Source organism: Pistacia vera, unplaced genomic scaffold (assembly GCF_008641045.1).
Source record: "Pistacia vera cultivar Batoury unplaced genomic scaffold, PisVer_v2 Contig478, whole genome shotgun sequence".
Classification (NCBI taxonomy): domain Eukaryota; kingdom Viridiplantae; phylum Streptophyta; class Magnoliopsida; order Sapindales; family Anacardiaceae; genus Pistacia; species Pistacia vera.
In genome coordinates this window covers 1,684,337-1,756,425 of record NW_022196310.1, presented here as the reverse complement: position 1 = coordinate 1,756,425, position 72,089 = coordinate 1,684,337, and the positions used below count along the sequence as shown (strand labels likewise).

General features: G+C 35.7%; 2 non-coding genes across 2 annotated transcripts; one reads left to right on the top strand and one right to left on the bottom strand.

Moving 5' to 3' along the window:
* Positions 1–34,096: 34,096 nt before the first annotated feature.
* Positions 34,097–34,203, bottom strand: LOC116146523. Its single transcript, XR_004130520.1, has one exon. It is a non-coding gene; the product is annotated as a small nucleolar RNA R71 (small nucleolar RNA).
* An 18,942-nt stretch (positions 34,204–53,145) lies between these two features.
* LOC116146520 lies at positions 53,146–53,252 on the top strand. The gene has a single exon (XR_004130518.1). It is a non-coding gene; the product is annotated as a small nucleolar RNA R71 (small nucleolar RNA).
* Positions 53,253–72,089: the final 18,837 nt, after the last annotated feature.

The following is a 72,089-nucleotide window of genomic DNA, read 5'->3' as shown; positions in this document are numbered from 1 at the left end:
TTTTTCATATGTAATTTCCTTTCTTTATTTTTTTCTTTTACGTAAATTCAAATTTAACTTCTTTGGCATCTTCTTCCCCTCCATGACCATTTATTAACCAAGTAATGTATTAATCCATACTGAAAGATAAACTCTCGACTAAATTTCTCACTACTAGAAATTACAAAAATTTGTCATGTAGAATTTACTAAACAAATATAGCCATAAGATTATTTTAACTTAAATTAAGACATGCTCTTAAGACCGCGAACTCCTTTATCCTTATAACCATAAACCTAAAAACAGTGAATGGTATCTCAACAAGTTAAACAGAAATATTCAATGATCCTTTCAAAAATGTACTAGTTAAATGTAACTATTGACACCGAAAAACTGATCCTAGGGTCAACTAGTGTAAGGCGATGCTATGAGCTTGATGTCTTTTGAGTTTTTGAACTATAGTGAGACTTAACTTTGCCCTGCTAAGAAAGAAAACACTGCATTAGGAGCTCAACCGGTAGTGGGGATTACCAGTGTTGGCTCTCCGTCGCTCAATTCAACCGAGAAATTATAATAGTACTTCTAGGTGAGCTTTTGGGGCAATGAGGCCGAAGAAATACGCTTCCTCTAGTCTCAATGCTCTCGTTTTCAATAAGTTTTATTTAATTTGATAGGGTTTCGTAAGATCACTTTTTTGCTAAATGAGCAAAATATGACTTTTTGTCACCTACGGGCTCTTCTAGTGCGATGTGACTATTAACAATTTCTGGCAAGCAAGTATGAACAAATATGAAATAAATTGCACATAGTAAAAAATAATGAAAGAGAAAATCAAACACAATCAATATATAGTGGTTCGACCCAAACTAGCCTACGTCCATTCCTTCAAGTTATCCCCGTTCGTGAAGAGATTTGTGCATTGAAGAAAAATTAAAGAAAAATTCAAGAGAAAAGAAGATAGAATACGCGACTGTGTGAAGTGAATTTTGTTCTGTTTTTCATTTACTAACAAAACTGTACACATATGCCTTTATAGTTGCTATGTAATACAAAACGCAGTGTTTTAAGACTTTGCCTAAAAACATTGCGTATTACAAACATAAGAGCAATAACAAGTTAGTACTTTTAGTTCCTCTTCTGCACAATATCTTCCCTTAAAACAGACTTCTCTTCATCTCATTCTCTGCTCAATATCTCCCCTCAAAACAGACTTCTCTTCATCTTAATCTCTGCTCAATATCTCCCCTCAAAACAAACTTCTCTTCAACAATTTTATTTTTATTTTTATTTTTTATCATTTACTACAACCTTCCTTATCTTCTATAATCAATCCCGAAAGTAAAACAAAGGAGCAACGAAAAAAAAAAGAACTGTTTGCACTGTACCACGTGCTTTTAAACTTTAAGGGTCTATTACGTTAATGATTAACTAGTTCTTTACAGAGAATCAGTCACATTCAACTTTTCTCTAAGAATGGTGAACCTTTGTCCAGGCAGAGTTTTTGTAAGAGCATCAGCAATTTGATACTTTCAAGCTACCTATTGAACACACAATTTCTTTTCAGCAACCAACTCTCGCACATAATGAACATCTATTTCAATATGTTTCGACCTATCGTGAAAAGGGGGTTTGAAGAGAGAGCTCCTGCACTCATGTTGTCATACCAGAGTACAAGGGTCTTATTTATCTATAGTCCAAGTTCTCTAAAGATTCTGAATCCATACCAATTCGGTGGCTGCCTGACTTAAGGCTCTATGCTCTACCTCTGTTGAAGACAAGGCAACAACCTTCTGCTTGCGAGAAGACCATTGAACCAAATTTCCTCCAAGATAGATGTTGTAGCCAGTAGTTGATCATCTGTCAGTGATGTCACTTGCCTAGTCAGCATCTGTATACCTTTCTAAGATAAAATTCTAGTTTCTTGAAAAGATTAAACCATGCTGAACAGTTCCCTTAATGTACTTGAGAATTCGCTTACAGGTTGTCCAGTGAGCAACTATGGGGTATTATAAGAACTAACTTAGTCTGTTTATGGAAAAAGTTAAGTCAGGTTGTGAAAGCGTTAAGTATTGTAAACCCCCTATAATGCTTCTATAAACCGATGGTTGATCAAAAGGATCACTATCTTCTTTGCCTAATTTAATCCCTATTGCCATGGGAGTATTGCAGGCTTTGCAATCTACCATTCCAGCCTTTAGAAGTAATCCTGAACTATTTCTGTCAACCTCAAACCCAAGGAAATAATTCAATGCACCTAAAGCTTTCAAATCAAATTTGTTGTTTAGATCTTCCGTAATCTGAGCAATCAAGGAGGGATCAGTACATGTGATGAGTATATCATCCACGTATACAAGCAAGTAGACAATTTGATTGCCTTGTTTGAAGTAAAACAGACTTTTGTCTGAAATAGAGCTGATGAAACCCCAATCAATCAGAGAATTCTTCAGTTGTCAAACCATGCTCTAAGGGCTTGCTTGAGTCCATACAAGGCTTTGTTAAGCTTGCAAACATGATGAGGGAATTGCAAATTAGCAAAGCCTTTAGGCTGTACCATGAAAATAGATTATGTTAGTTCACCATTCAAGAAAGCATTGTTAATGTCTAACTATTGAATTTCCCGTTGATTATGAGCAACTAGTGATGGAATGATCTTGATTGTGGCTGGTTTAATCACTGGAGAAAATGTATTGAAGTAGTCAAGGCCTAGGGTTTGTTGAAACCCCTTAGCTACCAATCGTGCCTTGTATTTCTAAAGTGTGCCATCAGGTTTTAACTTGGTTTTAAAAACCCATTTGTAGCCTACAGAGTTCATTCCTAAAGTAGAAGGAACTAGCTCCCAAGTGTTATTTCTTAGAAAAGCTTGAAATTCATCCTTCATTGCTATTTTCCATTATGGAATGGTGAGGGCGTCAGCAACAGTTTTTGGTTCAGGAAGTATAGTCTGAGTGGTTAGATAAGCATGACCTGTAGTGTGGCTTGTTAAAGCTTTTGAAGTTTTGGACCTAGTCATCATAGGGTGATGATTAGTAGTTATGGTTTCTTTTGGAAAGGGTAGCACCACTTCCAGTTGTAATCCAGTGGAATAAGAATCAGGAGAACCATTTGAGTGAATCGTAGACATCACAACAGTGGTTGGAAGTGTATCAGAAGTGGAATAAGGCGCTGAAGGAGGAATGATAGTGTGATCAGCAACAAGCACGTTCTCTTTTGTAAAAGGCAGCACCACTTCCAGTTGTATTCTAGGAGAACAAAAGTCAAGAGGCACATTTGAGTGAGTGAAAGTTGTCATATCAGTAGCTGCTATTTCTACAGGTCTGCTTCCAGTAGGAATTGCATGAGAAGTGAAATGAGGTGCCGATGAAGAAGGCATGATGTTAGTAGAGGTATTGATGGTTTCTCTACAGATTGCTACTGAATCATCCAGAGGAGAAGATTCAGAAACAATAATAGTGAGAGAATCTGGACTAGAGCTTGAGTTGATGCAGTGATTAAAGTTCCATGAGGAAATATCTCCTGCTACATTAGACTCTAAGCTTGAACTTGAGCCTGCAATATCAGAATCTTTGAAAAGAAAACAGTTAAACCCATCTTTAAAAGGAAATGTTGTTTCATTAAATTTACACTGTCGAATAATATAAACCTTCCCTGAAGCTGAAAGACACTTATATCCTTTATGTGCATTGTTGTATCTTTCAGTGTGATATGATAGCTTATGTCACTGGTATGGTCTAATAAAAGGATAACAACAGCATCCAAAGACCTTAAGATCAGTATAAATTGGTTCTTGCTTGAACAAATTCTGAAAAGGAGACAAGTTTGCAAGTGGAGCTGAGGGCAGCCTATTGATAAGATAGGTTGTTGTGTTAAAGGCTTGGCACTAGAAACAAAGAGGCATGCCAGCATGTGCTAGCAAAGTCAACCCAAATTCAGTGATAATCCTATACCTTCTCTCTATTCTTTCATTTTGCTGATGTGAGCATGGACAAGGATGCCTAAAATGGATGCCATGTTGTTGAAGATAACCAGCAAAAGGTCTAAACTCACCTCCCCAGTCAGTTTGTAACCATTTCATTTTGGCATTCAAGTTATTTTCAGCAAAGCAATGAAACTGAGTAAAGACTCTAAAGGCTTCAGATTTTAGTTTCAATGGATAAAGCCACATGTACCTACTATAATCATCTACAAATAGCATATAGTATCGAAATCCCTCTAAAGAATAAACTGGTGCAGGTCCCCATAAGTTAGAATACCCAATTCAAGTGGACCATTGGTTTGAAGGTTGGAGGCAGGAAAAGAAATCTGATGCATTTTGCCAAATTGGCAAGCTTCACAAAAATTCAAGCTTTTATTCTTATCAAAATCACATACATGAACTTTATTCAGTATCAACTTTAGAGTTTTCTCTTGTGGATGCCCTAACCAAGCATGCCACAGAGCTGGAAGACTAACATGAACCTCCAAACGATCTTTATTCATACAATTATGATCACCATTATGATTCTCAACATGTAGACTACTATTATTACTAGAAGAGACATCAGAGTTAGCCGAAACAACAACATAGTAGTGTGCATCACATGCTTTAGTGCTAGCACCAGGTGAAAGGGAAGCCATCCTAGGAAGTGAGAGTTGAAGCTAATATAAACCATTCTTCAGGGAGCCTCGGAGTAGTACTTCTTTGGAGAGTTTATCCTTAACAAGGCATTGGTCAGAATAAAACTCAACAATCACACCATTATCTTTGGTTATTTGAGATATACTTAGCAAGTTCTTAGCTATATGTAGAACACATAACATGTTTCTAAGATGCAATAACCTTGAAGATGACTTAGAAAGCAAAAGAGACTCACATGTGTGTGTAATAGGGACAGATTGGCCATTCCCAACTTGGACTATGGAACCCCCTTGATAATTAGTTTTAAGCAGTAGATTAGTGGCATAGACAGTCATGTGATTTGTGGCTCCTGAATCCATATACCAAGTTTGGTCATTAACAGTTTGTGGAGTAGCTATGGACAATTGACTAAGCTGTCCTTAAACACCTGAAAGAGCATTCTCTAGTATTGAAGTCATGCCAGGAACATTGGTTGAAGAACTAGGAGATTGAAAGAACTGATTTTGTTGAGGAATGCCTGTATATTCATGATTAGATCTTGTAAAACCTGAACAACCATTCTGAAAGTTTGTTGAACTAGAGCCTTGAAGACTTTGAAAACCTTGATAGTATGGAAAACTCCCTTGAACACTTGAAGGATTCGAGTAAGTGCAAGCTAATTGTTGCATTGACTGTCCAAGCAGATTCTTTGCCGCAAACAAGGCTTGAGCTGATTCACTTAGTTGTCCAAAATTCTGACTATTATGAGATGGCATTAAGGGGCTAGCAACAGGTACAGGAAAACCTTGAAATCCTTGATCGAACTTGTAATAGCATTGTACAGCAGAATGTCCTCTTTTACAACAAACCTGGCAGATTAGTTTAGGCCTAAAGTAGCCTCTGCCTCGACCCCTACTTCTCATCATATATGGATTATGTGGAAAATGCCAGAGTCAAAGTTACTGAATGAGTTATTTGCTAATACAAACTGAGATTGGTAAGGTGAAGGAAATTCAGGTTTCAGATTTCCTTGACTCATGGGATTTCCAACAAGCTGAGGCATATTAGGCACATTAGAAACCATTGATGCAAAGGAGTGCATCGATATGTTAGGAGACAGTACATTAGATGCCATGAAGGTTTGATTTGACAAATTCACACCTCCATTCATATCTGATGCAAAGGTGTTTTTGTTCTAAGATACTAAGGACACATCATTGCTTCCTTGACTGAATCCTTGTTTAGAAACTACAAAAGCTGAACCAAATTGATCATGAAGACTATTGTAGGCATTATGTTGTCTCTCAAGTCGCATTTTGTGCTTATGAAGTAGGAACTGCGCCTCTTGTAACGTAGTGCTACTACTATTAGAAGTAAGGTTAGCTACCACAACATCATATTCTGGTCCTAACCCATCTAAAATGTACAACAATAGCTCCTCATCGTTTATATTCACTCCACTAGCAACCAATTCATCTCCCAGTTCTTTCATCTTAAGTACATATTCACTAATACTACATGAATCTTTGTTAGTGGTTTGTAGTAAGTTTATTAAATGTAGCATCCTAGCTTTAGAAACTGATTGAAAGTGCAATTCCAAAATGTGCCAGATTTCATAAGTAGTATTGCATTTAGCTACGTGTCTAAACATTGACTCAGAGATAGTGGAAAATAACCGACCAACAAGAAATTGATCAAATTTCTTCCAAGTAAAGTAGTTAGGGTTTGGTTTCTTTATCGTCTCCCCTGATTCATCTGACTTCTCTATTAGAAACAATGAAGGACAAGCTTTCTCTCCTGTAACAAAGCCGTCCAATCCATGAGAGGTTAAAGTGGGCAAAATTTGCGGCCTCCAGAATGTATAATTCCTCTCCAACAGCTTAATTGAGATTGAAGGTAAAATAGGAGTAGCAGTTGTAGCTGCACGGCTCATAAAAATGGAGTCCATCGCTCCTAAAACTGAGGATGAATTAGCTAAATCAGAATTTGGATTCACCATAGACGTGTGTCTAGGGCTCTAATACCATGAAGAGATTTGTGTATTGAAGAAAAATTCAAGAGAAAAGAAGATAGAATACCTGATTGCGTTGAGTGAATTTCGTTTTGCTTTTCATTTACTAACAAAACTGTACACATATGCTTTTATAGTTGCTGTGTAATACAAAGTAATACAAAACACAGTGTTTTAAGACTTTGCCTAAAAACGCTGCATATTACAAACATAAGAGCAATAACAAGTTAGTACTTTTAGCTCCTCTTTTGCACAATAGTTCGAGTATTCCATTGTCCACCTTAGTTGATAAACTAAACAAAAAAGTCAAATACAAATAGTTTTCTTGTAAGTACTATTAAACATTTATCCCCAATTGTTTCACAATATGCAATTAAACCACTCACACACACTAGGACTTCCTTTCTTTAGTTATTATTAAAAAATAAACCAAAGAGTGTAACACACTTTACACCTCGACAATATGATGGTTTTTACAATAAAGCTCTTTCAATGGAGTGGATTAGTAAATGTATAGCCAAAAGAAATCTAATCTACAAAGATATAACCACAAGGTGTAACAAAGGTTTGAGTTGGGGTAAGAAAATCACAAGTGAAAGCTCTTTAAAATGGTTAAACACTTTTGTTATGAAGGTTTTGCAAGTTTAGAATGTGAAAAGTTCATTCATATGGGTTTGGTTGGGTTTGTATAGATAATCCTTGAAATTATAGTTGTTATGCCAAAAATCACATTTCAGCTTATAGCATTCGATCGATCGAATGCTATAAGCTGAAATGTGATTTTTGGCATAACAACTATAATTTCGATCGAATCGTATGGCACTAGCCGTTGGCTGCTCCAACCACTAAACGGTTGGCTGGTTATCACATTCGATTGACCGAATGGTTTATCCTATCAATTGGATATCTTATCTAGTTAACAAGATGACAAAGCAAATTACATGGCATTTGTTGTAATTCAGTTGACTGTCCAATAACCTATTCGGTTGACTAGAAGGGTTAAACTGCAAAGAGTTAAAACTATGTAAATAAACAAATAACCCCTCATTTTGGATTCCATAAAAATATCTATAAAATGAAAATCCAAGTGAATAAAAAAGTAAAATTTTCAAATATAGTTCAAAATTGTTTTCCCATTCTGTAAATAAAAATTAAGTATTACCATTGACCTAGCAATCAAAGTTATTAGGGGATGAAAAAAATTCATGCAATCTTAGAAAAATATGAAGAACAAAAATCGAGACTTTTGGTTGCCAAATGCTGAACATTTCAAAAATTCACTTTTCATGACTTAGATGATTTGAATCCATGTAAAACAGGTCATGAGCTTTCACAAGTGAACGCATTGGGAACTTTTTCATCTAAGAACACACTTGAGCAAGAATCATTAGAACATATGCCTAGTAATGTATTAGTTTGTTATCATCAACGTAAGAACATGGTGACTCTTTGAATCAACACCATCCAATAGTGCTAGCATTTCGACAAATTAACAGTTTTGCCTCGAAAGGGTGAAAGATTCGACCAAAATTTTTTTTAATAGCTTTCCATTTTCATAGTTTGTCATTTTAAATTTTATTTAATTCATCTTAATTAAAACGTCTTGTTATGTAAATCATTTTAAATTTGATTTAAACTTTTGATAAACTTATTATTATTATTTGGTTTAGATGTAGCCATCATGATCTAAACTATTTGTATTAGGGGTGATCAAAACCGGTTACCCAATTTTGTGAACTGAACTAGTTTTTCGATTCAAGAATTTTCCTAAACCGAATTGGTTTTAATTTTATGTTTTATATATTTTTAAATTTAATATTTTTATAATAAACCATATTTTTTTATATTATATTTTAATTTAATATTTTATAAATTTTTTTGTTAGGATAATATTTTTATAATAAACCGGTTAGTAAAACCGGTTTCAGTTAACTGGTTTCCATATTCTCTCATACCGGTAAACGAATCAAAAATTCAGTTTTTTATTTTCTTTGAACTAAAACCGAACCGGTTTTTTCGGATAATAGAAAATTCGGTTCGGTTCGATTTTTGCATTTTTTTTTAACACCCCTAATTTGCATTTGCATTATTATAATGCATTCCCCTAATTTGGTTTATTTCATGAAATATTTCCGTATATATTCATCTTTACTAATATTAATTCCCCAAATGTCAAGGTTTTATTTAAATGACAGATTTAACCATAAAATCACATGATTTAACTTAATAGCCCTTAACGAAAAAAAGAAGGACAAAATAGCCTAAATTTGCTAGATTATCAAATCTAGCTCCATCTAGCATAGTATAGCATGCTTTAATTAGACTATGAAACCATACTGCTAGACTCGAATTAGACGATCGAGTCTAGCATAGTCAATGTTATATATTAGGAATTAATAATTGTTGTTTCATTAAAAGTATAATCAGTAAGTCACTGGATTTTTTTTTTTTTTTTTTTTTTGGGCTAAATTTGTTCTTAAAATAAAACATGTACATTAAGAGTACTATCGGTAAATCATATATTGTTGGCTGGAAAACAAGTGGAGAAGTAAAACCGTTCATGCATTTGATTTTTTACATTTTAATCCTATTCCTTATTTTAATGTGGTCCTACATTTCATGCCTCATCTCCATTTGATCCCCAATTGTTTATTAATTTTTAGTTAAATAAACAGAAGTCTAGTTATGGATGGCTTATGATACTAACTCAAAACGTTAAGTTGGTATTGGGTTGTATTATAGATTTTCTCTTTTACTATTATGAGATTTTTAATACTTTAAAAGAAAATCTTAGATGAGCTTGTTGACTCACTGTCTCATGGAAACCCCATTATTAGTAAACTAGTAGGGCTAACATCTTGAGAAGAAAAGATCAAAAGAATCCTTTCAAATCTACGCAGTGAAGTACAATTGAAAATGAGAGTTTTCAGAAGAAGAAGAAATGAAGAATCAGAGAGTAGTTTGTAGAAATTGTATCTTTCATATATTCGATAAAAAGGTGAAATACAATGGGTCAACTTCTCTTTTTATATCGAGAGAGAGAGCTGAGTAAGCTTTATTGAAGCTTGACAGTAACAATTACAAAGATAACCAAAACGACATTACTTTGATGTTTCTTAAAAGGAGAAATTACAAAGATAACCTTTGGCTAACATTCCCCCTCAAACCATACTATCTCTACTTAGAGCAATTCGATCTGATCGTCTTGTGGCTAACATTCCCTCTCAATTCATACCGCCTCTACTCAGATTAATTTAGCCCTTGCAATGCAAAAGAAAAGCAAAGGCAAAGACAAACAACAAACCAAAGGCAAAGGCAAACAACTTTAGACAGCCTATCACAACTGCAATTCATAGTGAAAACAACTCTAGATAGCCTATTATAACTGCAGTTCATAGTGCAAACAACTCTGGACAACCTATTATAACTGCAGTTCATAATGCAAACAACTTTGGGCAACCTATCACAACTACAGTTCAAAGTTTGCAATGCGAAAACCAAAGACAAAGGCAAGCAACTCTGGACAACCTATCACAATAGCAGTTCATTGAAGCTGATTGAGAGTATCACAACCGTAGTAATGCGAAAACCAAAGACAAAGGCAAGCAACTCTGGATAACCTATCACAATAGCAGTTCATTGAAGCTAATTGAGAGTATCACAACTGCAGTAATGCTAAAACCAAAGACAAAGGCAAGCAACTTTGGACAGCCTATCACAACAGCAGTTCATTGTGGCTGATTGAGAGAAATAGTACAATATGCCACAAAATTAGATACTTCCCATTTTGGTAACCATATCATCACAACTGAGAACTGAGGTAAAGCAATACATAAAAAAAATCGGATATCGGCCCTGAAGTATATCAAAATCAGAACTAAGTTGAAAGAGTTTGCTCAACCACATTCAGCTCCTTTTTCAATTCTTTGAAGCAAGTTGAGTATCCTCAACTAAACTGACCAGAACAAACCAGAAAAGTGATAGAAATTCAAGAGGATTGCTGAGTTCTTTCTTCTACTGATCTGACCATATTTACGTCAACCACATTCAGTTTCTTTTTCAGTTCTTGAAACTGAGTAGTAGATAATGTCTTGGTTAAAATGTTAGCAATCTAAAGTTTCGAAGGCACATATTGCACCGAAAGTTTCTTAGCTAGCACTTGATCCCTTATGTAGTGGGCATCAATTTCAATGTGCTTTGTGCATGCATGAAATACAAGATTGGCTACCAATGCTCTAGCACTGACGTTATCACACCATATTACTGGTGAAGAGCTCAAGGAAACTCCTAATTTAGAGAACAAATTGTCCTGCCAGGCTAATTCAATAGTTGTGTGTGCTAGTGCTCTGTACTCAGCTTCTGTGGAGGATAAATGTAACGCCCCACTTGAGGTACGTAGTTAAATTGTGTTGTATTGCTTGAATGTTTATTGATTTGTTCTCATTTGAGCTTGCATGTCGTTATTTTCAGTTCGTTGGCCCTTAGCTGGATTGATGAGTTGATTTGGTTGAGTGGTTGCCCTGAAATTGTAAAGGCTTGGTGAAGTTTTGGTGTTACAAACTTCTACGAGGCGAAGAATGATCTTCGCCGCGGCGACGAGGTCCTAAAACCAAAGAGGTAGGTTCTGTCACTTTTCACTGGGGCGAAGAAAGAGTCTTCGCCGTGGCAAAGAACCGACTAAAATGTGTAGTGAGTTTCTAGAGAATTCTTTCTTTGGGGCACAATGACCTTTCTACCCCTAATTAGCAGGAAAAGTGGGGAGTGAAATGCAAGGAAATTGCATGGAGAATAGTTTAAATGGGGTGCATTTGCAAAGAATTAAAGGGCAAAGGTGGAATTCCTAAGAAAGAGTAAGGGTAAAATGGGAAAGAGTTGAAAAAATATGAGATATTAAGGGTTTAACTTTAGAAACCCTTTCATTCTTTCTTTTCCACCACCTCTTCCATCCTTCAATTCTCTCAACTTTCATTCAATTTTCCAAGGAGTTTTGGAGGGCTTTTAATTAGAAGTTGATACAACTTGATACAAGTTGATCCTAAACACTTAAAGGTAAGAATCCTTACTTTAGGTGTGAATTTTTATTGGTGTAAGAGTAGGATCCTTACTAAGTTTGTGTTTAAGGTTTGAGAGAAAGCATCAAGCCATCAAGAGTGAAGAGCTTAAGTGGATTTTACTTGAGTCTAAGGTAAGTAAATCCACCTAAGTTATGAGTTGCATAATTAAATGAAGTATAGAGATTTGTATATGATTAATGCTTGAATTTTTATGTTTGAAATGAGTTGATGGATTTATGAATGAGTTCAGTGTTGATTTCTATAGAGATTTCCACCATGAGAAGGGTGGATTGTGTTGATAAAATTTGGTAGAAGTATGAATAGAATTAGAAGAATTTGAGAGGGATACTTGAAGTGTGTTTTCTTTGCAGGATGTGTGATGATTTGAAGGAGTTGAACTCCAATTTTGGGATGGTTAAGAAAGAAGTAGAATTATAGCTAGAGTAGAGTTTATGTAGGCACACATATTATTTGATGAAATGCCTAAGAGAAGCATGAGTAGAAGTAGAGAACCTTACTTTATGCAACATAGCATATTTGCATTTCATGAATGCATATAAGAAAGATTCTAGGCATGAGCCATCCATATGCATATGTTTATATGTGTAATCATCAAAGAAAGAAATATGAGTAATGAGAAAGAAGCACTCTAAGAATAAAGATAAAGAAAAGAATTAATTCTCTTAGAATAAAGAGAAAGAAAGAATTAGCACTAGAGAATAAAATGAATAAAAGTGCTAAAGAAAAGAAAAGAAAATAGGTTGTGCGATGGGGAACCCGTGATTGTAGAATTACCCGCATGTAAACCGCCGTGAGAGAGCGGTCTCCGCCATGAGAGAGCGGAATGAGAATGAGAAAAAAGAATTCGTATAGCCCGTGAGAATACATGCAGATGAGGGCTATACACGAGAGAGAGAGTACACTCACATGGCCAAGGGTTTATAATCCATGCATCAACCAAGACCGATCGGAAAAGAATAAAAGAAAGAATAAGAATGAGAAAATTTGAGAGAAGCATAAGAAAAGAATAGAAAGAAAAGAAAAGAGAGAAAATGCATTGCTTTGCATTAGTGCATATGCATCTCATCCATGCATGTTATCATGATATCCCTCATGGGTGATGAGAATAGAGAGAAAGAAAGAATAGAAAGAAAGAAAAGAACAGTAGAAATAGAGAAAGAACAAGAGAGATTGACTAAGAGAAAGTGATAAGCGTAAGGAAAGAATTGAAGAGTGATTCACCGGGATAGTGGAGTAGATGATTTACTTACTGAGCATCTTTGTGCTCACCCCGTTATTTTCTATGTTTTTGCAGGACATAGGTGAGGACGTGGTCGGATGGTCAGCAAGCGGGGAGACTTGGCTACACTGTCCATTATTTTTTAGAGTATTTTTGTACAAATGATACTGTACTATGTAAAGAATGTATATATTAAGTAAAGAAATTTTTTTGGGCCCAACTATTTTGATAAGTATGCTTGTGTTTTTATTAATATATTATATGAATATGATAATAGAAAGAAGTCATTACAATAAAGCCACCACTTTTTGCTTCTGAGAACTCCATTGAATCAAGTTGGGACCTAAGAAAACACAGTACCCACTTGTGGATCTCCGATCATCTAAATTACTTCCCCAATTGACATCAGCATAGCACACTCAATACTCATAGAAGCAACTGGTCTAAATTGTAATCCATGAAACTGAGTGCCTTTAATGTATCTTAGCGCTCTTTTACAAGCCTGCCATTGAAGTTCAGAAGGTGCTTGAAGATGTTGACTAATCTTATTTACTGTAAAGGGTATTCCTAGTTAAAGTCAAATATTGTAAAGCTCTGATAGTGCTTCTATAGAGACTAGGATCTTGGAATGACTCATTGTCACCTATAAACAACTTGTTTCCAACAACCATGAGTGTTGGACAAGGATAATCATCTTGCATTTTTGTTTTGACAAGAGGATCAGTGATATATTTAGTTTGCTTTAGGTGAAGCCCTTTTGCATTTCGTGTTGCTTCCAATCCCAAGAAATAAGAGACTGATCCAAGACTTTTTAATGCAAATTGATGATTCAATCCTTCAATAAGGTATTGAATTGATGATGTATCTAAACCAATAACAAGTATGTCATCCACATAAATAAGGACATACACAACCTGAGATTTGTCCTTGTAGATGAACAAACTTGAGTTAGAAATGCAGTTCACAAACTTCATGTCCAACAAGGCTTGTTTAAGCTTGTCAAACCAGGCCCTTGGGGCTTGTTTAAGACCATAAAGTGACTTTCTAAGAAAGGGGTACTGAGAACTCTCAAAACCTTCAGGTTGTTTCATAAAGACTGTTTCACTTAGAGTACAATTGAGAAAGGCATTATTGATGTCGATTTGCTGTATATCCCATTCTCTTGAGATAGCAAGAGAGAAAATAATGTGGATAGTTGAGGGTTTGATGACAGGGCTAAAGGTTTCAAAGTAATCCAACACTGGAGTTTGTTGGAATCCTTTGGCTACTAATCCAACCTTATACTTTTGTAAACTCCCATCAGCATGAAACTTGGTTCTAAAGACCCATTTGTTTCCAACAACATTCATATATGATGTTTTAGGAACTAACACCCAAGTATCATTGGCCATTAAAACATTAAACTCTTCCTGCATTGCCTTATTCCAGTTAGGATTAGCTAGAGCTTATGTTACTGTTAAAGGTTCTAAATAATTAGGTGATAGGGGAGTGGGTTTTGAAATGATAAGAGCAGTGGTGTTTTGAGATGTTGGCTAAAGGACATCAGTGTTTCTAGAGGCTGTATTTCAAGGATTAATAATGTGTTAAAAGGTTGGGTTGCTAAGAGCTCGTTGGGAGGTTGTCTTGGCTCTTGTTTGCATGGGATGTGTATTGGTGGAAGAGATATTTGGTGGGCATATTTTAGTAAGGAACTGCGATGAGTGCAAGTCAATAATAAGTGGGTACCTAGGTGAATTAAATTGTCTCAATGTTGGTTGTTGTTGAGACTTGTGTGTCAAGGGAGAAAATGAGGTGAGATCAATAACTAAAGGACATGATGATAGAGTTGAAAAAGATGTAGTGAGCATGCATAATGAAGTGCTAGTATTAGGTACACGAAAGGGACTATCACCAGAGGAAACAAGTGATATTGAAGAGTGTATAGGATGGTGTATAGGTGAATTAGAACAAGGAGATAAATTAGAGGAAGTATGAATCAAAGAAAAAGAAGATGACTTACCAACTGCTGAAGAAGGATTTGATGGAGAGCAGTCCACTACAGGAGTAACTTGTGGCCTGTTATCAGTTGCTGATGGAATTGAAACAAAAGGAAAACAAGAGACTAAAGACTTAAGACTTGAAGAAATGGAAGACTCTAAAGAACTTTGAGAAGTGGAAGACTTGGACACATCAGAATAGAAACCAAAGGCGAAGGGAAACTTTGTCTCATTAAATTGAACACTAGGTGCAATAAAAATTTTACCATCAAAGTCGAGACATTTATAACCCTTGTGCACAAGGCTATAACCAACAAAAACACACTCGGAATAGTGGAAACTGCACTTGTGTTTTTGAAAATGTCTCAAGTATGGAAAATAAGCACACCCAAAAACTATAAGAGTTGAGTAAAGAGGCTCACGGCAAAAAACAAAGTCTGATATGGAGAGACATAATTCAATACTGATGTAGGCAGTTTATTTATGAGAAATATAGCAGAATTAAAGGCCAACCACCAAAAGTGTAAAGGCATGAATGCATGTGCAAGGAGAGTAAGGCCAGTTTCAACAATATGTCTATGTTTTCTTTCACTCCTACCACTTTGTTGGTGAACATAAGCACAAGAGAGCCTAAAAAGTATGCTAGCATTAGTTCAGTAAGGAATTAAACCATTGTATTTAGCTCATTGATCAGATTGTAAACATTTCAACTTATAATTGAATTGTCTTTCAACCAAATGATGAAATTTGACAAAAACAGAGTGTACTTCAGCCTTAGTTCTTAAAGGAAATATCCATGTATATCTACTATAATAATCAATGAAGTGTATATAGTATTTAAAACCTTCTAAGGAAGTGACAAGGGCTGGACCCCAAATATCACTATGAATAATTTCAAGTGGTTGAGTTGCTCTAGTATGAGAAATAGGAAAGTAATTTATATGTATCTTGCCCATTTTGCAAGCATCACAAAAGCCTAATGAAGAGTTGAGATCAGCTAAATGAGTGGACGAATTTTTATTTATCTTGAGCAGAATTTTGTGTAAGATTTCAGCATGAGGGTGACCAAGTCTATTGTGCCAAAGTGTTAGAGAATTATCCTTAGTGTTGGTGACTTGAAAGACTGAAGGTGATTAGATGTTATGTCATGAATATGATCAGAACTTGTTGAGTGTGAGTTTAACTGCTTAATTGCTAGTAGAGCAGTTGGTTGAATATGCAGAAGAGTGGGGTGAGAGTTAGTAGGTTGTGTGTTTAAGGGTGAAGTTTCAGATGGAGAAGTTGATTGTGTGTGAAAGGTAACAGTGTTAAAGCTAGTTGATGGTTTGGTTAAATAACCAGAACTGAGAAACTTAGTGGGTTGTGAACTCTGGTGAACTGAACCAGAACTAAGTGGTTGTGTGCTTGAGTGAGCAGAATGCAAATGATGTCTTTCAAGAGAATAATGATAATTTTCAGCAGTTTTATCTACGATTGAAGGTAAATCAGATGAATGAAAATTATGTAAATCAAAACAAGAATTGGCAAAGGTACTTGTTTTATTCATATCAAAAGAATTCTTTTTACAATCATCAGAATTGACAGACTTCAATAGTAAAGAATTACACGAATTTAGTTCAGATATAATGGATTTACAATCAACATTAGTAACTTGCAACTCATTATTATTGTTCTTACAAGCATCTAAGTTGACAGACTTATCACCAGCAGTAGTAACTTGCAACTCATTATTATTATTCTTACAAGCATCTAAGTTGACAGACTTATCACCGAGAAAAGTAACAAATGATTTGGGAGTAAAGAAAATAGGGGACTTAAACTAAGAATGAGCAGACTCAAGTCTAAATGGTAGACTAGCAGGAACATGCAAATGATATAGGCCCACTTTAAGTCCTCCTTGTAGAAACACTACCTTGGTAGCCTTGTCCTTAGCAGTACAATAAATGGAGTCAAATTCAACCACAACACTATTATCTTGAGTTAGTTTAAAAATACTAGGAAGATTTTTGGTTATCCTAGGCACACATAAAACATTTTTTAAGAAAATGCATTTAGATTGAAGAGAAATAGGTAAAAGAGAGAAACCAAGATGAGATATATTCAAGGACTCACCTCTACCTAGTTGCAATTGATTACTCCCATCATAGCTCCTGCTGATGGCAAGCTAGTTAAGATCCGAGGTAACATGGTCAGTGGCACCTGAATCCATGTACCAGGCTGGATCAGGTGGAGTTGTTGAGGTAATGGTCATAGGTGGGATAGTGAGTGACTAAGGTAAGGAGGATGAATCTGCAGTGTAATAGGCTTGGTTTGGTGAGTTTAATTGTTGACTGGGAACCGTTAGTGCTTGCTATTGTTGGGGACAGGGTTGTGAGTTTTGTAGACTGGGATGTGGAGGCTGATTAAACTATGGAGAAGGATGATTGATGTGCTGAGTAAAGTGTTGTGAGTTCAGTCTATAAGAGTTATTTGTCAAATGAGATTGTTGAAAGCTATTGGAAGGTTTGTTGTTGAAATTGAGAAATCCAGGATTAGAACCAAATTGTTGGATGGGTGAACCAAGTTGTTGAGGTGGAACTCCATTATAAGTTGAATTGCAAAGGTGGTAGCACTGCGGTATGGCCAATTTTGTTGCAAAGTTGGTAGACTGGTTTGCCTCGATTGTTTCCTTGGCCTCTTCCTCTATTCATTGTGCTAAAGCCAGGTGGTCGATAAGTAGAAAGAGAAGAACCATACTAACCAAGTAAGCTCATCTGTTCTGGTAAACTATAATGAGTAAGGAGTGGATTAGAGAAACCAACAAGAGGAGTATAAAAGGGAAGCTGTGAGGTATGTGGCAAAGGTGTTGGTAAATGTGTTGTGTGAGATGATGAGATAGGGAAGCTAGATGATACTGTCCCTGTGGTGACAGATAAAGCTTTATTAGTGGAGGTGTTCAGTGAGGCAACATGAACTGAACTTAGTGGAAAATCAGGGGAGTTGAATTTCTCTAATCTCATCTTATACTTTTGTAACAGGTATTGAGCTTCCTGTAAAGTGACTGAGTCAAATTTTGACTCAATTCTGGAGGTCAGATTAACAACGGCAGCATCAAATTCCGGACCTAAGCCATCCAATACATGTTGAAGCAACTCATCATCTATGATTATGTGACCACTGGCCGACAAGCTCTTAGCAATACTTCTCATTTTCTTAATGTAATCACTAACACTGAGGTTTCCTTTTTGTGTGTTCTGAATCAAATTCTTCAAATGGAGAGTTCTAGCTTTAGATTCAGTTAAGAATTCATGTTCTAATGCAAACAAAATCTCAGTAGCAGATTTACACTTAGAGACATTAGTGAATATACATTCTGAAATTGAAGCTAAAAGCCATGTAACAAGGAACTTATCGGTTCTTTTCCAAGCAATGTAGGCTGGATTGATCTTTTCTTTGGCTAGGGTTTTCTTCACGCTATTCGCACTCAATTCAGATGAAGACGCTCCATCGGAAACAATCAGAGGTTCGGAACAAGGAACAAAGCCGGTCAAGTGTTCCTCAAGTTCGCGAGCTCCTACAGCAGACAACACTTGAGATCGCCAAAACCAGTAATTGTCTCTATAATTATCCCTTGTCAGTTTCGGACTAATAACTTGGAGACTTGATGAGAATGTGGAAGAGTGAAAACCAGTGGAATTGCTAATCAATTTCTCCATATTATTAGAGGATTGTAAATTTCCAGGAATCTCAACCATAGACGCGTGTCTTAGGCTCTGATACCATGAGAGTTTTTAGAAGAAGGAGAAAGGAAGAATAAGAGAGAAGTTTGTAGAAACTGTATGTTTCATATATTCGATAAAAAAAGTGAAATACAATGGGTCAACTTCTCTTTTTTAAATCAAGAGAGAGAGCTGAGTAAGCTTTAGTGAAGCTTGACAGTAGCAATTACAAAGATAACCAAAACAACATCACTTTGATGTTTCCTAAAAGGAGAAATTGCAAAGATAACCTTTGGCTAACAGAAAATTTAGAAGTAGAAGACTATTTACATTTTCTTAAGTCACGGGCTGATGATTCCGCAGAGAGAAAGAAAAGACAACAAGCAAGACAACACTGCCAAAGGACTGACATGAGTTTCTTTATGATTAATTACCTTAACAAACAAATGTTGGATACCGTTGCTGCTCCGCAGCCCTCTGCCTTTATATTATTCAATGCAAAATTTCCTGCCAAGACACAAAGTATTCCTCATATACACAATTAACTTGTTCTAATAAAGGAGATTTAAAAAAAAAAAAAAAAACAAATAGAGTCAAGATATTACATATATACAAGACTCTATTTTAAGAAAAATGGCAGTGAAATTTAACATGAAAAAAATTTATACAGAATGTCAACAGGACACCTGACCTGAACTTCAGCGATTACATTTTCATTATTACTATTTTTTAATTCTGGGGTTAGGTATTAGGTGGCCACATTCTACAAGGAATTATTAAAAAAAATTGACAGCATTATTTAATTACTCTTGAAAGTTGGAATTTTATTTTGTTAATGGAATATAGAAACTAGACATTCAATAAGTATTATTTTCTCTTTGTCGAATGTGTTGGAATGTACTCAACAGTGGAAGATCCCAATTCCCGAATGATGTTGCTCAGTGTCCTTATTTTTTGATATTCTATTTAAGATGACTGTTGCCGTATTATTTTAATAACGTGATGGACTTTTCATAACATTCCTAAAAACGCTGTTAAAAATCTATACATAAAATAACTTACAATAATAGCACATGTCGCGGATAATTTGGATTTTTATGTGTGTATTATTTTATACGAGATAAGACAAATACTTGCGGTTCAACTTTCTTATATAATTGTATTTATCGGATGTGTTATGTGCTAGCGTATGCGGGCATGGCGTCGGGCTACAAATTTTCATGTAGCATACGACAATAGTAGTCCTAATACAAGATTTTATTATAAATATAGGTCAAGCTTTGTAACACAATTTCTTTACCTAAAATAAGATATGAATTAATTATCCTCCATCTAAATCTAATACACTGGTTTACAGTAACTTAAGTAAAGTGGCATTATATATTACCCCTACTCTATTATTTCCCTCGTTTATAAGAGATTTAACTGATGATCTTTTATTTTCATTACCCAGTCAGCAAAAACTCTATAGAAACTTTAACCTGTTAAGGTACTCAATCAAATTTGGAAAAAAAAAATTAATTCGTGGGTTTTTGAAAATAAACCGAGCAAATTCAGAAGAACAAGTTAACTTATTTCATCGTTATTATTAATTAATCGGGTATGCGTTTAAGAATTAAATTATTTATGTATTTTCTAATTGTTATTGCTGAAGAATTAAGATGCTAAACTTGAAAAGGATACATCCATATAATTTTTGTCTTTCTCTAAAGATTATGTTCTCTTCTAAGTGTATTGTTAAACTATTGTTATTCGTCTTCGATTTATAAAATTCATTCTAATGATAGATTAAGTATGAGATGGACAACAATGTTTTAGTTTATTAATCTGAATTGAGTATTAGTAGGCCTTTAATTGAGAAGTAGAAGAAATATAATACAGTAGAACCTCTTTATAGTGATACTCTATATATGAATAATCTTTATGTAATCATAAAAAATTCTGGTCCAACTTGGACCAGTTATAAATAAGAATAAATTTCACATTGTAATAAGTTAATAATTTTTCTAGACACCGTCTTAAAGAACTTGCCTCTACATAGTTATAATTATATGTATATTGCAAAAAATATATGTTATGTTACGTTAAAGGTTGAAGATGAAATAAAAATATTTATTTAAAGTTATTTGGGACAATGATTTTTGCTTTAAAATTGTTATCACATCTTTTATCTTGTGGATATATAATAAGTCTCTAGTATGACACCTTCTTGTTGAATCCAAAATATATCTAGCTTCTGAAGCATGTTTAAAAATTCTTGGCACGAGTCATTTGGTATTTCCGCACTATCATCCTCATGATTATCTCCTTCCTCTTCTTGTCTAATTTCGGTAATGATTTTTTCTTTAGCTAAAGCATACACGACTTGTTGCTCATTTGGATGATTAAAAAAAACATTAATATCTATTTGATTAGTATAGTGAAGTTGTCAAATCTGGTCATTCAATTCTGCAATGATTATTTGATATCCATTTTTGTACTATCTTGATATTACTAAAATAATGAATTGAAATCCTAATATTACTAAAACATGAATTATAAAATAAGAAATTAAAACAATAATTTTTGTAATTACACCTCTATTAAGTTATAACCTCTTCATAATAATAAATTTAGTTTGTCACAACATTATGACTATAGTGAGGTTTTACTATATAAAAGTTTACTATAACGAAAACCATTGAATTAAGACCCACCAATTCAAAATCTCTTCCAAGTTTGATTTTAGTGGCTCCAAAATTTGAGGTTTCTATCATTGAATTGGAGTCTTCATTGGAGTAGGGAAAATAAATTTTCCTAAGTTAAATTTCTTTTATACTAGAGAAATAATAGAGTGGGTAATATGTAATCTCTTTTTGTTCAAATCTTTCTAAACCCTTGGATTAGATTTTTGAAGGAAGGTGGTTAATTTTTGTCTCATTTAAGTCAAAAAATTGAGTTACAATAGTCTGACCCTATAAATATATGATTGATCATTTAAAACATAATAATCATATATTTAAGAAATTGGAATCCCAACAAATGTGACTGTTTATATGTTACTATCACATTGATTATATGATAAAAAGATGAATGTATTACAAAATCTGTTACATTACTTGGATCCCAATTTTGTAAATATAATATCATTCTTTAAGATATTGAATTTTTACTCCACTCTTATGAGTCTACATTACTCTTTTTTCTTTTTCAATTTCATTTCTCTCATTCTCTCTCAGTTTCTTTTTGCAAATAATTGATGTATAAACATATGAGTAATGTTAAACTTTTCATTCTTCAAGTTTGTATACGGAGTGTTGTTGCATCAATTAATTATTAACAAATAAATAATTATATGTCAACTTATGATATACATGTCTTCACATAAAATTGTTTTTTTAATTTGTAGGTTTATTATTTTTCTCTAAAAGGCTAATTTTTTATTTTTTATTTTTTGGATTTAGCTTCATTGTAAGATAGGCCCAAAAGAAATCAAGCAAAACATCATTGAAATTAAAGCGTTCTTAACAAGCAAATAAGTGAGGCTATTCTTGACGTCTTTGATAAACTTTTTTCATCACCTTTTTAACTTCACCTTCTCTTTACATATTGATTCCCTTGTTGTCCTTTCCTTAAGTAATAAGATTTTATCATGCTGGTCCATGTTCCTGAAAGTTAAGTACCCTGTGGGACATGAACTTGTTTTTTATCCTTAGGCTACTTTTCATCACTTTAGGACTAGGTTACTTAAATTTTGATTATTCTTAATTTTTTTTCATATTATTTATTTTATATAATAAATAAATTATATTAAACAAAAGTAATTATATAAGATTAACTAACAAAATAAATATAGAACTAATAATTAAGGCCAAGATCACTAATCACCCTTATGTTCTCGTATATTTGAACATCGGAGGACAAGTGTGATAATAAAAAAAGAAAGACAGTACACTAAAATTAACCATAAATGGAGAGGGTTAAACACAATTAACCACATCTTTTTCAACCAATAGAAGCCAGAAATCTTTGCAATACACAGAAATCTTTGCAATACACAAACATAGAAGCCAAATACCGCCAAAGCTCTTTAAAAAAAACTGCAAATTTTTATTTTTAGAAGCAGACTAGTATCTGGCCATTTGCTTTAAAAGCAAATCGAATGTGACCATTTATCTACTTCATTTAAAAAATATATATATATATATATATATATATATATTTCACACGGGTTTTAGCATCTCTTTCAAACTTAAACACATTTTGACTTTAAGTTCTTCCATCTTATTTCTTCGATTTTTTTTTCACACATTTTTCACAAACTCATTGGATATTTTGCAACCATATATAAACATTTTATCAAATATTGCTTCCATTCTTCTTCAATTGTAACAAGACGTTTTTAGAGTAATAATCAATAATAAGGTCGCACGTTAATACATTATCAACCAAGAACTAGTGGTTAGAAAGAAAAAGGAAAACAATTAGGGATGGGTGCGGGGCGGGTTTCCCATTCCCCGTCCCCTTCCTGTTCCATCCTCGATCCCCGCCTCGCCCTGCCCTGCTCTGGACAATGGGTAAAAGTCTTGGATTTCTTCTTTAACTTCTTCTTCTTTGGCTGGTTTAGCCACAGCATTGTCGCGACTTCTTCTTTAACTTCTTTTTCTTTAGTTGGTTTAGGTTCTGTTTCTATTTCATGGTTTTATATTGTACAAAAGAGTGAAAGAGAAGAAGAAAGTTTAATAGAGTCTGTTCAAAGGGTTTATCAAAATTAACTGGAACAATGTGAAACCATAAATCCAAAATTTGAAAACTAACCTAAAAATCTCCCCGATTTGTCTGAAGGAGGCGATGATGGCGACCGCTTCTTCTGTATAATTATAGATTCACTGAAGTCCAAATGTGAGAAGAGAGAAGAAGATCGCAAAATTGGAGAAGAAAGGAAGAATCGGCTTATTTATATAACGGATCCGGGCACCCTTACGTTCTAGCCCTCCTAGTCCATCCAAAAGGAAGGTTAAGAAGGGAAAGGGGTCTCAGGGTCGTAACTATCATGAGTTTTCTTTCTAATTCCAATGATTGGGAATTGGAATGTTAGAGGCTTAAACGGCTTCATGACACAGCAGGCGATGAGGAATTGGATATCTGGTTTTTCTTTGGGTTTAATTGGTTCGTTGGAAACTAAGGTTGATCTTTTGCATCTGGATTAAGTGGTTTCAGCGGTATGTCCATCTTGGAATTATTTTTCAAATGTTTTGAACTCAGTTGCATGCAGAATTTTGGCTTGTTGGGATCTATCTCCTGGGGATGGGGATTTTTCTGGCTCTTGTCCCCCATTTTTCTGGGGAATCCGCGTCCGTACAAGGTGGGGTAGGGCGGGTCCTTGGAAAAACGGGGCAAACGACCATCTCTAAAAACAATACACAATGTCTTTGAATAGGCCGCTTTTAAAGCAAGTCCAACTTGGCCACTGGAGAAGAATTTATATATATTTTTGTATTTTGTATTTGCATTCAACTTGTTGTAATTCTTTTTTTATTATTATTTTCAAACAAAATCACCAAGGGTAAAAAAAGAATTTCATTTTATTTCAAAACAAGTAGACTTTAAGTTTGACATTATTGGATTGTTAAAGAATATTTCCTAGTAAAGGTGAGTAGGCTCGGGCCCAAATTGGATGGGACCGGTCCTCGGGCGCATCACTTTTATGAGGACCTAGACCTGTCCTAAGCCTAGGCTTGGCCTATTTAGGGCTGGTCCTATCGGCCTGGAAACTTTCATTTAGCTCCCTAATGTTTTTATATATTTGGGCTAAATAGATCATTATGTAAGGGGATTTTTGTAATTTATCAGGGGGTGATTTGTAAAATTTTAATTAATTAGTAAATAAATATAAATGAATGGTTATAAATTTATAATGGTTTTAATTTAAAGAAATAATTTAATTTTAGTTTTGCAATTGAAAATTTAATTTAAACTTAAACAATTAAATAATATAAATGGATAGTTATAAATTTATATGGTTTTAATTTAAAGAGATAATTTAATTTTAGCCTAATGTTCGCAATGTGCAAATTTAATTTAAATTTAAACAATTAAATAAATTTGTTTTTATTTTATTATTAATTTACATCGTCAAAATTAACATCATCGAAATTTGTGTTTTTGAAGAGGTTTAGTAGTTCGGGATCTTCAAGGTAGTATTGTAGCCTTCTGTCTCCATGAATTCAATCCTATAAACATGTAATGACTTCAACCATCTTAGTGGTTAAAGAGCATCTTTTGTCTTCAATAATGTGGCCACTAATTAAGAATGTTGACTTGGATGCAATTGTGGAAACTGGCACATATAAAATGTCACTTGCCATTTGGGCTACAATAGGGAGTCGACTTGCATTTTGGTTCCACCATTGAAGCACATCCATATCGCGTTTCTCCTTCTTGGTCATGTAGAACATATCCATTTGAAATATCATTGTAGCTCATTTGGTCCATGTCTGTACGAGCTAGAGCTGCTGTATCCACCACTAATGGTATTAAGCTCCATATAAGTCCAGATGCTCGATCCCTATTGATGAATGTCTTCATCAGTTTCCTACTCCTCGTTTGTGATGGGCGTTCCACTGTACCTATTCTGATAGAAAGAAAAAAGATTTTCCAATTTTCTGTCATATTCTAAATGCTGGCCTATCTTAGTAACTATAAAATTAAATACGTTTAATCTAAACCTAGGATCTACAATAAGACCTAATCCATATAAGAATGGAATATCTAACCAAAATTTCTGGTATTTTGCTTCCATATCTAAAACAGTTGAAAGTAAGTCTAAATTATCTCTATGTCTAGCAAAAGTTTTACAAATTTGAAATAAAATATTTAACGCTAATATAGTAGTAGTTTGATAAATACCACTTAATGTATTAGTGGAATCGTAAAAAACTTTAAGAAATGTATAAAAAATATTGCAAATAGTCCAATCAGAATCTTTGACAACTTCGTTCGAATAGTTCTTCTGGTTGATGAAATTTGTAATTTGTCTTGTGGTTGGCATAGGTTTTCATAACATCAAGTACGTGGAGTTCCAACGGACAAGCATGTCACAACATAGCTTCTTTGGTTGAACCAACGGCTCCTGTTGGCGACAATATTTGACATACTCATTCCATCTTGTATTTCTACTGGCAATGAATCCAATAGTCGTGCACACCTTATCAATCCTCCCATGTATAGCTTCTAAACTTGTTTTAATAATCAAATTGATGATATGGCAAGCACATCTCTAGTGAAAAAAAAAAATCATCACTAACTGGATCCAATTTCTTTTGAAATAAAGAAATTACCTTGGTATTAGCAGCTGCATTATCAAACGTTAGCACCACAACTCTCTCAGATAATAAATAATGTTGGAAAACTTCAATAATTGTAGTATAAATAGTGTTAGCACTATATTTAGAATATAATGGTTTAAAACCTATCAATTTTTATTGTAAACTCCAACTATGATCTAGGTAAAGTATTGTGACACCCAAAAAATCTATTTTTGATCTAGCAACCCATATGTCGAAGGAAAGTGCAATAGATATATTTTGAAAATTTTCAGATTCTTTTTTAAGTTTATCACTTATTTTATTATAAAGTCTTATTATTTCCTTTCTACTTTACCTCTACTAACTGGCCTATATTGTGGACAAAAAGCCTTTCTAATCATATCAACAAAATAATTTCAGATAAAGAAATGGGAGAGTGCGTAGCAATTATGTATTTTGCAACCTCCTCTCGTACAGTGATTGAATTGTATTGCCATGTTGAGAGAGTTAAAGATTGTGGATTAAAATTAAGTTGAGCTTGTATTTGCTTACCGGTTCTGCTTGAACCATGCTACATTAATTGGGGGTGCTTCTTCTCCAGGTGCCGCCTCATCGTAGAAGTCCCATTCTCAACGCTAATCGTGGTCTAACAAAAATTACATATCCCGCACATCTTTTCCCCCAACCCATTTGGCTTTAACCATTTTGATTTAATGAAAAATTGCCATACCTCGGAAATGGGCCTCTTTGTCGGTCTTGCAGTGGTGTTGCAACTCATCTGTGTTTGGCTGGACGTAGTCCTAGCCGTGTCTAGATTTGGAGTTGCTGCATCTGAAAATAGTGAAATGGATCAAACCCTTATATTTCTTGGGTGGATGGAGGAATTAAAATATAATACTCATTTGGGGATGATGATCCTCCAAATCCATGATTTGGGGAATCCATTATGATAAAATAATAAATAACTAAAATGGATGAAATTGAAAAATGAATAAATATATACAATAAATTGAATAATAGATGAAATTGAATATTGAATGAAATTGAATAATGGATAAATATAAATAATAAATTGAATAATAGATGAAATCGAAGAGAGTTTGAGAATTGGAGTAGAGAGAATGAGAGTTGAGATTTGTGAGAAAAATTGGTGGAAATTAGGCTTATTTATAGGTTAGGCATTTTGTTTTTTTTGCACTTCCTTCCTCAACAACGGTCATTTTGAATTTTGACTGTTGCTGACTGTTAAGCAACAATTTTTTTTTTAAAATATATTTTGTAGAATTACATTTTAACCCTTACATTTATTATTTATTTATATATTATAGGGGGGTTTTGGGTATTTGTCATGGGGTTTTGGTAATTGGGTCACGAGGCCCTGGAGGAGGGACCGGCCTGGGCCTAGTCACCACTCCCTAGGGCCCGATCCGATCCCTGGACCAGTCCTACATAGACTGGTTTTTGGGCCCAAGCTTTTTGCCCAGCTCTACTTTCTAATTATCAAATTTTTTTTTCACAATTTAACTACCTATGACTCAAATATATATATTGTAAAACGTTATATAATGAATATAACCACTCTTCTATATAGACTTTCAAATTAATATACATTGTAAAACGTTATATAATGAATATAACCTCTTCTATATAGACTTTTAAATTTTATATTTAAATACTCCATTGATTATGCACTGCAATACACATTCAAGCATTATATTTTATGAAAATTACTAAACTTTTGTGAACATGGAATTTGACATGTCTATTACGTATGGGAGTGAGCCTAAATAGATAACATGATTGATTATTCAATTAGCCTATTTTTTTTTCTTCATATTTACCCCAAACTTAAGGTATGCTCATCCTCGAGCATAAAAAACAAAGTGAAACAAAAGAAAAACAACATAAACTGAAATAGCAAAGGAAAATCAAAATCAAACACAAAAGAAATGCCCAGAATTGATTGCAAATACAAGTCTCAAAAATTGTTGATACATTATTACAAGAAAATGCTTAGCACTCCAAAAAGTCATAAATTGAATTGACTATCTTTTCCTATTGGTCCCGTAAGTAGGTAATCCTCACTTCAATCCACCTTCCGACTTCCTGGATTATTTTATGTAGAAATGTAAAATTTATCAAATGGTGGTAGACTTCATAAGCCTAAGTATCAAACTACTCTCCACTAATGTAGGCTAGACATCGCTAAGAATCAAAAGGTCTTTGTAAGATTGTAACGTAAGGCTTGGATAAGTGGTTCCAAAGAAAAAATAGGAAAAACAAAGCAAGAGAACTCGGTTTTCCTCATGCAAACACAAAGAGCTACAGTGGCGCATTTTCTTTCTCAATCACCAACCAAAAGTATCAACCCTTGTTACAACCCCCAACTATACATTTTTTTTTTTTTTTTTTTTTTTTTTGTATTGGAAATGCATACGTAAATCAGAACTTTATTAAAACTATAACATAGTTTTTTTTTTTTTTCATGTTCCCAAAAACAACAATGCAATCAGAAATGAGGTTACTTGCACCTTTTTACTGCCCTTTTTACAACCCCCAAACTTGAACTTTTTAATCCATCACTTATTCACACACCTCCAAAGCTCTTTTATGTTATACACAAGGTCCTGAGTTCTACTAAAGGGTATGATAAAGTGTTTAGGGTAGAAGGTTTGGACAATTTAGTTGCATGAAGGAAAAAGAAGGCAAAACTATCAAAAGGCTCAAACGGTTGACTAGGGACAATTCATTCATGGGTTGGCTAGAAAGGCTAAAATGTTCCAAAAAATTGCCTAAATGATTTCCTCAATAGTGTCTAATCGTAGAATTTTGCCTCAAGCACCTCTCAGCTAGGTTCTAGATTCTACCAACATTATCAAGACTTCACATAGCTACATAAAATGTTTCTAAGCATGCCAAAAGAATGAACATGGTGGTTAAACCACTCAGCGAACCTCAAGCTAAACCAAGTCAACCAACATAAACTTGAAGAAATGCTTCGCATTTTCCATAAATAATATTCCAACAATCAAAATCTCATCATGGACTTATGCATTCATCTAGGCAACAAAAATAAATAACAACAAACATACAAAATCAAACACACACAACATAAGAACCATAAAACACACAATGACAAAAGTCAATTAAAACATGCAAAAATTTTCAAATTTTTCTCTACCCCCAAACAGAAAATGACATTGCCCTCAATGTCAGACAACAATGAACATAGGAGTAGAAAAACAAGCTTAAGGTTATAAGATACCCCCTTGATTAATCCTTGAAGATCAAAATGAGTGCAAAATCTACACATCTCTTTATCGTTTTCTTCATCAGCAATGTCTGTCAAAACACATTAAAACTCAAGGGTCCGAAATGTGTTAGAAAACCTCACAAATTATGGAAAAATTACACTCAATCTCAAACCTTAGCAAACTAAACCTAAAACCTAAGAATGCAAAAACAAAGCAAACATAAAACAGGAAATAAAATGAGTTCCACTATACAAAATAAAACAAAAACAAAAATAAAAATAAGTGTGTTTCAGGCTTCATTCATCTTCATCCTCTCCCCCATCTTCGTCATCTTCATCCATGGCATCATCAGGAATTTGATCTTCATTGTCCTGCCAATTTTGCCATTGGAAGTTGGACACATCTATGCCTTAACTTGTGCAACACTGATGCTGCATCTTGTACAACATTCGGGTTTGATCTCCCACCTAATCTTGGCATCTCTCAATTCTGTTCACTTTGGTTAGAATTTGTAGCAATAAATCTTTTGTTGTGGGTGAGGGTGCAATTGTAGTTGATCTTGGTCTTTTTGAGCTTGAGCTAGCTCTTTCAACAGTGGGTTTATGTTTGAGTTTCTAGTAATAAACTTGGTCAAGGATTGGTGTAGGATGAATAAGCGGTTCATCATCTGACTTCTAAACTCCAGCTCTTGTACAAATCTCTATGATGAGATGCGGGAAAGCATAGCTAGCTCTCACTAGTATGGTTGCATGCCTTATATTCTCCATTATGATCTCGCCCACATCCATCTTTTTTCCAGTTGCAATGGCATAAAGTAAAATGGCTCTATCTGCATCCATTGAACTGTAATGTGTCTCTAGAATCATCCTCGAACAAATGAAGTATTGCCATATTCTAGCCATGACTATCAAATCAATCCACTTCAACTTCCTCATTCCTTTCTTAGTGATCTCCCAAGAAGTACCCGACTTTGCTATTACCCTAATAATATCCTCAAAATTAATGTCCTTAGCCTTGAATTCCAGATAATCATCATGTTCTATTGGTCTAATTCTATAGAATTTGTTGATGATCCGAGCACTAAATGGAGCTTTGATACCCCTCACATACACATGCCTAGGGTCACACTCAGGGAAGTTAGCATAAAATTCTCATACAAAGGGTGCTACAGCTAGATACTTAGGTTCTTCCAAAAAGGTTACTCAATTCCTTCAATTTGCCCAATCTTCTGCAAAGATACTGGTCATCCCTCTCTAGAATAAATCCCTTGTCCTTTTTCTGAACGGCTACTTCATAACTTTGTTTAGCCTTAGAATTCACAAACTTATTGTCTACTTGCTCGCCTTTACCCTTCGAAGTGGATTTAAGTGGCATTTTTCTCTCAACACAAATCACCACAATCTACCACTTTTCTTAACCCAACACAACCCACACTCAATCAATTACAATTCAACAATCTAACTCACAAATCAAGCACTAATGCAACACTTCTCACAACCTAACAATCAAATCTCCAATTCAATAACAACAATTCAAACATCGCAATTAACCCCCCAAATCACCAAACTTCCAAATTCACTCTAACAACTTTAATGTCACAGACCCAACTTCCTCAACACAAATCAATTCAAAATCAACACTTCCCACACTCCAAACACAAATCACAAACCCAAAAACTCAAATTAAATAAAAAACGTGAGTTCGTGCATAAATCTCAAAATCAAGCATTCAAACCATGAAATCCATAAAAACAAAAGCATGAAACTCTAAATCTGACCACACCCAAGCTTGTCTAACCCTCAATTGCTCCAAATCGCAAAACCCCCAATTTTTGGAAAACCTAGGGTTTCTAAAATTTCTTCAAAATTTGCCAAATTTGTTGCAAAGGAAGGTTGTTTGAGTGTTTAGGGATGTAATGGAGTGGAATGGTGTATGAAAATTAAATGGAAAAGGTCGAAGATTGAAGATGAAATTTTTTTTCTCTTTGGAGGCTAGGTTGAGTTCTTGTGAAAATGCGAGAAAAAGGGCGAGTTTATATAGAAAATGAACTTCGTCGCCGCGAATTTTTTTTTTCTTGTCGCGGCAAACTTCTAGAAAAATTGTGCATAACAATCATAGTGTGTACGCTGCTGCAACAAACTCCTTTTCTTGCCGTGGTGAAAATCTAGAAATTTTTATGCACTATGATGGCAATGTATGTCTTGCCGCGGCGAAAATAACTCCTTGCTATGACAGAGTCTGGAAATTTGCTCTTCATGCCAAACTTCAATTTTTCACCTGAAACACCAAAAGAAAAAAAAAATTAATTACTTCCTAAATCAATTAAAGCATAAACAACATGTAAAACAGAATAAAATCACACAAAATGAAAAACGCTTGGGTTGCCTCCCAAGAAGCGCTTGTCTATAGTTGAAAACACGACTTTCTACTCGGATCTCATTCCGAAATGTCAAGCTTGATGGGCAATGTCTTGCAACTGAAAGCTCCATCAATGTATGGCTTCAATCTCTACCTATTGACTTTAAAAGTGCCTTTTTGCTCATGAAAAATCTCAATTGCTCCATATGGATGAACTTTAGTAACTAGGAAGGGTCCGGACCATCTTGACTTAAGTTTTTTGGGGAAAAGCCTAAGTCTCGAGTTGTAGAGCAAAACGTTCTGACCCACTTCAAAGTTCTTCTTCATTATATGCTTGTCATGCCACATTTTGGTTTTCTCCTTATAAATCCTTGCATTTTCATAAGCTTGGTGGTGAAACTCATCTATTTGATTTAGTTGAAGCATCCTTTCTTCTCCGGTGGCTTGTAAATCCATATTCAACATTTTTACTACCCAATAAGCCCAATGCTCCACTTCCATAGGCAAGTGGCATACTTTACCAAACACAAGACGATATGGGGATATTCCAATTATTGTTTTAAATGCCGTTTGGTATGCCCACAATGCATCATCTAACTTCCGTGACCAATATTTCCTCGATGCATTTACCTTCTTCTCTAGAATTTTCTTCAATTCCCTATTTGACAGTTCAACTTGTCCACTCATTTGAGGATGGTGATAATCCTAGGATTATACCATTTTTCTATACTTTTTGGTAGGATTTTGGATACTTCTTAAGTTGTTTTGTGCCTGAATTGCAACTTAAACTCATATATTTTATGTTTCGAGCCAAAACATGCAATTGCAACAAAACTGAGCGAAATTGAGTTCCTGGACCCCGAATCAAGAGAAATATAGGAATCGGGGAAATTCTGATGCGGAGTGGAAGCACTATGAAGCTTGTTCCTATCAGGGATCACGAAGATCAAAGATTCAAGTGAAGAAGCAAGTGGGGGGTAGTTTCATAATTTCAGAAAAGATGAGCAAAGTTCGTCGTGACGAAGATAATTCTCTACCGCAGCAAAGTCTATTCTTCGCCGTTGCGAAAACTGCAATTCTTCTGTTTATTAAAACGTTGTGTTTTAAATGTATTACATTAGAATCATAGGGTTTTGGTCGACTATTTAAGAGAGCCTTAGCTCATTTTTGAGGTTCGGATTTTGAGGGAAGAAGAGGAAGAAATTGGAGGTTGGAGCAATTTTGGGTCTTCATTTAAGGAAGATTTCATTCTCTTCTTACTATTTTAGTATGTTGAATTCTTTACTTATAGTTTACTGTCCGAATTTCTTAAATTTAAATATGAACTAATCCACTTTGGGTTAGGGTTTTGACCTAACTTTGATTACAATGGTTTAATCTATTTTAGATGTTGTTTTTATGTTCTATTGCATTGGATTTTGTATTTATTCTTGTTCTCAATGAAATTGAATTAAATGTTGAGCATGATGAGACTGAGAACTGATTCATGTGTTAGCCTGTTAAGTAAATACCATAGTTTAATGAATGCTAGAGATAGGTTTAGAGATCCAGGAAATCACTTTACTATTCCATTTAGCTTAAAAGACTTTGAACTATTAATCTTCATTTTGTTGGGTGCGGAAGCTTAATAGGATAAGTAGGAAAATGTAGCCTAAGAAGGTATGTTTTACAACTTAGGGAATTCGATTTATAATCCTCGCATGTGAGTTCAATAGCAACATCAACCACAGATTGAATCAGAGTAACTTAGTGAAGTCAAACCCTAACCTCTTTGTCTTGAATTGATATTTTCTTAATTTGTTAGAATTTTAATTACGTTATTGATTTTGTGTTAATTTCTATTTTTGTCTCCCGCAAATCCAAAAATCTTTATTTTCTTCAACTAGTCACAAAACTAGGAAAATTAGTACTTAACATACAATCCTCGTGGGAACGATACTCTATTCATCATTTTATTACTTTTTGCAACTAGTGCACTTGCTACACATTTGCATGTTTGTCAAAAGCACGCATCAAGTTTTTGGCGCCGTTGCCGGGGATTGATTTAGTGTTAATATTGAAGTTTTTTAGTTTTCACTACATTGGAGTTTTTTTTTTTTTTTTAATTAGTTTAGTTTAATTTTGTGTTTCTTTTCATTCATTTGTGATCTTGTGTAGTTTATGCGAAGAGCAAGACAACATCCAGTGGTTCCCATTGATCCAGAGATTGAAAGAATCGCAAGAAGACTTATTAGAGAGAGAAGAGAACAAGAGGCAATAGTCATTGAGATGGCTGAAACCAGAAATTTGAAGGAATTCTCAGTACCCTCCGTTGATGGTAGTGGTCCAAGTATCACTAGACCACTAGTGCAAGCCAAAAATTTTGAAATAAAGCTGACAATCATCCAAATGATCCAACAGTCAGTATAATTTGGCGGAGATGCAAAGGAAGATCCAAATTCACACATTGTAAACTTCTTAGAGACCTGTGACACATTCAAGGCAAATGGAGCGTCAGATGATGCCATCAGGTTAAGATTGTTCCCCTTTTCATTGAGAGATAAAGCAAAGGGATGGTTAATGGCATTACTAGCAGGAACAATCACAACCTGGAATGAATTGGCACAAAAGTTCCTGACTAAATATTTCCCTCCAGTGAAATCTGCAAAGATGAGAAATGATATCGCATCATTTCTATAGGAAGAGAACGAGTCACTGTATGAAGCATGGGAGAGATATAAGGAATTGCTAAGAAAGCGTCCACACCATGGTTTGCCTATTTGGATGCAAGTCCAAACTTTCTATAGTTGCTAACAAATGAGCAAACAATGGTGGATGCAGCATCTGGAGGAGCATTGGAAAACAAGACACCTGAAGAAGCATATGAGTTACTTGAAGTCTTGGCAAGTAGCAACTACCAGAGACCCGATGAAAGAATTCATCGAAGAAGTCTATGAGTATTCATGAAGTAGATGCTTACTGATGAGAATGTAAAATGTCATATTTACCCTCCTTAATGTCTAGTCTTTTATACTTATTTGTTTCTTAAAATGTACTTATTATTATTCTATTTTGATTTAGGAAGCAATTGGAAGCGTTAATTGCAAAACAGAACTAATTAAGTGAATTCGGACAATTTTGACATTGTTTCGTAATCTGGGCATAACTCTCTCATCCGAGCTCCGATTGAGATGATTAAAAATCTTGTGGAACCATAAGAAAGATATCTACAACTTTAATGTTTTGAGTTTGGAGGGATACTCTCTGCATCAAGGTTGTAATCGGGCTTGAAGTTGACACACTTGCACTACCGACGTCCTGGAGCGTTCTGCCTTGTCATTCAAATCAATTAGGCAGTTTATTATTGGAAGATTTGAGGACATTTGGCACGCAAGTTACAGCTCAAAATCACCACTTTCCTATTTTATTTTAGGACTTTATCTTATTATCAATTAATTAGAATTAAATTAGGATTAATGTTATTTTAGGATATTAGAATATTTCTTTTAGGAGATTTAGTGGGATTCAAATAATTGAACTAGATTTTTGTTAAGGGGATGAGATTAGGGTTTTTGGAGAAAAAACACACACGTCTCTCTTGGCTCTGTTCTGGAAATTTTCTCTTTGGTATTTTTCGTGATGGCCATGAGTGGCTAATTTTTGTAACTTGGTCGAAGGAAATAGAGACCTCGGAATCAACCAACTGTGAGATCTAATCTATTTTATTTTAGTGTTCAATTTTCATGTTTGAGTATTGAATGTTATTCTGTGCATATCTTCATGATTGATGTATTTAATTACTAGGAGGCCTACTAGTGTATTATTTGTTGCAACGCTTGTGTTTGTGTTGTTTAGCTTCATCGATTTCTCTAATTCTTAAGGCTGCCACTAGATTAAATCTTGAGCACTTGTCTAGGGTTGTTTAGTGGTAAGATTAATTAAGATCGCTTGTTTCCTAATTAATTACAATTAAGGAGAGATAGGAAAATAGTTCTAACGGTGAATATTCAAAGCAAGAATTGATTTATTTTTTTTTGCATCGATGATCAGTTGTAAGATTCCGATGGTGGATGTTGACGGAGACCAAGTTCATTATTTTGATTGAATTCGATTTGAATTATTTTGTTTTCCTGGAAAAGTTTCTGTTTTACTTAAAATCCCCCTCAGCTTTGTTCACATAACAAAAAATTCTGCTAGACACTCTCTATGGGAATGACCCTAACTCACACTGCTACATGTGTTTTTAGGTTTTAATTCTAGGTGCCTACGACAGCACACCACTTACATTGCCATTTCAGCCCAACTGATAGCACTTTAGAAACAATTAAGAGTTATGCAAGTAAATTCAATTCAAACACCTCAAGTAACATGTGATTTTTGTGCAGGTAACCATGCGAGCATTGAATGGCAAGTGGGGAATAATTTTGCTTTAACATCCTCATCATTAGAACAAGTCAATTATTTGGCTAGGAATTAGAGACAACAGAACAATCCTTTCTCCAAAACGTACAATCCTGGTTGGAGAAATCATCCTAACTTGTCTTGAGGCAATCAGAATAATCAATGGAATCAAAGAACAGTGCCAAACAATCAAGTGGGGGTGAATAATCAACTAGGGGATCAAAGAGTTTCGAAATTGGAGGATATGTTCGGGAAGTTCATGCAAGAGACCACAGGTTTTATGAGTGAGACAAGGGAAAATTTCATAAACCAAGGGGCGTCGATTCGAAACTTGGAAGTACAAATGGGTCAAATAGCCGAAAAGTTGAATGAGCAACCTCAAGGTTCCCTGCCAGGTAACACAGTGACAAATCCATGTGAACAAGTAAATGCAATAACTTTAAGAAGTGGAACAATCTTGAAAGAGGTTGAACAAAAAGGGAAAGATGAGAACCCACCAAAAGAAAAGGAAGAGTCTGGTGAAGAAATCAAGGAAGAAATCATTGTTGAGGAAAAGCTAGAGGCCCAAAGAAGAAGAACAAAAGAGGGAAAAGATGCCAAAGCAAAAGAAGGAAAAATTGCCATTTCTTAAGATACCGTTGGAGTTGGCATATCATACCCCTTCTATTCGTTTTCCTTAGAGGCTTAGAAAACAAAATCAGGATAAGCAATTCACGAAATTCCTTGATATATTTAAAAAAACTGCACATTAACATTCCTTTTGCAGATGCCTTGCAGCAGATGCCAAGCTACACTAAGTTCCTCAAGAAAATTCTGGCAAACAAAAGAAAGCTGGATGAGAAGGAAACAATGATGCTTACAGAGGAGTGCAGTGCCATTATGCAAAAGAAGCTACCACCAAAACTCAAAGATCCAGGAAGTTTCACTATCTCTTGTGTCATAGGAGATATTACATTTGATAGAGTTTTATGTGATCTGGGTGCTAGTATTAATCTGATGTCTTTTTTCGTTTTCAGGAAACTAAGGATTGGTGAAGTGAAGCTTACAACCATATCCATGTAGCTTGCAGATAGATCCATTAAGCATCCAAGGGGCATTATACGGCAGACTTTTTTGTGTTGGATATGGAAGAAGACAAGGAGATTCCTCTCATCTTGGGACGACCATTTCTTGCTATCGGAACAGCCTTAATTGATGTACAAGAGGGGAAGTTGATCATGAGGGTACAAGAGGAAGAAGTGACATTCAATGTCCTTGAAACTCTAAAAGTTCCATTGAAGCAAGATTCATGTTTCAAAATAGACTCGATGGATCAGTCGGCAATTAAAACTTCCAAGATTGATGATCCTAAATCGCCAATTAAGGGATACATGGTCAAGTCAAGGCAAATCGAAGATGAAGATCATAAACCAAAAGTTTACACAACATACCTAGATGAGCCACAATCGAGCAAATGTCTTCACAAGGGACGAACTTCTCAGTTCAAGAATGCTGATGGAAAGTTAAAAAATCGAAAAGTTGTCGATGAGAATGCTCGAATCCTAAAAGGAATGAACAAGGGATGGAAATGGGTGGTTAAGCTCTCAACAAAGACCCGATGTGACAAGAATTATCAACAATTGAAGCCTCAATCCAGGGAAAATGTTTGGGACGAGATGCATCTGGATAGTCTGGATTGACGAAGGACTTGAGAAAGTCGAGCTTCCGACTATAAACAAGCGCTTCTTGGGAGGCAACCCAAGCGTTCTCATTTTTGAGTTGTTTCAAATTTGTTTATGTATTTTCTGACTTAGGAAATAGTTTAATTTTGTTTTCCTTTTGGTGTTTCAGGTGAATGATCAAAATGCGGCATGAACCAAAATTTCCCAGACTTCGCCACAGCAAAAGAAGAATCTCACCGCGACATTGTATGCACATCCAAATGAGTTGTTTCAAATTTGTTTATGTATTTTCTAACTTAGGAAATAGTTTAATTTCGTTTTCCTTTTGGTGTTTCAGGTGAATGATCAAAATGTGGCATGAAACAAAATTTCCCAGACTTCGCCGCGGCAAAAGAAGAATCTCGTCGCAACATTGTATGCATAGCCAAATGAGTGCTAATGTAATTCAAGACTTTGCCATGGCAAAATAAAAATCTCGCTGTGGCATTGTACACACTGCCAAATTCAGAGTTAAGGAATTTCCAGATATTGTCGCGGCACTGTATACACTATGACCTTAAGGAATTTCAAGACTTCGCCGCGGCAAAAGAAGAATCTCGCCACGACATTGTATGTACTGTGATGCTTAAGGAAAAATTTCCCAAATTTTGCAGCGGCATCGAGCAGTTCGCACAAGTAATTCAAGAACTTCGCCACGGCGAAAACCATTTTCTATATAAACTCGCGTCACTTCTTCATTTTTTGCGAGTATTCCAAAAAGCTTCCAAGAACAAACAAATTTCACTTTCAATTTTAACCCTTTTCTAGCAAAAATTTCTTTCACCATTCTACACCATCACTTCCATAAACACTTTTACAACCTTCCCTTACACAAAATCTAGCCAATTTTGAAGAAAATTTTGGAAACCCCAGGTTTTCCAAAATTGGGGGTTTTGCAATTTGGAGAAAAATTAGAGCAATTGAAGGTTCATCAAGCTTGGGTGTGGTAAGATTTCGAGTTTTCATGCTTTTGTTTTTACAGACTTCATGGTTTGAATGATTAATCTTTAGATTATTGCCTGAACTCGAAATTTTTGGATATTACTTGCACGTTTAGAGTTGTGATTTGTGTTTGGATTGTGGAAGTGTTGATTTTGATTGATTGGTGGTTCAGGAAGTTTGGGTGTATGCTTATGAAGTTTGAGAGTGCATAAGGAAGTTTGGTGATTGTTGGGGTGTGATTGTTGATTTTGAAATTGATAAGGTATTGAGGAATTGAATTGAAGTTGTGAGACGTGTGCAATAGTGTTAGAGTAGACAGTTGAATTGCTGATTTTGGTGGTAGAGTGTAAAGAGTACTTTTTAGAGAAAATTCCACTCAAAGCAGTTCCAACGGGTAAGGGCAAACATGTCGATAATAGATTTGTGAATGAAAAGGCTAGGTAGCATTTCGAAGTAGCAATTCAAAGAAAAGACAAGAGTTTTGTTGCTAAGAGAGGATTGACCACTATCAATGCAGGAGCTTGGATCAAAGGGAGAGGTTGAGATATCTTTCTGCTTGAACCTAAGCATTTAGCCATAGAACCAATTGTAAGAGAGTTTTATGCGAACTTCCCTGAGTGTGAGCCCGGGCATGTATATGTGAGGGGTATTGTAACACCCCACTTGAGATACGTAGCCATTGTTTATGGTATGGCCTAAAGGGTTACTGAATTGCTCCTAAATGAGTTTGTATATTGTTCATGTTGTTTGGTTGGCCCTTGGTTGAGTTTATGTTTTGGGTTTGGTTGAGTGTTTACCCTGGAATTGATTAAGACTTGGCGGATTTTGGAGTTGCAGCCTTCGCTGGGGTGAGGAAGAAGCTTCGCCACGGCGACGTCGGCTCTGAATTTGCAATGTCGATTCTGTAATTCTTCGCTGGGGCGACAGAGAATCCTTCGCCGCGGCGAAGGGCTGGCTGAGTTTTGTTTTAGTTTTCTAGAGAATTCTTTCCTAAGGGGAAAATGACCATTTTACCCCTAATTAGCAGGAAAAGTGGGGAGTAAAATGCAAGGAAATTTCATGGAGAATAGTGTAAAATGGGGGTGAGTTTGTAAAGAATTAAAGGATAAAGGTGGAAATTTCAAGAAAGAGTAAGGGCAAAATGGGAAAGAGTGTATATTATATGAGCTAATAAGGGTTGAGTTCTCTAAACCCATTTATTTCACCCATTTCCACCGCCTCTTCATCCCTCATTTTCTCTTAATTCCTCACTCAATCTTCCAAGGGATCTTTGAGAGTTTTGAGTTGGAATTTGACAAAGAATTGATCCTAAGCAAGAAGAGGTAAGAATCCCTATTCTAGATATGAGTTTTATTTATGTAAGGGTTAAGTTCTTACTAAGTTTATGCTTAGGAAATAAGGGAAAGCTAAGGTCCAACAAGAGTAGAGAGCTTTAGTGGAGACTACTCAAGTATGAGGTAAGTAAATCCAACTCAAGCTAAAGTTTAAGAAATTCTTGAGTAGAGATTTCTTTATTCATTTATACTTGTTGAGAAATTGAGTTGAGATATATGTCTATGTGTTGAGAAATTGAATTGAGAAGAGTATTCATGTTATGTTTGTTGGATATTTCCTTTATGGGAAGTGTTGATGTGTGATAAGTTTGAGATGAAGTTGGAGGAGATTGAGTAGATATTTTGGGAGTGTTCTTCTATGATAGGAACCATGTCCATAGAAGAGAGTTTCCTCCCATTTTCGATGGTTAAAAAGAGAAGTAGAGTTATAGTTAGAGAAGAGTTTTTGTATGCACTTGAGTTGTTTGATGAAATGCCTAAGAGAAGCATGAGTGTGAGTAGAGGACCTTAATTCTTGCAACATTGCATGTTGGCATTTCTTGAGTGCATTAATGAGAATGAGCCATCCATATGCATTGGTTATGCATTAAGAAATAACTTGAGAAAGAGTAGAGAATTTTGAGTATAAGCTACACTATGAGTAATAGCTTGAGAAAGAGTAGAGATCTTTGTAAATAGACTACTCTAAGAGTTAAGCTATACTATGAGTACTAGCTTGAGAAAGAATGAGTATTAGCTTGAGCAAGAGTAGAGATCTTCGTGAATAAACTACTCTACGAGCAAAAGAAGAGAATAGAGTAGGTTATGTGATGGGGAGCCCGTGAGTGATAAGTAAAGTCACGACAGTGGGTGCTTTGTGATCCCCAGCCGTGTTTCCGGTAAGATGGGGTCGTGACCGTCACGAAGAGTGGAACATGAGGTTCCAGCCGTGCTTTCGATAAGATGGGGCCGTGACATTCAGAGAGAGAGAGATTATACACTCAGTGGCCAAGGGTTCTGAATCCATGCATGACCGAGTCTGATCGGCAAAGAATGAGTAGAAGTCACGAAGAGTGGGTTGGTGCTTTGTGATCTCCACCCAACCGTGCCTCTGGTAAAGAGAGACAATGAGTAGGGTTACAAAGAGTGGGATGAGTACCCAGCCGTGCCTCCGGTAAGATGGGGTCGTGACCTATAACAGAAGTTAACAGAAAAGAGTTATGAGAAAGAGAGATAAAAAGAGAATTAGTAGAAGTCACGTAGAGTGGGAGAAGTCCTGGCCGTGCCTCCGGTAAGATGGGGTCGTGACAATCAAAGAGCGAGTTAGTAGAAATGAATTATAAGATAATAGAGAGAATTAAAGAATGAGAAAACTTGAGAAAGAATGAGATAGAAAGAGAGAGTATGAGAAAGAATGAGAGAGTTTGAGCTAGTAAGAATAGAGAGTAGAAGAAAGAAACATGCAGTTCTTTTGTATTAATTGCATGTACAGCTCATACAGGCATGCACCATGATTTTCCTTCATGGTGAGTATGACAAGAATAAGAGAGAGAACCATGATTTTCCTTCATGGTGAGTAAGAATAAGAGAAGGAGAAAAGAGAATAAGAACAGAGAGAAAGAAAGAATAAAAAGAGCAGAACGGAGTTAAAGAGAATAAAAGTATTAGAAAGAAAGAGAAAAACAGTGAGAATTAGAAATAGAAGAACGATAAAGTAAGGAAAGAACCAAAAAGTGAGTTGCGGGGACAGGTAGTAGAGGATTTACTTACTGAGCCTTGTTGTGCTCACCCTATTGTTCTTCCCTGTTTTGCAGGAAATAGGAGCAACGGTCGGATGGATGTCGAGGAGCGGAGAGTATTGGCACCACTGTCCACCAGCTATGATGTTTTGTATTAAGTAGAAAGTTTTTAATACATAGTATTTTGTATTTGTAAAGAATTATGTTTTTATGAGTAAAGAAAAATTTGAGCCTACTATCTTTCATACGCTATGTATAATTTACATAGTATGTATATAAGAATAGTATTAAAGAGGAGGTGTTACAGGTATTAAGGTGCCACTTAGTGCAAAAATCATCAATGAATTCCACCAGATTGATCCAATTGATTGTGATGAGTATGTAGAATTCAAGGCTAAGGAGATTAATTATGATGAGATATTTAAGGTTTTAGCAAAGCCAGGTACCTCTTGGGAATTCTCAAAGAAGGGAAGGAGAAGCATAAAAGGGACTAACTTGATTCACATGGCTAGAATTTGGCAATATTTTGTTTGTGCGAAAATGGCTCCAGAAACACACTATAGTTCAGTAGATTTTGAGCGAGCAATCTTACTTTATGCCATTGCCACTGGAAAGAAGATGGATGTGGGGAATATCATAATGGAGAATATAAGGCATGCAGCCAAACCAGTGAGAGCGAGCTTTGCCTTCCCAAATCTCATCACTAAAATTTGCATGAAAACTGGAGTCAAGAAGGCAGATGATGAACCACTTCTTCATCTTGCCCCAGTCCTCGACCAAGTCAATTATTATAAGCTCCTAGATCATCCTACCATTGGAGAAGCCAGTTCAAGCTCAAAAAGACTAAGAACCACAATCTCTACCATAGCTCCTGCTCCATCTCCCACGATAAAAGAGATGTTACAACATATCCTGAAAAAGATGTACAAAATGGAAAGGTGTTAAAATTGGACGACAGATCAGACCCGCACATTGTACAAGATGCAATCGAAATGCTACACCAATCTGGGCATTAATTTAGCCGATTTCCAATAGCAAGAGGAAGAGGAAGATCAAATTTAGGATGATGCCATGGAGGAAGAGGACGATGCTGATGGAGAGGATGCAGATGAATGAGCCTGGAATACATTTTTGTTTTGTTTTATTTTTGTACAGTGGAACTCAGCTTTTCTTGTTTTTATGTTTACTTTGTTTTGCATTCTTAGGTTTTAGGTTTAGTTGGTTAAGGTATGAGAATGAGATGTGATTTTTCCATAATCTGTGAGGTTTTCTAACACATTTTGGACACTTGAGTTTATGTGTTTTGATAGATTTCATTGATGGAGAAGACGATGAAGGGATGTCCAGATTTGAGCTCACTTCGATCTTCACGGATTAATCAGGGAGTATCTCACACCTTATGATCGTTTTTCTTTACTCCAATGTGCATTATTGATTGACATTGAGGACAATGCCATTTTCTATTTGGGGGTAGAGAAAAATTTAGAAATTTTTGCATGTTTTAATTAACTTTTATCTTTGTGTGTTTTATTGTTTTTAGGTTGTGTGTTGATTTAGTTTGTGGTCTTGTTTTTGCTGCCTAGATGATTTAAATAAGTCCATGATCAGATTTTGATTGTTGGGATTTTATTTATAGAAAATGCGAAGCATTGCTTCAAGTTTGGGATGGTTGACTTGATTTAGCTTGAGGTTCGTTGAGTGGTTCAACCACCATTTTCATTCTTTCGGCATGCTTAGAAACATTTTATGTGGTTAGGTGAAGTCTTTATAATGTTGTTGTATTTTAGAACCTAGTTGAGAAGTGCTTGAGGCGAAATTCTAGGATTAGACATTGTTGAAGAAATGATTTAGGCATTTTTCGGAACGTTTGAGCCTTTCTAGCCAACCCATGAATGAATCTTTCCCTAGTCACCCATTTGAGCCCTATGAGATTATCATTGCCTTATTTTTCTTGCAAACCAACATTTTTCCAATCCTTATACCCTAAACACTTTATCATACCTTTAAGAGAATTATGGACCTAATGTATGACACTAAGAGTTGCAAAAAGGGCAAGAAGAAGGGGAAATTGACCTTAATGTGTTGTTTTCAAAATAAAAAATAAGAAATGCATATGTTTGAGGGTTATAAAATGGTTGACACCTTGATTGGTGGGTGAGAAAGAAATCGGAGATTGATGTAGCTCTTAGTGTTTGCATGAGAAAAACTGAGTTCTCTTACTTTGTCTATCCTATCCTTTTGCTTGGAGCCCACTACCCGAGCCTAACATTACAAGCTTGCAAAGACCTTTGATCCTTAGTGATGTCTAGTCCACATTAGTGGAGAGTAGTTCGATACTTAGGCTAACGGAGTCTACCACAATTTGATAAACTTTGCATTTCTGTATAAAATAATCCGGGTAGTCGAAAAGTGGATTGAAGTGGGGATTACCTACGTAGGGGACCGATAGTGAAAAATAGTCAATCAATTTATAACTTCTTGGAGTGTTAAGCATTTTCTTGTAATAATGTTTCAACAATTTTTTAGACTTGCATTTGCAATCAATTCTAGGCATCTCTTTTGTGATTGATTTTAAGTTTTAATTTTTTGTTTTTCTGTTGTTTCTAATTTTGTGCCTTATGCTCGAGGACGAGCATACCTTAAGTTTAGGGGTATTTTATAATCCTAGGATTATATTGTTTTTCTATACTTTTTGGTAGGATTTTGGATACTTCTTAAGTTGTTTTGTGCTTGAATTGCAACTTAAACTCATATATTTTACGTTTCAGGCCAAAACATGCAGTTGGAGCAAAATCGAGTGAAATTGAGTTTCTGGACCCGGAATCAAGAGAAATTTAGGAATCGAGGAAATTATGATGCGGAGTGGAAGCACTATGAAGCTTGTTCTTATCGGGGATCATGAAGATCAAAGATTCAAGCGAAGAAGCAAGCGGAGGGCAGTTTTGTAATTTCAGGAAAGATGAGCAAAGTTTGCCTCGGCAAAGATAATTCTCTGCCGTGGCAAGCTAGCCTCGAGTTAAATGGTTCAGAGAGATTTCAATTCGATGCCGCGGCGAAGTTTATTCTTCGCCACAGAGAAAACTGCAATTCTTCTATTTATTAAAACGTTGCGTTTTAAATGTATTGCATTAGAATCCTAGGGTTTTGGCCGACTATTTAAGAGAGCCTTAGATCATTTTTTAGGTTTGGATTTTGAGAGAAGAAGAGGAAGAAATTGGAGGTTGGAGCAATTTTGGGTCTTCATTTAGGGAAGATTTCATTCTCTTCTTATTGTTTTAGTATGTTGAATTCTTTACTTACAGTTTATTGTCCGAATTTCTTAAATTTAAATATGAACTAATCCACTTTTGGGTTAGGGTTTTGACCTAACTTTGATGACAATGGTTTAATCTATTTTAGATGTTGTTTTTATGTTCTATTGCATTGGATTTTGTATTTATTCTTATTCTCAATGAAATTGAATTAAATGTTGAGCATGATGAGACTAAGAAGTGATTCATGTGTTAGCCTCTTAGAGTAAATACCATAGTTTAATGAACGCTAGAGATAGGTTCGGTGATCTATGAAATCACTTTAGGGTTCCATTTAGCTTAAAAGACCTTGAACTATTAATCTTCATTTTGTTGGGTGTGGAAGCTTAATAGGGATAAGTAGGAAAATGTTGCCTGAGGAGGTATGTTTTACAACTTAGGGAATTCGATTTATAATCCTCGCATGTGAGTTTAATAGCAACATCAACTGCAGATTGAATCAGAGTAACTTAGTGAATTCAAACCCTAACTTCTTTTTCTTGAATTGATATTTTCGTAATTAGTTGATATTTTCTTAATTAGTTAGAATTTTAATTACGTTATTGATTTTGTGTTAATTTCTGTTTTTGTCTCCCGCAAATCCAAAAATCTTTATTTTCTTCAACTAGTTACAAAACTAGGAAAATTAGTACTTAACACACAATCCTCGTGGGAACGATACTCTATTCATCATTTTATCACTTTTTGCGACTAATGCACTTGCTACACATTTGCATGTTTGTCAAAAGCAGGCATCAGATGGTAAGGTGTGGCCACTCGATGTGTCACCCCATATTTTCCCAACAGAGCTTCAAATTGTCGGTTGCAAAAGTGCGTCCCTCCATCACTTATAATAGCACGTAACACTCCAAATCGAGAGAAGATATTCTTCCTAACAAAGCTTACCACTACTTTAGCGTTATGGGAAGGTAATGCAACTGCTTCTACCTACTTTGACATGTAGTCCACCGTAACCAAAATGTAGGTGTTCTCGAATGAATTTTGTAAGGGTTCCATGAAGTCAATGCCCCAAACATCAAAAAGTTCCATAACCAAAATATTGTTCAAGGGCATTTCATTCCTCATTGAGATATTCCCACTCCTTTGACATTGGTCACACTCTTGAGCAATATTCTTTTGTTGGAAAGTCATATCCATCGGAAGCACTCAAGATGACAAGTAGTTTGCAATATCAGCATACCATGGTGATTCTTCAATTTTCATCAATTGTCCATTCGGAAATGTGTCTTGAATTTGGACCTCTTTCTCATCCTCCCTTTCCGATTGCTCAAGTCTTGACAAGTTATCTGCCGCCACTTTCTTATCCCAGATTTCCAAATCAAATTCTTGAAAGAGTGGAATCCATCGGATAAGTCTTGGTTTTGCTTCTTGGTTTGCCAAAAAATGCTTAAGTGTTGAATCTGTTAGTAAACGACCCGGTTGCGCAGCGGAAAACAAAATTTTACAACCATGGATCGTTCCTTAGAACCGAAAATCAGGGCACAGAAAATTACAATTTAAATATTATAACAAGAATCTGCAGAAAAATAAATCTAAAGTTTAGATTCATACCCACATTGGAGGCTCCACAAATATTGTCTCTGAACGTGTTTGCTACCAATCCAAGTGTAGGATCAAACCAAGAAGTCCACACGAAGATAATCACAAGGAACCAAGGAGGGATTTGCTAGATCCTCCTTGGCCTTAGGAAATCAAGAAGAAAACAATCAAGAGATTAGTTTTGGCTAAACCAAAACTGGCGTGGGAGAGCTTTGTGTTGTGTGTGTTTTTCTTTTCTTTAATCAAAATGCAAAAATAAAATCATTGTTAAATCACACAAACACTTTTTCTTTTATAGGCAAACTTAGTTGTCCTATTCACATATGGAATGGGCTTGAGCTCCAACCCAAGCACCCCATGTTGCCAAACACTCTCAATTAGATATTTTAACTTATTTCATCATTATCTCAATTAAAATCAATTAATATTTAATTAACATTAACAACAATGATGATTTGATTAAATATGTGCGAACACACATTTAAACGTAATTTCATTTATTTAATTTTTCTAACAAATTAAATAAAGGCTACGACCTCAGCAAATTTAATTGCACTGTGAAATTACCAAAATAGCCTTTCGCCCAAAAAGACGAAAACACCTACCTTTCTTCTTAGCTCTTAAATTATCTTCTATGTGTGTGACCCATAGGCTCCTCATCATACTGACGGTGTATAATATCGGGATTAACACCAATTAATCGTCTCACTGATACACAAACCAAGATTGGCCTCTAGCAAGGCATCATGGCCACCCGATAGATTCGGATTCAGATGGTTACCTTACAATTCGATCCTTTCATCATTTGTTATTTTGACGAGACGAAGGCATAGAAATAGTGTCAACTTTTTGTTACTCTCGATATTATGTATTCAGTTTCTGGACCAATGACCTGTATCATAAACCGGATAGAGCAGCAACTCAATCCCACTGTGGCCACAGTTTTAGTGTCATTGCCGTATACTGAATTGCGCTGTGAGATAACTTCTCCCGTACCCGGGAGTGATGAATCCTTTGTCAATCCACCATAGTCTTGATACACTCCTTGATGCAGCCAATCACCACCATATTGATAGCTCTGAATAGAACTGCGTTAGGCTAGTGTCAAACTGTACCAATCAGTGCACAAGGTGCTCTGGTGATCTCAAGTCTAAGGATCACATGCACCACCATTCGTTAGAGGATTTGTTCCATAGACACTAGGGTTACCATCCATATGAAATCCTCTGGTGGGTCAGTCCGGTGAACTTGATGCGGTATATTCGCCTACAACAAGCACCCATGTGTTGCACCATGTTGTCATCAAACAACCTTGATAAGTGAGATCAGTCACTGCCTCTCGACAGGGTTGTTCAACACTATGATAACCTTACTGTATTATTTGTGCCCTTACTTTAGAATAATACTGGGGCTACGGACGTTTCTAGAATGGCCACCATATGTGCTCATAGGGTTCTTGTTAGAGTAGAGCCCTAGAGCCAATTAATTATTGTAGAATTGACTCTTTGTAATAATGTTTATTAATCAATAAAAGGCATTTTATTCTATATCGCATAAATCATTATTATTGCAATATGTATTGATATATGTCCTTAGAATGGTAGAACCGTGACAAGGGTATCAAGTGTTTCAAATCTTGATAGTGAGAACCCTATGAGCACATATGGTGGCCATTCTAGAAACGTCCGTAGCCCGAGTATTATTCTGAAGTAAGGGCACAGATAATACAGTAAGGCTATCATAGTGTTGAACGACCCTGTCGAAAGGCAGTGACTGATCTCACTTGTCGAGGTTGTTTGGTGATAACTTGGTGCAACACATGGGTGCTTGCTGTAGGCGATTACACCGCAGTAAGTTCATTGGACTGACCCACCAGAGGATTCCATATGGATGGTAACCCTAGTGTCTATGGAACAAATCCTCTAACGAATGGTGGTGCATGTGATCCTTAGACTTGAGATCACCGGAGCGCCTTGTGCACCAATTAGTGCAGTTTGACACTAGCCTAACGCAGTTCTTTTCAGAGTTTTCAATACGGTGGTGATTGGCTGCATCAAGGAGTGTATCAAGACTATGGTGGATAGATAGAGGATTCATCACTCCCGGGTACAGGAGAAGTTATCTCATGGCGCAATTTAGTATATGGCAATGACACTAAAACTGTGGCCACAGTGGGATTGAGTTGTTGCTCTATCCGGATTATAATACAGGTCATTGGTCCAGAAACTGAATACATAATATCGAGAGTAACCGAAGGTTGATACTATTTCTATGCCTTCGTCTTGTCGAGATAACATATGATGAAATGATCGAATTGTACGGTAACCATATCGTTGACAGGTAGCTACTTTGCTGAATCCGAATCTATCGGGTGGCCATGATGCCTTACTAGGGGCCAATCTTGGTCTGTGTATAAGTGAGACGATTAATTGGTGTTAATCGCGGTACTATACACTACCGGTATGATGAGGAGCCTATGGGTCACACACATAGAAGATAATTTAAGATTTAGGAAGAAAGAAGGGCGTTTTCGTCTTTTTGGGTGAAAAGGTATTTTGGTAATTTCACAGTGCAATTAAATTTGCTGAGGTCGTAGCCTTTATTTAATTTGTTAGAAAAATTAAATAAGTGAAATTCCGTTTAAATATATGTTCGCATATATTTAAATAAATTATCATTATTGTTAAATGTTAATATATATATTAAATATATATTAATTGATTTTAATTGAAATAATGATGAATTAAATTAAAATATCTAATTGGGAGTGTTTGGCAAATTTGGGGTGTTTGGGTTGGAGCCCAAGCCCATTCCATATGGGAATAGGGCAACTAAAATAACACTATAAAAGAAAAGGTTTTAGTTGAAAGAAAGAAGTGTGTTATTTCATTATTTGGTTTTTCATTGAAAAGAGAAAACCTCCAGCCTCAAAATACTCTCCCACGCCAATTTTTGGTTTTTGTCAAAATCAAATACCTTTTGTTTTTCTTCTTGATTTCTTAAGGCCAAGGAGGATCTAGCAAATCCCTCCTTGGTTCTTGTTGATTGTCTTCATGTGGACCTCTACGGTTCGATTCTACACTTGGATCGGTAGCAAACACGTTCAGAGACAATATTAGTGGAGCCTCCAAACGTGGGTATGGTTTCTTAAACCTTGAACTGATTTTTCTGCAGATTTGATTATTTTATATAAACTGTTATTTTTGTACCCCGATCTTGGTTCTAAGGAGCGATCCATAGAGTTTATGTTTTTGTTTTCTACTGCATGTTTTTGTTTTCCGCTGCGTAACTGGGTCATTTACTAACAGTTCTCACTATCAAGATTTGAAACACTTGATACCCTCGTCATGATTCTACCATTATAAGGACATATATCAATACATATTGCAATAATAATGATTAACGCGATATAGAATAATATGCCTTTTATTATTGATTAATGAACATTATTACAAAGAGTCAATTCTACAATAATTGATTGGCTCTAGGGCATCTACTCTAACAGAATGATTCATGTAGATAATGACCTTGGCACCTAGCAAATAAGAGCAAAATTTTTCAAATGCATAAACAACTACCAAAAGCTCTTTCTCAGTGGTAGTGTAATTCAATTGTGCATAAGTCAATGTTCTACTAGCATACTGTATCACATGCAAAACTTTATTCTTTCCTTGCCCTAAGATTACCCCTATCGCAAAATCACTATCATCACACATTAATTCAAATGGAAGTTCCCAATTGGGAACCGCAATAATAGGTGCAGATGCTAATAATTGCTTAAGAGTTTGAAAAGCATCCATGCAATCATCATTGAAATCAAAGGGTGCATCTTTAACTAACAAATTGTAAAGGGGTTTAGAAATCTTAGAAAAGTCCTTGATGAATCTTCTGTAGAACCCTACGTGTCCCAAGAAACTCTAGATAGATTTGACATTTGTTGGAGGTGGCAACTTTCAATCACTTCAGTTTTGGCTCGATCCACTTCAGTTCCCTTCCTTGAAATCCAATGTCCAAGAACTATGCCCTCTTGAGCCATAAAATGACACTTCTCCCAATTTAACACTAGGTTAGTGTCTTGACATCGCTACAAAACAAGAGAAAGGTTAGAAAGACAATCGTCAAAAGAAGAGCCAAAAACAGAGAAATCGTCCATGACCACTTCAAGAAACCATTCCACCATATCACTAAATATGGGCATCATGCATTGCTGAACGGTGGCCGATGCATTACACAACCCAAAGGGCATCCTCCTATACACAAATGTACTATATGGACAAGTAAACATTGCCTTTTCTTAGTCTTTAAAAGCAATGGGAATCTGGTTATACCCTGAGTACCCATCTAGGAAACAGTAATAGACATGTCCCACTAGTCTTTCCAACATCTGATCAATGAATGGTAGCAGAAAATGATCCTTCCTTGTTGCTTCATTTAGTTTCCTATAATCAATACACACCCTCTAGCCCGTGACTATTCTAGTTGGGACCAGTTCATTGCTCTCATTTTTCATCACTATGATGTTGCCTTTCTTTGGAACCACTTGTATAAGACTCATCCAAGGACTGTTTGAAATAGGATAGATGATTCTCGTATCTAAGAGTTTTACCATCTCTTTTCTTACAACTTCCTTCATAGAAGGGTTCAATCATCATTGTGGTTGTACTCTTAGCTTGATATCATCTTCCATAAGGATCTTGTGCATGCAAAAAGATGGAGAAAGGCCCTTTATATCTGAAATAGTCCATCCAATTGCAGACTTGTGCTCTCTTAACACCCAAAATAATTTTTCTTCCTCCAATTTACTCAAGTTCGCATTGATAATCACTGGAAAAGAATTAGATTCACCAACATACACATACTTGAGATGAGACAGTAAGGGCTTCAATTCAAGCTTGGGAGCTTCTTCCAACTTTGCATTATCCTTCTCTTTACTCACGTCCAAGTCTTCAAATTTTGGATCCTGGATGGTGCTCATCGGTTGAAGTGCTTCCAAATACCTAGCACACTCATTCTTCCTTGATAGTTTTGGATTGGGAGATGCATGGTTCAAGAGGTAGTTGAGGATTGATCTCTTCAAATGAGTCTTTTACTACTCTATCAACCACATCAACCCCGAAACTTGACTCTACTTTCGATGGAAATTTCATGGCCTCAAACACATTAAAAGTTATTGTTTCATCTTAGACCCTGAAAATCAATTTTCCTCCTAGACATCAATTAAAGTTCTTCCCGTAGAAAGGAATGGTCTTCCTAAAATGAGCGGTATCTCTTTGTCTTCCTCCATATCCAATACAATAAAATCCGCAGGAAAAATGAATTTATCCACCTTGACTAGCACATTTTCAATAATACGCCATGGATGTTTGATCGATCTATCTGCAAGCTACAAGGAAAACATTGTAGGCTTCACTTCATCGATCCCCAATTTCCTGGAAACAGAAAAATGCATTAGATTTATGCTAGCACCTAAGTCACACAAAACTCTATCCAATGTAACATCTCCTATAACACAAGGGATGATGAAACTCCTTGGATCTTTGAGCTTTGGTGGAAACTTATTGTACAAAATGGTGTTGCATTCCTCTGTAAGCATCACTGTTTCTTCCTCTTCCAGCTTCCTCTTATTTAAAAGAATTTCCTTCAGGAACTTAACATAACTCGACATCTGCTGCAATGCATCTGCAAAAGGAATGTTCATATGCATTTTTTTTGAAAACATCAAGAAATTTACTAAAATGCTTATCTTGAATTTGCTTCCTTAATCTCTGAAGGAAATGAACTAGAGGAGTGTGGTGTGCCAACTCTAGTGGTATTTTAGGAATTGACAATTTTTCCTTCCTTGGCTTCAACATCTTTTCCTTCTTTGGATCTTTTTTTCTTGGGCTTGTTGGCTTCTCTTCAACAATGAGCTCTTCATTGACCTCTTCCTCGATTCTTCCTTCTTCTCTGGCGGGTTCTCATCCTTCCCTTTTGATTCAACTTCTTCTAAGACTATTCCACCTCTTAAAGTTATGGCATTAGCTTGTTCACATGGATTTTTCACTGTGTTACTTGGTAAGGAACCTTGAGCTCTCGCATTCATTTTTTTTCTAAATTTGACCCAATTGCACCTCCAAGTTTCAAATAGATGCTCCTTGATTTATGAAATTTGACCTCGTCTCATTCATAAAACCGGTGGTTTCTTGCATGAATTTCCTAAACATATCTTCCAATTTTGAAAATTTTTGTTCAACCAGTTGAAAATTCACCCCAAGTTGATGGTTTGGGCCTGTCCTTTGATTTAATTGATTGTTTCGATTGCTCTAGGACAAGTTTGGGTGATTTCTCAAACCTAGATTGAAGGTGTAGGAGAATGGATTGCTCTATTGTCTCTGATTCCCAGCCAAATAGTTGATTTGCTCTGATGATGAGGAGGATGAGGCAAAGGTGTTCCCTACTTGGCAATCAATGCTTGCATGGTTACTTGCACAAAAATCACATGTTACTTGAGGTGTTTGAATGGAATTAACATGCATACCTCCTATTTGTTTCTGAAGCGTGGTAAGTTGGGCTGAAATGGTTATGTTGTGTAAGCATTAACTTCATGAATAACCCTTCGGCACTATTCTCTCATCCGGTCTTTGGTAGTTGTTACTCGCTAAAACTTCTAGTAACTATTGAGCTTCCACCGGTGTCTTGTTTTGTAAAGCTCTCATAGTTACTGCATCTACCATTGTTTGAACATGTGGTAGCAAGCCTAAATAGAACGTTTGGACTTGCATCCAAATAGGCAAACAATGGTGTGGACACTTCCTCAACATTTCCTTGAATCTCTCCCATGCTTCATATAATAATTCATGGTTGCCTTGTACAAATGAGGTAATGTCCTTTCTTATCTTTGTCGAAAGAGCTGGTGGGTAATACTTGTAAAGGAACTTCTATGCTAGATCATTCCATGTCGTGATGGTTCTAGCGGGTAATGACATTATGTTAGAGTAGTTTCCCTAGAGCCAATCAACTATTGTAGAATTGACTCTTCGTAATAATGTTCATTGATCAATAAAAGGCATTTTATTCTATATCGTGTAAATCATCATTGTATGTTTTGATATATGTCTTTTATTGTAGAACCTACGAAGACGCTATATTGGATCTAGATTCCATTAAATGGCTTGAAGCCATGAAATCTGAGATGGACTCCATGTACCAGAACCAAGTATGGTCTCTGGTGGAACCACCTGAAGGGGTAAAGCCCATAGGGTGTAAATGGGTTTTCAAGAAAAAGACTGAAATGGATGGCAAGGTGCATACTTATAAAGCATGACTGGTTGCCAAAGGTTTCAAACAAATTCATGGTATTGACTATGAAGAAACCTTTTCGCTGTTTGCCATGATTAAATCCATCTGGATTATGCTTGCAATTACTGCATATCATGACTATGAGATTTGGCAAATGGATGTCAAAATAACTTTCCTGAATGGAAACCTTGAAGAGGATGTGTATATGACACAACCAGATGGTTTCATTCTTGATGGGCAAGCTGATAGGGTACGCAAGTTGCAGAGATCCATTTATGGACTCAAGCAAGCTTCAAGGAGCTGGAACATTCATTTCGATGAAGCCGTAAAAGAATTCAGTTTTATCAAGAATGAAGATGAGCCCTATGTTTACAAGAAAGTGAGTGGGAACGCAGTAGCATTCCTAGTGTTATATGTCAATGACATACTTCTGATTAAAAATGATATACCAAACTTGCAGTCAGTAAAGACTTGGTTATCCAAGTGCTTCTCCATGAAGGACTTAGGGGAAGCAGTTTACATCCTTGGAATAAAGATCTATCGTGATAGATCGTGTAGCTTGCTTGGCTTAAGTTAGAGTGCATATATTGACAAAGTACTAAAAAGATTCAGTATGGAAGAATCTAAGAAGAGATTTCTTCCGATGTCACATGGTGTTTATCTCTCTAAGGAATTGTGTCCTAGAACACAAGATGAGAGAGATAGGATGAAGAGGATTCCATATGCATCAGCAATTGGATCCATCATGTATGCCGTGCTATGTACTTAGATTGATGTCTCATGTGTTATGAGCACTTGCAGTAGATACCAATCGGACCCAGGTGAGCGTCACTGGATGGATATCAAGAACATTCTTAAGTACCTGAAGAAGACTAAGGATATGTTCTTGGTTTATAGAGGGGAAGATGAGCAGCTCACTGTAAGAGGATACAGTGATGCTAGTTTCAAACGGACAAAGATGATTATCGATCGTAATTAGGGTTTGTATTTTGTCTCAATGGGGGTGCAGTGAGCTAGAAGAGCTCCAAGAACAGCACTGTAACAGACTCTACAATGGAGGCTGAGTATATTACATTAGCAGATGCAGCCAAGGAGGTAGTCTGGTTTAGGAAGTTCGCCACTGAACTTGTTGTGGTTCCCATGATTGTTAATCCAATAGACATCTATTGTGACAACAATGGAGCAATCGCCCAAGCCAGGGAACCACGGTCTCATCAGAAGTCCAGACACATGCTCAGATGATTCCATCTCATCAGAGAAATAGTTGAGAGGAAAGATGTGCAGATCAGTATAGTGCATACTGACGACAATCTCGCAGATCCATTAATAAAGCCTTTGTCGTAGCAAAAGCATGAAAGGCACTTGAGATCATTTGGTATTAAATACATAAATGATTGGCTGTAGTGTAAGTGGGAGATTGTTAGAGTAGATGCCCTAGAGCCAATCAATTATTGTAGAATTGACTCTTTGTAATAATGTTCATTGATCAATAAAAGGCATTTTATTCTATATCATGTAAATCATCATTGTATGTATTGATATATGTCCTTAGAATGGTAGAACCGTGATGAGGGTATCAAGTGTTTCAAATCTTGATAGTGAGAACCCTATGAGCACATAAGGTGGCCATTCTGGAAATGTCCGTAGCCCTAATATTATTCTAAAGTAAGGGCACAAATAATACGGTAAGGCTATCATATTGTTGAACGACCCTGTCAAAAGGCAGTGACTGATCTCACTTGTCAAGGTTGTTTGGTGACAACCTGGTGCAACACATAGGTGCTTGCTATATGCAAGTTCACTGGACTGACCCACTAGAGGATTCCATATGGATGGTAACCCCAGTGTCTATAGGACAAATCCTCCAACGAATGGTGGTGCATGTGATCCTTACACTTGAGATCACTGGAGCACCTTGTGCACCAATTGGTGTAGTTTGACACTAGCCTAACATAGTTCTATTCAGAGCTGTCAATACAGTAGTGATTGGCTGCATCAAGGAGTGTATCAAGACTATGGTGGATTGACAGAGGATTCATCACTCCCGAGTACAGGAGATGTTATCTCACAGCGCAATTCAGTAAATGGCAATGACACTAAAACTGTGGCCACAGTGGGATTGAGTTGTTGCTTAATCTAGTTTATAATTTAGGTCATTGGTCCAGTAACTGAATACATAATATCGAGAGTAACTGATGTTGACACTATTTCTATTGTCAGTAAATGATCCATATATGTAGCGGAAACAAAAAAATATAATACAAGGATCGTTCACATGAGCCAAGATCAAGGGTATAATTTTACAATTTATATCATAATAGAAATCTGCAGAAAAATTAATCAAGAGTATAGAAAAACATACGCATGTTTGGAGGCTCCTCCAAAATAGTCTTTGTACGTATTTGCTACCGACCCAAGCACAGGATCAAACTTATGAAGTCCACACGAAGACAATCACAAAGAACCAAAGAGGGATTTGCTAGATCCTCTTTAGCTTTAAGATTAAGAAGAAGAAAAATCAATGAAATTGATTTTTAGGCAAAATGAATATGTCGTCGGAGAGTGTTTAAGGGGCTGCTGTGTTTGTTCTTTTTCAAAGAAAATGAACTAATGAGTAACTCTTATCTTTTACAAATAATCATTTTCTTTTATAGTAAAACTTTAATGCCATATTCCCATATGGAATAGCCTTGGGCTCCAACCCAAACACCCCATGTTACCAAACACTCCCAAATTAGACATTTTATTTATTTCATCATTATCTCAATTAAACTCAATTAATATATATATATATATATTTAATCTATATATTAACATTTAACAATAATGATGATTTAATTAAATATATGCGAACACATATTTAAACGTAATTTCACTTATTTAATTTTTCTAATAAATTAAATAAAGGCTACGACCTCAGCAAATTTAATTGCACTGTGAAATTACCAAAATACCCTTTCGCCTAAAAAGACGAAAACGCCCTTCTTTCTTCTTGGCTCTTAAATTATCTTCTATGTGTGTGACCCATAGGCTCCTCATCATACCGGTAGTGTATAGTATCGCGATTAACACCAATTAATCGTCTCACTAATACACAGACCAAGATTGGCCCCTAGCAAGGCATCATGGCCACCCGATAGATTCGGATTCAGCAAAGTAGCTACCTGTCAACGATATGGTTACCGTACAATACGATCCTTTCATCATACGTTATCTCGACGAGACGAAGGCATAGAAATAGTGTCAACCTTCGGTTACTCTCGATATTATATATTCAGTTTCTGGACCAATGACCCGTATTATAATCTGGATAGAGCAACAACTCAATCCCACTGTGGCCACAGTTTTAGTGTCATTGCCATATACTGAATTGCGCCGTGAGATAACTTCTCCCGTACCCGGGAGTGATGAATCCTTTGTCAATCCACCATAGTCTTGATACACTCCTTGATATAGCCAATCACCACCGTACTGACAGCTCTGAATAGAACTGCGTTAGGCTAGTGTCAAACTGTACCAATCGGTGCACAAGGCGCTCCGGTGATCTCAAGTCTAAGGATCACATGCACCACCATTCGTTAGAGGATTTGTTCCATAGACACTGGGGTTACCATCCATATGGAATCCTCTGGTGGGTCAGTCCAGTGAACTTGCTGCGGTATATCCGCCTACAACAAGCACCCATGTGTTGCACCAGGTTGTCACCAAACAACCTTGACAAGTGAGATCAGTCACTGCCTTTCGACAGGGTCGTTCAACACTATGATAGCCTTACCGTATTATCTGTGCCCTTACTTCAGAATAATACTAGGGCTACGGACGTTTCTAGAATGGCCACCATATGTGCTCATAGGGTTCTCACTATCAAGATTTGAAACACTTGATACCCTCGTCACGGTTCTACCATTCTAAGGACGTATATCAATACATATTGCAATAATAATGATTTACGCGATATAGAATAAAATGCCTTTTATTGATTAATGAACATTATTACAAAGAGTCAATTCCACAATAATTAATTGGTTCTAGGGCACCTACTCCAACATCTATGCCTTAGTCTCGTTGAGATAACGTATGATGAAAGGATTAGATTGTACGGTAACCATATCGTTGACAGGTAGTTGCTTCACTGAATCTGAATCTATCGGGTGGCCATGATGCCTTGCTAGGGGCCAATCTTGGTCTATGTGGAGTGAGACGATTAATTGGTGTTAATTGCGATACTACACACTGCTAGTATCATAAGAGCCTATGGGTCACACACATAGAAGATAATTTAAGAATCAGTTTATAAGAAGGGTGTTTTTGTTTTTTTAGGCAAAAGGTATTTTGGTAATCTCACAGTACAATTAAATTTGCTGAGGTCATAGCATTTATTTAATTTGTTAATAAAATTAAATAAGTGAAATTATATTTAAATATGTGTTCGCATATATTTAAATGAATTATTGTTATTGTTAAATGTTAATATATGAAATATATATTAATTGAGTTTAATTGAAATAACAATAATGATAAAATATCTAATTGGGCTTGTTTGGATATAGGGGCTGTTTGGGTTGGTGCCCAAGCCTATTCCATGATGGAATAGGCAAAGTGTGTACTATATAAGTGCAACACTTTGTGAGAAATAATAATTAATTCATTCAATCATTTCAAGAGAAATTCTAGCCCCCTTTTTCCTTTCTTCCATGCCACTTCATCTTTGATTGAATCAAAGTTTCATTTGATTTTTGTTCTTGGTTCTTAAGGCTAAAGAGGATCTAGCAAATCCCTCTTTAGTTCGTTGGGGATTATCTTCGTGTAGACTACTGCTGGTTCGATCTTATTCTTGGGTTGGTCCATTCCGAGAAAGTTGGAGGAGCCTCCAAACGTGGGTATAGTTTCTTAACCTTGAGCTGATTTTTCTGCAGATTCTAATATGTTGTATAAACTGTAAATTTGTGCCCTGATCTTGGTTCAAAGGAACGATCTATGATGTTTATGTTTTTGTTTTCGCTGCCATAACTTAATCGTTTCCTAATAGATTAGCCATCATTTTGCCTTATCTCTTAATGAGAATAGAGATAGTTGTAACCTAATATCATCATCTGTCACCCCGTTGTGCTTGAATGTGTCATAGATATCCAAGAAGCTAGCTATGTTAATATTAGGATCTTCTTTTGGATCACCCCCAAGCTGTATTGATTGTTGAATCATCTGGATTATAGCTGACATTATCTCAAAGTTATTCACCTCAACAGGCAGTCTCGTTATGCTCGAACTACACCCATCAACTTGTGGAAGTGAAAACTCCCTCAAGGTTATATTTTCAGCCATCTCAATGATTCTTGCCTCTCTTTCTCTTCTCTCTCTGATGAGTCTTATTGTGGTTCTTTCAATCTCTGGATCAATAGGAAGCACAGGAAGATTTCTTGCTTTTCGCATAAACTAACAAGGAAAGAAAAAGAGCGTGAAATCACAAGCAAACAAAAATTAAACTAGAATAATTAAAACTATAAATTAAACTTCAATTTAGCAAAACTAGAAAACTTCAATATTAACACAAAATCAATCCTCGACAACAGAGCCAAAAACTTGATGCATGCTTTCACAAACATGGATGTGTAGTAAAGTGCACTAGTCATGAAAAGTAATAAAATGATGAATAAAGTATCGTTCCCACAAGGATTGAGTGCTAAGTATCGATTTTCATAATTTTATAACTAATTGAAGAACACAAAAATGTTGAATTTACAGGAGCTGAAAACTCAATTAAAACAAAATAAAAAAGACAACTAAATTAACACAATAAAAGCAATTCAACAACAAATTTCAATTCAAGAAGAGAGGTTAGGGTTTTGATTTCATCAAGTTACTCCAATTCAACCTAATATTCCTATTATCTTCAACTTCACATGCACGGATTACAAATCGGACTCCCTAGGTTGTAAAATATACATTCTCAGGCTATAATTCACTACTTATCCTTATTAAACTTCCGCACCCAACAAATTGAAATTTAATAGTTCAAAGTCCCTTAAGCATGTGGAATCCTATAAAGATTTCATAGATCGCATTTGTCTATCTCTAGTTTTTGCTCAATCTATGGTGTTTATCTCAAGAAGCTAACACATGAATCACTTCTCAGTCTCATCATGGTCAACATTCATTTGAATCGGAAAAAAAAAAAAAAATCAACAGTCAAATGCATTAAGAACAAGGATAAACACTTAATCCATGCAATAGAACCCAAAAACAACAATTACTATAGATTAAATCATTGTAAACAAAGATCCATCAAAACCCTAACCCAAAAATGAGTTAGTTCATGTTCAAAATGGAAATATACATCAAATACATAACAAAATCAGAGTTCAACATCATAAAAGAAGAAAGGGAAAAGAAAACTTCTCTAATTTGGAGACCCAAATTCTTCCAATCTTCTTCTACTTTCCCTATTTCCTAAAATGTCGACCTCTTCCTCAAAATGAGATAACTTTTTTCCTAAATAGTAGCCAAAAAGACCCAATACTATAAAAGAAAAACGTAGTGTTTTAAAAAAGAAAAAAAAACTTAAAATTGCAGTTTTCACCACAGCATCGACTTGAGTTTGATTGACCCTTGATTCCACAAGCTAGCTTGCTGCGACGAAGAGAAAACCTTGCCGTAGTGAACTTTTGATCTTCTTTGCTGAATTTATGAGATTGCCCTCTGCTTGTTTCTTCATTTGAATCTTTGATCTTCTTGGTCTTTAATAGGAACAAACTCCAAGGGTGCTTCCAATCAACATTAGAATCTCCCTGATTTTCTGAATTGCACTCAATCTTGGATCCAAAAACTCATTTTTGCTTTGTTTTGCTCTAATTGCACGTTTTGGCCTGAAACATAAAATATGCAAAATTAAGTAACAATTCAGGCACAAAACTCGTAAGAAGTATCCAAAAATCCTACAAAAATCATATAGAAAATAGTATAATCTAGGATTATCAATATTTTTAGACCGAATGATAGGTGCATTATTTTACTTGAATTTTGTTTAGGTACTTGAAAGAAACTCCAAATATTGGTTAATGGTATCCTAGAGAATCTTCTTTTAGTCTTATAGGATATTTGGATGTTGATTTTGGAGGTTGTAGGATTGATAGAAAAAGCACTAATGGAACATGTCAATTCTTAGGAAGCATGCTAGTGTCATGGTTTTCAAAGAAACAAATTCATTTGTACTTCTACCATGGAAGCTAAATATATGTTAGCAGCGAGTTGTTGTGCACAACTTCTATGAATGAAAAAACAACTTGAAGATTTTGGTTTTAAAATGCATAACATACCAATTCATTGTGATAACACAAGTGCTATCAATTTGTCCAAAATTCATGTACATCATTCTAGGAGAAAACATATAGACATTACACATTAGGCATCACTTCCTACATGATCATGTTAGCAAAGGTGACCTTACACTTGAATTTGTTGATACTAATCACCAACTTGCTGACATTTTTACCAAGCCTTTTGATAAGGAAAGATTTTAGACAATTCGAAGAGAGCTAAGAATGATTGATGCTGGTCAGGTATGACTCATTGTTTTTTAAATGAATTTTGCCATGTCAATATGAATGAAATGATTTGATTCTATGGAATATTGAGATTTTGTTCAAATTGGTTGTGATAATATGGCTAAACTTGATCGCATGATCATCTATGCATAAACCAAGCATGATATCTCTTACGTAACCCCATTAGTGATTTGGTCCATCTAAATGCAAGGGTAAAAAAGGTTGGGATGAAGAGTTGAATGCTCTAAATCTGCTTTTGCAACAACTTGTATAAAAAAATCTATACCTGCACCTCAAAGGGGCCCAACATGGGACATTAGAGGATGGACTTAAAAATCACTAAGTGACAATTCTTATGGAGATAAAGAACTCATTGTGTTCCTATGTAAGATTTTTGCAACTTAGTTTGTAAAAAGACTGAACTTGTTTGGTAATGCATGTATGTGTGATGAAATTGTTTGTGTTTTGATTGAAAAAAATCAAGTTGATGTAATCTTGTGGTTGTTATTAAGTTGATACATTTTCACATGTGAAAATTTCTCTAAGTGATTAAAATGTCTAAGATAATCTTATGTGATGATATTTTAGTCAATGTGCAAAAGGGTAAAAAAATGCATGAAATTTTTCCTATTTTTTGCCTAAGTGTTTCAATTGGAACGGCTATTCCCTGTGGCCGTTCCATTATGAATGGTTGTTCAATCCTTGGAAAGTCGTTTCATAGTTGTCCACCAAAACCCTATCTTTAAACTCTTAGGAATGCATGTTCCTGTTAACTGCCATAATTTTTAAGGTTGATAGCCTTAGGTATGCCCGTTCCTGCTACTGTGAATGGTCGTTCCACGTGCAAGATATAAATTATCCTATTCCATTTTTGCGAAATCGGTAGAACACCTCTCAATCATTTTCACTCAAATCACTAAACTTGTTCCAAATAATTCCAAATCAACAACCAAGCATGCCCTAGAGTAAAAAGAGTAGCAAGAAGAGCCCCTACCTCGGTCAGGAGCTCTCATTGGGGCGAATGGAGTTGTTTTTAGATATGCTTAACAATAGAGAGAATTTAAGAAAATGGAAGATAGAGGTATGTTTCCTGGACGCACTTTCAATTGGTTTATTTTGCATCATTTGGGTTTTCTAGATTAAATCCTTGAATGGGTAGAAAATCTCCACTAGGGAGCCTTAATATAAATGAGATCGGATGGGTATGAGCATCTGGTGTATGAGTTTTATAATAGCCCGGAGGTGTTAGAAAAGTGTATTGAGATTTACTCTCCATACAACATGAAATTTAGGTTAAAGAATATTGAACAATTAGTGAGTTTTGAGTAGTTGGCTCAATGGTTAGAATGTGGATATGAAGGAGTACTTAATCCTCTAAAAAATTGGAGTTCTAAGCAAGTTTGGACCCATGTGTCAGGAAAAGGAAGATATGACCCATATAAATCAAAGTCAACGAAGTTGAGAGATCCAGCAATAAGGATCTTTCATAGGTTTGTTATGTACTCTTTAATTGCTACAAAGAAAACCAATGCTCACATGACTACTGAGGACTTCTTGTTGCTAAAAGCTACTGTAAAGAAAGTAGAGGTAGACACAACCTCTTGGTTAATTCGAAAGCTTGGAGAAATAAGGAAGGATTCTGAGTAGATATCCTTCAGAGTGTTTATCACTTTTATCTGCTCCAAACTCAACCTAGTCATCACAAAACAAGATGAACCAAGAAAAGTTCAGTTCAATGACAATAATCTTATGGATGGATACATGCTTCAAAAGATGGGTATGGTGAAACTAAGGAGGAATGGAGAATGGAAGGTGATTCCCACTTAAGGTGAAGAGAGGAAGGAGGAATAGAAAGAATCCTTGTATGACGAAACACCAATTGGTAGAAAAAGGACAAGGACAGAGGCTAACTTAAGCTCTAGGTCTACCAGTCAAGTTGGTGAGATTTTTGAGCAAATGAAGTCTCGCAAAAATGGTTGAGGTAGTCCATGATTTTCGTCATATTCAATACTCCATGCAAAACCAGCCACCACATTCTCCTCAGTCTTAGAGTCTTAGGATTCATTTCATTTTATGCCTTTGACTCTTACTTTTGTTGTTGCACATGAGGAAACGTTTTATTTCTTGTTGCGTATTTTGTTTATCTTTTCATGTTTCTTAGGTTATGAACTCCTATTATTATGTTCTATATGGATTTCTTTTCATCATACTTCCTTATGTGAATGATTCTGATGTGTTTGAATTTGATGAATTTATCTTTTTGATTCATGAAAAAAAGGGGGAGAAGAATTGATTGAGTTTATATTGAATTTGCATTATGATGAATTGTGGATGATTGAGTTGTGGATGGAATTATAGAAGTGTGTTAGTGTGTTTGTGCTTATTGTACTTTTTGAAAAGCCTGTTTTTGTGAGGGGAACTTTTGCTCTAATTTGCAGTTCATTTTGGTTGAAAAATTGTTGAAAGGATATGCTTGTTGAAAAGGGGAGAGTCTTGCATTTTTTTTCATGGAACTCAATTTTGCTTAGTTTTGTCACCAATCAAAAAGAGGGAAATTGTTGAGGTCTCATGTGTTTTGATGTGCCAAAACTAATAAAAAAGATTGCTTAAAAAAATAACAATTTGCCAAGTATGACATAAGTCATAACCAAAATAAAAATGCAGAATTTCTAGATGGAACAACCATTCACACAGATGGAACACCTATTCCATTCAATATTTCTGGAAAATAATCCTCAGTCAAGTCGTTCCAATTTGGAACGGCCCCGCTTCATGACCTCATTCATGGTTATGCCCAAAATGAAGCAAGCATCCACTATACTGAAACTTAAGTTACAAAGGAACGACCAAACTGAATGACCGTTCCAGGAAATCATTCCAAACATCTTAAGACTTATCCAAAAAGGCTAACACATCCCCCAGTTGGACATCCTTTGCGATCTAAAGAAGGAACGATTGTTCCTCTAGCTCGTTTCACATGAACAACGTTGTTCCGTCGCCTCGTTCATAGCTCTAGAATATTGACACTCTTTGCAACCTGAAGAAGAATGCCCATTCCATGAGAGCAATGTTTGTTCCAATATCAAGTCAAGATTTTGTACTTAAAATTTTTTGAGCTCAAGTCAAGGTTGTGGAAACTTCAAGTCTAGCAAGAACAACCTTGACAAATGCCTGTTCTCAAAATTCTTCAAGCTGTTTTAAGAAGGAATGATACCATTCCAAGAAGCCATTCAAGCGTCTGGAATTTCTAGACATTAAGAGATTTAGAATGGAATGCCTGTTCGCGATAAGGGAACAACAATTCTATGTAAGGGAATGATCATTCAATACCCTAAGGTTCAAATAAAAGTGATTGTTGGTGTCAGAAACACCCATTCTCGATGTTGGAACGCTCGTTCCCAATGTTGGAACACCCGGTCCTTTGGGTTTTGCAACTTTGTGGAAGTGCATTAAATGCAACAACGACTATAATTTTCTAAGGGTTAGTGAAGTCTTAAATGGAGCGACTTATTTGCAAGAAAGTAAGGGAGAGAACAGTGCATTATCCAACATTCAATCTTGCAAACCCTAGAGCTCATTCTTGATAAAAAAATTAATCTCTCATTTGTACTACAACTAATACCTTTAAAGAGAAACTTAGAACTCATTGTGTATCAGCCTAGCTTAGAGGCAATCATTCACAAAAATTTTTATCTCATATTATTTGGCAAAATCATGTCAAACTATTGTAGAGGCAAAATCCTAGGAAAACTATTGTATTGGTGAAATCCGATTCTAGTGGAACTTCAAGGAGGTTGCCTTGAAGAAATGGATGTAGAAGGCCTATGATCAAAGCTCCGTACCACTATAAAATCTCTAAGCATTTCTTTTCTCTCCACTCATTTATTTCTTGTTATTCATTTATTGCTTACCATTAAAGTTATTTATTTTTCATAGCATTTTGTTATTTTGAGTTTTGACCATGAGTCCTTCACCATAGGCACAAGACCATATCTTCTTCGACAACATGCGAAAAGTAATTTTATCCATAACATAAGTCAAAATCCAGTGTAGCAGAAAGTCTATAGAGAAGTTTTCAATAATTAAATAAAAAGAGATAAAAATCAAGTGAATAGTAAATTGAAACTTACATAGCTAAAATATGGGGCAAACGATTAAAAGGCCATATTGGCCTTGAATTTACTTAAAAGGCCATATAGGTTTTTGAGTATTTACTGAATGACCTTATTTTTTATTAGACAAATTAATCACAATTAAACACTAATCATGGCTTAATTAGGATTAATGAAGGCATTGAGTAATATTTCAAAAATTATCTTTGTCCCCAAAACCTAAAATTGTTGCATTTTAACCCAAACCAAATCAAGAAATTGCTCCCCTCCCTACTGCCATTAACATCTTCTTCTTCCTCTGCCATTATCATCTTCTCGCCAAGATCCGCCTTCTCCTCCTCCTAACATTTCATCTAGGTATGTATATCTCCCCTTTGCATTTTATATTTCTATTTACAAATATTTAATGATGGATTGGGTTTGGGTTATGATTTTGATTTAGTGGTTAGGTTCTTGGTTGTGTTTGATATAATGCAAGTTTAAAGAAGTGAGATTTGTTGATGATTTTCTTGCATTGTGGGTGGTAGCACCGATTATAGGTGGAGATGATTGAAAATGTATTATGGAGCTGATGGATTGCTTAAGCGATCTGGTATAAGTCATTATATGGTAGCAGATCGCTTAAGCGATACACCAGATCACTTAAGTGACTTGTAGATGCTTTAAAATTTGTCACCCTTATGTATCAGTTAATAATAATATATTATATATTGCATATAGTCACTTGGCTATATTAGACATGTGACAAGTTGTTTTGGGTGTAGAATGTTTTGGTGAGTGGCTAGATGTGTGTTCCGTTTACTTTTTCTCTTGCTGTATGTCAATCTTTTGTGTGCATTAACTGATTTTATGTCTTTGTATTTCCAGCTATGCCATCAGAAGAAGGATGAAATCAATAGAGTTGCCAAGCCAACCGTTGAAGACTTATTATGAATCATAAAACAATTTTAATGGTTTGATGAGTACTTTATGATATTACCTTTTTTGTCTCATGACTTGTTACGAATGCTTTGTTGTTTTCAATTTTTTATGTTGACAATTGGATATCTTTTGTTTGGAGTTTTGAATAGATGATAGTAGGATGCTTCTAGTTACTTAATTGTTACTCTTATGGTGCTACTAAATTAATTCAATCTGAGATGTTATCAATACAGGATCACTTAAGCTAATTTTCTTGAATTTGAAAGGAAATGTCAAGTACAAATAATATAGCCTTGGTCGCTTAAGCGACATTGGCTATCGCTTAAGCGATCATGGCTTATATGTATAGATCATTAAGCAATCACGGCTGGTATGTATAGGTCGCTTAAGCGAGAGCTGATATCCTTAAGCGACCTTGAATTTGAGAAGGAAATATCAATTACAAAAAATGGCCTTGGTTGCTTAAGCGACATCGGCTCACTTAAGCGATCATGGCTTATCTGTACATGATCGTTAAGCGACCTTGAATTTGAGAAGGAATGTCAAGTACAAAGAAAATTGGCCTTGGTCGCTTAAGCGACGTCAGCTATCGCTTAAGCGATCATAACTTATCAGTATAGGACACTTAAGCGAGAGCTGACGTCACTTAAACGATCTGAATTAGAGAAAGAATAAGTACAAAGAAAATTGGCCTTGGTCACTTAAGTGAAGTGCTATCACTTAAGTGAACGACTTTTCTGTATAGGATCACTTAAAAGAGACCTCATCACTTAAGCGATCAAGGTAATTTGCTTTTGTACTTAGAATAATCCTTCTCAAAAATAGAATCGCTAAGCAACCATTATAGATAAGTCATGATCGCTTAAGCGATAGCCTATGTCCTTAACGACCAAGCCATTTGCTTTTTTTCTCCTCAATCTTTTGATATTGTGAACGTTTGAGTGAAAATTATATTCCGTAATGTGCGTCAGCTGTCTATTCAATCATAACCATCCATATTTGTGATGAGGTACATTTCTACTAACGTCTCACACTAGTGTGTTATGCCATTTCTCTATGTATCATAGGGTTGTTAGTCATATATCGTAGTTGTTATGTTTTGATGTTGTAACGTCCGAGGTTTAAATTAACGGTAAACTTCTTAAATGGCCTTAATAGTGCTGATGGAATTAGGTTGTCAATAATCCTCCATAAATGACTTTAATATGTGTTAATAACCAATGTCGCTTAAGCGATCAAGGCAAATTTGCTTCATTTCTCCCAATTCTTGTGATGTATGAACGTCCTAACTTAACATTAACGTTACTTAACATGGGGTTGTTGATGCATTGTTACTACACATACAATATAGCAAGTGCACTAGTCCACAAAGTAATAAAGTGATGAGTGAGTATCGTTCCCCAAGATTGTTGCTAAGCACTGATTTTCCTATTTGTTCTCAAGTTGGAGAAACCAAAAGTGTTTGGATTATGGAGAACAAAACTAAACTGAAAGCAAAATCTACTATGCAATTAAAAGACTAATTACTGAAAGCAAGATTAAAGCAAGGGTAATATCAGTAAAGCAAACATTTAGGGTTTTGACTTTATTAGGATCCTATGGATTAATTCTACAAATTATGCTACTTTTACACTCACATGTACGATTGTAAATCGATTCCTTAAGTTGTAAAACTACCTTCTCAGGCTATGAATTCCTACTTTTCCCTATTAATCTTCTGCACCCGACAAATTGAAGATATAAATCCAAGTTCATTAAGCTAATGGAATCCTAGATTGATTTCATTGTTTCTCAAATCTATCTCTAGCATTCAAAACAACAATGGGATTACCCAATAAGCTCAACATGATTCATTCTCAATCTCATCATGCTCAACAAGTAAAATCAATAAAATTAGAATAATCACAAAATCTATGCAATAGAACATAAAAGCAATAATAATCAATTGATTAATCCATAGAAATCCGAATTACATCAAAACCCTAACCCAAAATGGGTTAGTTAATAACTAAATTAACACAAACAACAAAAAACAGTAACACAAGCAGTCAACATAGTGAAACAAAGAAAATAGAGTAAAGATCTCCCCTATTTGATGAATCCACAAGGTTAATCTCCAATCTTCTCTCCAAATGTAAAAGCTACTCTAAACCACAAAACTGACGAACCCCTCTCAAAATGGCAAAGTTTCTCTTTATAGTTCCCCAAAAACCTAAAACTTTCCTCAGATAAAACTATGCGTTTTGGAGAAACAAAAATTCGCAACTTTGCCGCGGTGAAGAAAGAATTTCGCCGCAGTGACAAGCTAAAGTGGAATCTCGTCCTAGCTTCTTTCGCCGTGGCGAAGAATACTTCGTCACGCGAACCTTCCTGAAAAATTCTGAATTTACATAATTGCCCTCCGCTTGCTTCCTTGCTTGAATCTTCGATCTTCGTGCTTTCCCATGGGAACAAGCTTCATAGTGCTTAACTCCGCTTCAAACTTTCCCAAATTCTGAGATTCGCTTGCTTTTGGGTCCAAAAACCCAATCCGCTCATTATCACCTCAAAATACATGTTTTGGCCTGAAATAGAAAATATGTGAAATTAAGTAGCAATTCAGGCATAAACGAACTAAGAAGTATCCAAAATCCGGTTAAAAAATCTAAATAAAATAGTATAATCCTTGATTATCAAATACCCCCAAACTAAAGACATGCTCGTCCCCGAGCATCAGGTACAAAACACGACTACAAGAAAAATGACTAACAACAAAAACACATAGACTCGAAAATGAAATAAAACATTAGACTCAAACTCAACACAATGATTGCCTAGAATTTACAATCTCAAGATTTTGAAAAATTATTACTAGAAAATGTTCAACACTCCAACAATTTATAGTTGCATTGACTATCTTTCTCTATTGGTCCCCCAAGTAGGTGACCCTACTTCAGTCCACATTCCGACTTCCCGGATTATTTTAGTAGAAATGCAAAGTTTATCAATGGCGGCAGACTCCATAAGCCTAAGTATCGAACTACTCCCACTAATGAGGATTAGACATCACTAAGATCAAAAGGTCTTTACAGCTTGTACGTTAGGTTCGGTTAGTGGGCTGCAAAGAAAAGGAAAGGGTAAACTAAGCGAGAACTCGATTTCCTTTAAGCAAACACCAAGACTTAACTCAACTTCCACTTTCTTTCTCAACCACCACCCAAAATGTGAACCATTTATAACCCTAAAACATGTGCACTTCTTATTTTTGCTTCTAAATTGCAATTCTCGAATTCTCTAATTTTTTTTTTTTTTTTTTAAAAGACAATAGTCTTATCAGGTATTACCCCTCTTTCTTCTTGCCCTTCTCACAACCCCTAAACTAATCTTTTAGTACGTAAGCATCTCACACAACTCTCTAATCTCTTTGTGGTTGCATTAGGTTTAGAATTCTCTTAAAGTTGTGGACATGTTTAGGTGAAAGGTTTGGGCATTATTTGTGCACAAGAAAAATAGGACAACGATGATTTCAAGGCTCAAATGGGTAACTGGGATAAATTCATGTAGTTGGAAAGGCTCAAACGTTCCGAAAAACTGTCTAAATCACTTCCTCAATAATGTTTATTCCTCTATTTCACCTGAAGCACTTCTTAACTAGGTTCTAGAGTTCACCAACATTATCAAGACTTCGCCTAACACATAAAATGAATCTAAACATGCCAAAATAATGAAAATGGTGGTTGAACCACTCAACAACCTCAAGCTAAATTTAGTCAACCAACTAAACTTGAACAATGCTTAACATTTTCAACAATAAATCCCAACAATCCTATCTCATCATAGACTTATGAATTCATCATTCTTAACACAACAAAACATGAAAACAACTAAACATAAATAAAAATTTATTCAAATTTTTCCTACCCCCAAACTAAAGATGATTTGTCCCTAATGTCACACTATGAACATTTAGGAATAGAAATAGAATTTACAAGGTACGAGATGTTCCCTGATTAATCGGTGAAGTCGGAGTTTTGCTTAACAGCATGCACACCCGTTCCTTGGCTTTCTCATCACCATAATATGTAAAACAATTGAATTTCTGTGGTGTCCTTATGTTAAAAATTTCATTGACTAATATGAAAATATTACAATCCTAATCTCGCCCTTACGACTACTAAGAAGTTCAAACAAAATTAAAATAATCCAAAACAAAAGAAATTAGGTTCAATGTACAAAATAAAAGACAATGACAATTAAAACAAAAAAATAACAACAAAATAGGTGTCAGGTTTCATTCTTTGGCCTCCTCCTCTTCTTCGGTGTCTTCATCTTCTCGGAGGTCATCCATTCCTCGGAATCCGATCTTCCCACTGGAAGCTCAAAGTATCAATGTCGAGCTTGGTGCAGCAACTGTGTTGCATATCATACTCATCCGGGTCCCTCTGCCAGCCACCTTGACATCGTTCCATCCGTTTCATCTTACCCAAAATCTGCTGCAGCAGCTTCTTTGTTGATGTTGAATTGGATGATTGGCAGCTTCTATGTTTCTTCGTTTTTGTTCCAGTGCTAGGTTCTCTCTAGAGTACGCCCAAGTAGCTTCCGATAGTAGCGATGTCAAAACTGGGGCAGATGGATAAGTGGTTCACATCCGTCTTCTCTACTCCTGCTCAATGCCACACTCGTGTTGATGATGTGGGAAGAGGAAGCTGCCTCGCCCTGGTTGGGCTGCATTCTCATACTCGTCATGATAATATTCCCCAAATCCATTCTCTTTCCAGTGGCATGGAATAAAGCAATACCGCCTTATCAAAAGTTATTGAACATATGTTTCTCCGGAATCATCCTTGCAACACTAAAGTACTGCCACAACCTAGCCATCGTATCAAATTAGTTCCCTTGATGGTCTTCTTTCCCTTTATTCGAAACCTCCCAAGGGGTATCCGGTTTTGCTTGACCTTAAGTACTCATCCTCCTTAAATTGTTCTTCTTAAATTCCAGATATTCATCACGGTTAATCGAAGGCAAGTTTGTAAAAACGTTGATGACCTTCGCATCAATTGGCACATCAGTACCTCTCACAAATACATGCCCAGGATCATAGTCAGGGAGGTTGGCATAAAACTCTCTCCATCAGCTCTATGTCCATGTCCGGGTTCACTCATAAATGAATCCCACTTTCTCCCTCGATTCCACTCTTCAGCATAGCAGTGTTCAATCCCTTTTGGCAATAAACCCCTTATCCTTCCTTGGATTGCTCATTCATATCGTTGCTGAGCCTTGTCACTGACAAATCTATTGTCTACTTTTTTTCCCTTTTCCTTTACCCTTGGAAGGTACTTTGGGCGCATTTTGACAACTCTAATGTACCCCTAAACTAAGACTCTAACCAACAATTCAACTCTAAATGCCCTTGCTACCAACCATAATCAATCCTGCAAATACACCCGTTTCAAAAATTTTGCACTTAGACCCCCAATTCATCTTCTTCCAAACTCAACAAAACACTCCCAATTCAACACACCAACCTCTTCAACACCACACAAATCAAATTTACACTTCTTTAATCAAAATCAACTCGCAAACAACTCAAAAATCCACAAATCAACTCGTTCAGCAATACTCAAACTTAAGGCATTACAATCAAAATGAGCAATTTAGATGTTAGAGAACTCGAAATCTTACCCTTCTCATGTTGAAGCACCACCAATTTCACCAATTGCGGCCGAGATTGCAAATCCCCAATTTTTGAAAACCAAGGGTTTCCAAAATTTTCTTCAATTTTTCGCACAAATCTTTGCTAAAATAAGTTATTTTGGTGTTTGTGAGGGTTAAGAAGTGGGAAAAGTGATGGAAATTCACTGGAAGCTTTGGTTGAAGGTTGAAG